The 71,404-nt window shown below is 43.0% G+C and overlaps 2 protein-coding genes, 1 long non-coding RNA gene and 1 other non-coding gene across 6 annotated transcripts; 3 read left to right on the top strand and 1 right to left on the bottom strand.

Moving 5' to 3' along the window:
- The first annotated feature begins 22,623 nt into the window (after positions 1–22,623).
- On the top strand, positions 22,624–24,277 carry TCF24 (transcription factor 24). Its single transcript, XM_054984305.1, has 2 exons — positions 22,624–23,007; positions 24,164–24,277. The coding sequence occupies exons 1-2, from the start codon at positions 22,624–22,626 to the stop codon at positions 24,275–24,277; spliced, it is 498 nt and encodes a 165-aa protein (XP_054840280.1).
- Positions 24,278–35,144: 10,867 nt separating this feature from the next.
- LOC129333685 (uncharacterized) lies at positions 35,145–41,469 on the top strand. 3 transcript variants are annotated; one of them, XR_008597440.1, is made up of 5 exons: positions 35,145–35,293; positions 37,852–37,952; positions 39,834–39,890; positions 40,348–40,445; positions 40,955–41,469. It is a non-coding gene; the product is annotated as an uncharacterized LOC129333685 (long non-coding RNA). The 3 variants fall into 3 exon arrangements; XR_008597439.1 differs by having other exon boundaries at positions 35,146–35,299; XR_008597441.1 differs by lacking the exon at positions 35,145–35,293 and adding an exon at positions 35,333–35,976.
- Positions 40,182–40,263, top strand: LOC129334148 (small nucleolar RNA SNORD87). The gene has a single exon (XR_008597486.1). It is a non-coding gene; the product is annotated as a small nucleolar RNA SNORD87 (small nucleolar RNA).
- A 36-nt stretch (positions 41,470–41,505) lies between the features above and the next one.
- MCMDC2 (minichromosome maintenance domain containing 2) lies at positions 41,506–70,134 on the bottom strand. Its single transcript, XM_054985511.1, has 14 exons — positions 70,053–70,134; positions 69,811–69,941; positions 69,659–69,718; positions 64,521–64,716; positions 62,699–62,821; positions 60,730–60,837; positions 58,021–58,149; positions 55,899–56,136; positions 55,402–55,607; positions 53,945–54,111; positions 52,698–52,877; positions 50,898–51,040; positions 50,067–50,176; positions 41,506–41,685 (listed from the first exon to the last, which is right to left on the bottom strand). Exons 1-14 carry the CDS (start codon positions 70,129–70,131, stop codon positions 41,519–41,521), a joined length of 2,037 nt encoding a protein of 678 aa, XP_054841486.1. The 5' UTR covers positions 70,132–70,134; the 3' UTR covers positions 41,506–41,518.
- Positions 70,135–71,404: the final 1,270 nt, after the last annotated feature.

Here is a 71,404-nt window from a genome sequence, read left to right as displayed (position 1 = left end):
GAGAAAGGCCAAGGCGAAGTCTAAAGCCAAGGGCCGTGCACCATCCCCGGCTCCGACTGTGCAACCCGGTACTCCATCTGGACCGGTCCTGATCCCTGACGATGTGGTGAGTCTCCACACCCCGTCGCCTCCTTGCACGCCTCCTCCATCGGTTCCCGAGGAATTCATGCCGTTCCCGCCTTTCCCGGAACCGTTCCAATCTTTCGAGCGTTCCCTGCCGTCCGCCCTGGCGCCTTCGTTCCGATGCCGTCTACCTCGTCGGTTCCGACACCTTTTCGCTGGCCTGCCCCGGTGCCTGCTCCTCTGCCTCCTTGTCAGCCTGTCGCGGGGATTGGAAACATGACCTCCTGGCAGGATTTCGTGGCCTGGTTCCAACAGTCCATGCCCTTCCTGCAGCACCCTTCAGTTCCGCAGCCTTCCGTTCCGGCTCCGCCGATTGGGCATCCTGCGTCCGCTCCTCCAACGGCTGGCATGCTTCTCCACCCGTCGGTTCCTGCGGCTCGTCCATCAGCCCCGGCAGCACGCCGGTCTTCGGTTCCGACGCAAACCTCGCCGGAATTTTCGGATTCTGAGGATGAGGAGGGTCTGGCTTCCCCGTCAGAGTGTTCTTCAGATGTGGCTTCTGACCCTTCCCCGGATGACACCGTGGGTGGGCCCCGTTCGTCATCCCCAAACGACGACTACAGGCTGTTCTCCAAATGGTGAGGATGGCTGCCGCGCTGGAGATAGACGTCTCCTCCACGACCTCCAAGCCCAAAAGCAAGCTGCTAGAGGCGCTATATTCTGGGTCCCCCGCATCGGTGGCGTTTCCCCCCGTGGAGGATTTCGTAGACAACGCTCTTGCGATCTGGCAGACTCCGGCGTCCCTGCCGGCGACAGCAAAAAAGGTTGAGAGGTACTACCGTCTGAAACAGGACGACTGCCCGTACCTCTTCAATCACCCTAAGCCCTCTTCCATCGTGGCTGAGGAAGGTCCGGCTCGGTTCCGTTCTGGTTCCTCGTCGGCCCCAGCAGACCGAGAAGGCAGGAAACTGGATGGCATTGGCAGGAAACTCTACTCGTCCGCATCCTTGGGATTCCGTATTGCCAACTTCCAGGCCATAATGGGATCCTACAATTTGTTCCTATGGAAACGGCTGTCCTCTTACCTTTCTGATCTCCCCGAGGATCGCCGCCACTTGGTGAAGGCCCTTCAAGCTGAGGCCATAAGGCTGTCAAAACAGCAGATGACAGCAGGCAAGGACACTGCCGACTCTGCGGCGCGCACGATGGCGACTTCGGTGGTCCTGCGTCGGCACGCTTGGCTTCGGTCCACGGCCCTGCCGCCAGAGAAGAAGGCGAAAGTGGAGGATTTCCCATTCGAGGGGCCCCAGCTCTTCTCGGAGAAGACGGATGAATCCCTTTCTCTGATGAAGAAAAATCAGCAGACAGCAAAGTCCCTGGGAGTCGCTCCCTCGGCTCAGCCGTCGGGTCCGAGGTATCGTTACGGTCGGTTCCGATCCTACCAGGCCCCTTACCAGCCTTACCAGCAGCGTCAAGGGCACTTCTTCTCGGGCCAGTCCTATGGCCACCGGTCCTACTCAGCCCAGCAGCGTCACTCTTCCAGGCACTCCGGCCGGTCCAAGGGCAGGCAACAGCCCTCTTCACCCAAGCCTTCGACCTCTGTGCAGAAACCCTCGGTCTTCTGACTACCCCTGAACGCTCCCCAGTTGGTCTCTGAGGACGCTCCCTCTTCTGCCCGGTTTTTGGACAGGCTTCGGCCTTTTTTGCCCTGTTGGCAACTTGTTACTTCTGACTCTTGGGTCCTGTCCATTGTGGCCCATGGTTACAAATTGATGTTTACAGATGCACCTCCTCTCTCCCTCCCTCCCCGTTGTTCTCCATATTGTGATGTTGTGTTACACAATAATGTTATAGAGTTGGTTAACAAAGATGCTGTCCGGGTGGTCAATGTCGCTACTTCCCCATGGGGATTCTACTCCAGGTACTTCCTTGTAGATAAGAAGGATGGAGGTTCCCGGCCCATCTTGGACCTTAGGGGCCTCAACAGTTATTTGAAGGTTGAAAAGTTTCGGATGCTGACCCTGGCACGGGTCATAGAGCTCCTGGAGGTGGGCGTCTGGCTAGCCATTCTAGACTTGAAGGACGCCTACTTCCACATTTCTATCTTCGAGGGCCACAGGAAATACCTGCGGTTTGTCTATGGGGGTTCTGTATATGAGTATACCGTGTTGCCCTTTGGGCTGGCCTCTGCACCCAGGGTTTTCACGAAGTGCATGGCCACCGTGGTGGCATATCTACGGTCCAGGGGATGCTTTATCTACCCGTACCTGGATGATTGGCTCCTGGTGGGACCCTCACCTGCCTCGCTCTGGGCCCATATTGCCCTCACTCTGTCGGTGCTGGCTAGGTTGGACCTGGTGGTTAATGGGGAAAAGTCTATCCTGACCCCGGGCACGGCCATTAGGTTTATTGGGGTTCATTTCGATTCGCTGCAGGGCAGAGCCTACCTGCCCCCGGACCGCTTGACCAGGCTTTCCTCTTTAGCCCGGCATTTTCTGCACAACCGGTATCAAACTGTCCTTTTGATTCAAACGTTGTTGGGCCTTATGGCCTCCTCCACAGGGGTAGTTTTCTTCGCACGCCTCCATATGAGGCCTCTGCAAAACTGGTTTGTCCGGAGGTACAACCCCCTCACTATGGGTCAGCACCAGAGGTTTTCCGTCCCCAGGGTGGTGCAGCGCTCTCTGGCCTGGTGGACTGAGCCTGGAAACCTGTCTGAAGGTTGTCCTTTCAGCCCCTTCCTAGCAGAGGTCACCGTCTATACTGATACCTCCAACTTGGGATGGGGGGGACGCTGTGGGCAGCTCTCAGCTCAGGGCATCTGGTCCCCGTCTGAGGCATCCATGCACATCAACCTTTTAGAGCTTAGAGCGATCCGTTACTCCCTTGCTTCTTTTGCAGATACCATTCGGAACAGGAGGGTTCAGGTCCTGTCGGACAATACCACAGCCTGCTACTACCTCAACAAGCAGGGAGGAACGGTCTTGCTCAAGCTCTGCAGGGAAGCAACGACTCTCTGGAAATGGGCCATGGTCAACAACGTCCTTCCCAGAGCCGTGCACATTGCCGGGGAGCTCAACACCTCGGCAGATGCATTGAGCAGGGTGTTTCTGCCTCAGCACGAGTGGTCCCTAAATAGGGCTTACCTCAACCGGGTTTTCCACACATGGGGTACACCTTTGGTCGACCTCTTCGCCACAGCCTGCAACAAGCAGGCCCCGCTGTTCTGCTCCCGGGCCGGTATTGGCCGTCACTCCCTAGGAGATGCCTTCCAAATACCTTGGTCCCCAGGGCTCTTTTATGCCTTCCCGCCCTTCCCTCTCATGCACAAGGTCCTCTCCAGGGTCAGGGCCTTCAGCACCCACTGTATCCTGATTGCCCCACAGTGGCCTCGCCAAGATTGGTTCCCTCTCTTACTCTCCCTTTCACAGGGACGGTGCCTAGCGCTACCACCGGCCCCGGACCTATTAAGCAGGGACGGGGTCAGGCACCACAATGTGGCAGTTCTGAGTCTGGCTGCCTGGCTCCTGTGCGCTCCAGAGTAGGCCTCTCCTCATAGGTTCTTAAAGTCATTCTAAATGCCCGGAAGCCGTCTACCAGGCTGTCCTACCAGAGAAAGTGGTCGCGTTTTTCCCAGTGGTTGGCCCCGAAAGGGGTTTCTCCCTTTGATTGCCCCTTACCTATCATTCTGGACTACCTCCTGTTTTTGTGCTCGCAGAGTCTTGCTTTCTCGAGCATTAAAGTCCACATGGCTGCGATCTCTGCTTTCCATGAGCAGATTGATGGGAAAACCGTTTTTACACACTGGCTTTCCAAGCAGTTCCTGAAGGGCCTGTTCAAGACCTTCCCTCCTAGGGCACATCCCATTCCTCAATGGAGTCTGTCCCTGGTACTCTCCCAACTGATGCTCCGGCCCTTTGAGCCTCTGTCCTCTTGTCCCCTGCCTTTACTCACACAGAAGGTGGCTTTCCTCGTGGCAATCACGTCCTCTAGGCGTGTTGGGGAGCTGTCTGCCCTGCGGTGTGACCCTCCCTTCCTGCAGTTTTTCCCTGGTACGGTTATGCTCCACACTAGCATGGAGTTTCTACCCAAGGTGGTCTCCAAATTTCACCTGCAGCAAAAGGTGTTCCTCCCTTCCTTTTTTCCCACACCCTCATCTCCAGGGGAACGGGCACTACACACGTTGGATGTAAAGCGTGCTTTATTGTTTTATTTACATCGCACCAAATGTTTCAGGAAGTCTCCTGCCCTGTTTTTATGTTACTCTGGCCCTCGCAAGGGCTCACCTGCTTCTGCCCAGTCCATCTCTCGCTGGATTGTGTCTACGATTAAACTTTGTTATCAGCAAGCTGGAATCCAATGCCCTTTGTTGGTTACTGCTCATTCCACTCGAGCGCACGCTGCTTCTGCTGCCTTCCTACGAGGAGTGCCGCTCCGGGACATCTGCCAAGCTGCGACATGGTCCACTGCGGACACTTTCATCAAACACTATTCTGTGGACGTGAATGCACGGTGTGAATCAGCTGTTGGCACGGCTGTCCTGCATTCTTTGTTCAAGTAGACACTCACACCCGCCCCCATTGGTGAGATGCTAGTTATTCTCCCAATGTGGGGCTGCACAGAAGGACGAAGACGGTAAACAGGGTTTCTCACCTGTAACTGTTGATCGTCGAGTCTCTTCTGTGCAGACACACATTCCCTCCCACCTACCCCGCTGTGAGTGCTTGGTTAACTGAGTTTTTCTCCGGCGGCTCAGGTGAACTGAGGGAATGCCGGGGACGTTCGGATATATATGCATTCAAAATTGGCGGGAACACCGGCGCGCATGCGCGGTGGATCCGAACGTCCCCTTCACATCTCTAAAAGCTAGAAAAATCTTTTCCGCGGCTGGCCTGCGCCTGCGCAGTCCCAATGTGTGTCTGCACAGAAGAGACTCGACGATCAACAGTTACAGGTGAGAAACCCTGTTTTTTTCTTTATTAAAGGAGAAATAAAAAGGACAAACATACAACCCCCCACCCCAGCATACATAAAACTAAGAAAATCAGGTAGGAAAGGAAGAGAAAGCAGTTTCAGGGAGGGCAATAGTTACCAGTCTTGAAGATACAGGTCTATGAAGACAGCAGAAAAATGACCAGGATTTCACGATGAAGAGAAGAGGCCAAAACAGATTTGGGGGCGTATAGACAGATCCCAAGACATACAAACACTCACTGGTGGCTAGGGACAGTTATCGGGCAAGCTAATGTCTTTGCCCCAAAACAATAACTTAATGGGTTATCCAGAGGTTTGGACAAAAAGTTGGGAGAGGCTTAATGGCTCTACCTACAGTGGACTATAGGTGTGAATGGGGCTTGATGACCCTGGGTGTAATGGATGGGGAAAGCTACCAGGTAAGTGGGTAGGGGGAAGTGAAGTACAGCATTGACGAGATAAGTCGGGAGCTTCCTGGGAGCCCCATTATCCTAAGTTAATGCAACCCTCTCTGGGGCCATCAGTCAGTCAGCCACCTATGATTCACATTCCGGTAATTTTCCAGGCTCCCCCTGGCGGGCATCTGGTCTGGGCCAGGCAGTACCTTGAGTACATGAAGAAGGGGTGTTTTTGATATTCCATCCATAAACTGCCCTGTTAGGGTGAGGAGGGGTCTTGCTACTAACATTTCCAGTTTCTTTTCTCCCTGTAAGGGACTGTTTTTTATTTATTTAAAACATTTGTTAGCTATCTTTCTATCCTTACAGCATTCAAGGCAGCTTGCTACAGACATAGATTAAAATCTCAATTTAAAATCATTATCTAAAACTATCAATAAATTCAGTTCTAAATAAAACTGTCTTCAGCTGCCTCCTAAAGATCAAAAGTGAGGAAGATAGGCAGACCTTCTTGGGGAGGTTGTTCCATAATCATGAGGCTGCCACTGAAAAGACCCTCTCATATACCCACCGCATGAGCTGCTTTGACCTCTCCCTGTAATCTTAATTCCGAGTCCCAAGCAATGTTCCCTCTAAGCTGTGCAGCGTAGTGAGCTAAAAAGCTACTTTGTGAGCCAAAACAATAATTTTCATTAAAGTTTTGAACACGCCTCCTTTAAAAAAAATTTATTTCAGTCTACAAACATACAAAACATACATACGTAAACTACAAACTATAATTTGTATCGCTTCTCGCTTAGAAGCAGCAATTCAAGCAGTCATTCAAACATGGATTCTAAATATCAAACTAAATTACTCTGCAGGAAAAGTTATTAATACTTCCACTTCCAAACTATTTGATATACAAATATAAATATATCTGAGAACATATGCTAGGGTCTGCATCCCATCCTGGGCATGTGTTAGCCTTCTCTATTCCAACAAGATTGCAGCATGTAGGTGGAGAGATTTACAGTATAATCCTGTACAAAGTTACTCCAGTCTAAACTCATTGATTTCTAGCCTCTGTAGAATCCAAAAACAAAAACCACGTAATACATTTTGATTACAATCAAAACAAATTAACAATAAAAACCAGTTGTCGAAGACCATCTAGTTCCATTAGGTGAAAGGGCCACAAAAATCAGAGTATACTTCTGTATAAAAATGGATATGTTCATGCTGATTGCAAAAGTAACAGTGTTAGTCTGTTGCTGCAAAATAAATGTGGCACCTTAAAGACTAGCACATTTATTTCAAGATGAGCTTTTGTGAGACAGTGCTGCTGACTTCTTCAGATATGTATGGAAATCAACCTGAGAATCATTCTCACGTTTTGTTTTTCCACATAATGAATCTGCACTTGAAAGACTCATGACAGAATTCATCCTTGATCTTAATCCCCACCCTGCCCAATCTGCCCCATAAGAAGGATTCTAAGTTTGATTTCCACATCTGAGAAGTGAGCAGTGATTCACAGAAGCTCGTACTGAAATAAAAATTAGTCTTTAAGGCGCCACTGGACTTTTGTTTTACATTCATGCTGACTGGCTTTCTTGTGGTTCAGGTGCAATTCTGACTTGGATTTCTCAGCTCAGGCAGTTAGCCATTACCCTTTACAAGCACCTGGAAATCTGACACTATACAACATTTAGAACAATTGTGCTTTAGACAATTACAAAATACATAAATGCAGTATCTCTCTATTCTTGTCTCTATCACAAAGAAAATGTGACTCATCTACCCCTTTCATTTTAGACAGAAGCTGAGGAATGGCAAACCTGGCGCCTTAGTAATTTTGTGCATGCAACTTCAATATCCTGAAATCCATTTGCCAGTTTTCTGGGGCAAATAAACAAGATCTGCACAGTGTTGCAGCTCAGAGGAATAGGACGTGCAAATACAGAATTGCAAACGTTTGATTTTTCTTTAGAATATTTATGTACCACCTGTACAAAGAGCTGCTTCAGGTGGCTCACAAACAGAAAACAACATAATTTTTAAGAAGACAGGATGACAGGAGGAAACATTTCCAGAATGCTTCGATCTGTCATCATTAGGATACTCTAAAACTGGGCCCATCAGCAGGTTGCAAGCCAGTTAATGTGAACAGGATCAAAACTTAAACCCCTGGAACTGGCCAGTAACCACTGGTTTTGAACAAAGTGAAAGAGGAGACTTTGTGGCACCCAAAAAGTTTTGGTTTGGTAGCTGTCTTGGTATGCAGTAGAACAGCAGGATCGGAGTCCAGTAGCACCTTAGAGACGAACAAGATTTTCAAGGTATAAGCTATTGAGAATGAAAGTTCTCTTTTTCTTCATATCTGAAGGAGAGCTTTGACTCTGGAAAGCTCATATCCTGAAAATCTTGTTGGTCTCTAAGGTGCCACTAGACTCAAACCCTGCAAAATCTTCCAGGCTTCCTGTTTAATTCTGCACCTACAGACTCCTCTGTGAACAAGGAGGCCTTCCCTCAGCTTCTACTGCAGGAGAGAAGGCAAGTCAGGCACACCTGCCCTTGGAGGCTCACTTTCGCTTCAGATTTGGGGTGGGGGGCAAAGAAGGGCTGTGAGTCTGTGAGCCTTCAAAGAAGGTGGCTTGAAAAAAGAAAACGAGAGCTGGAGCCAGTCCCAAAGCGACTGCACTAAAATAAACCCCCAACAGCACGGTCCTATGCAGAGTTATTCTGGTCTATATCCATTGATTTCGTTTTGGATGGAGATGCTTGGCTTGCCGAGACAGGGCAGTCAAATCCAGTTCTTGGTCGAATCTGCATTTCAGGCTGTAAAAGTCACTTTGGAAGAGCCCTTGAAAAGGAGGCCTCATCAACGGTAAAGTCCAACCAGCCTCCTTCAGCACCGCAATGGCCTTCTCCTCATCTGGCTGTCAGCAGGCATGATGAACACCTGGCCCAGCTCTCTGCCTTCCTTCCCTTCTTCATCCTTCTTTTTTCCGGTCTTCTATTGCACCAAGACCAAGTTAAATGACACTTTCACCATGGCAGCGGCTGAGCTGCCACCTCCTCTCCTCTTCTCTCTGGGGCTGAGGAGATCCCAGCGGGGTCAGACTGGGCCCCCATCACTCAGCTCTGGTCTGTTCCCCAGCTAGAGAGCTAGTGGCAACTGGAGTCGCGCTCTGGCTCTGCCCTGAGAGCTAAGCCAGCCACAGCTGGGAAGGAACAAGAGAAGTGGGATAGGGCTCCATCTTTGCTCCATCCCTATTGGGCCCGCCTGCTGGCACTGGCTGAGTGGGAGGGCTGGGCCACCTGAGAGTTAATACCTGTGAGTTACAGCTGAGAATCTGTGAGCAGAGGGGTCAGAATCTGTGAGCAATTGCTCACATGCTCACATAGCGGGAACACTGGTCCGGAGCAGGAACATACCGTTTCTCCCACATATTGGAGTAAAAATGGACCAAATAGAAAATGAGAAGCATCTTCCCTTATCATGTTCACAGCCTCCAGTGGCTGCATTTCAGCAAACACTCATCTCATTCATCACATCTAGTTTAACCCACAATTAAAATAAACTACTTGGAACTTAAAACTGGTTTACATCATATCTTCAATATAGTTGTTTGGAAGATAATCCCATTGATTTCAGGGAGATTTAATGCCAAATAAATGTTTTTTTAAGAGTGTACCAGTTGGCTTAAGTTCATGCACTTCAGCATAAATGGGATCATAACTGTATAAGAGAAAAAATCCCCAAAGAAAACATTGTCTATCCTAAAGAAATTATAACTGCAGTCATAACATGTTTAGTCTGGAATAATACCATAAAAATTAGTAGGATGATTCCAGAAGAAAACAATATGAGAACTGTAATGTAAATGCCGTTAAGAACAGCACACCTCCTGTGTCTTCAATATACTGCAACCTGCACCTTGCTTTTTGTCCTTTAAATCACCTTTTCTCCAAACCCCATTTCCTAATTACAAATTATACTTGAAGTTTAAGCTTTTAATTTTCTTGGCCAAATAAGAGACAGCAAATAACTCAAACTTTATTTTTCTGTCTTGCTGGGTCAAAGATTTGATTTATTGTGTCTATGTTATCACATAATCAAAATTTCATTCCCAGTGTTTGGTTGGGATAATTCTACACCCTGCCTATTTATTTTGAATGTCTCTTCTCATTAATGTTACAGGACTGTAATTACCAGCCATCCAAATATAACTTTTTTTACTGGTCAAGCACCCACATATATATGGTTGTGTGTGTGTCCATATTTTTAGGCATTCTAACAGCTACAAATGTATCAACTAGATATATATTTGCAATCCATTTTCCACCTTGGAAAATAAATTTTTAAAATACTGGAATCTTTAAATCCAAAAGCTACTTAATATGGGACTTAATTTTTTTTTTATTGAGTAGCTGACCCACATGCCCTATCACAGTTTTTAAAATATCCCAGTTGTAAAAGTGATTTGCTGAACCAATTGGTGGTGATGGAAGTCTGCTTTTCAAGACACAAAAGCCTAAACTAGTTCTTTGTTTTTTTTTTTTTTTAAAACAAGGCTTACAATCTTAGTGTTTTGTGATTTTGACATTTGGGGCATCCCATTTCCATCTCCTTAATAGGGACTGTACCACAATTTGTAAGGAAACTCCTGAATGTTTTCCTAGATTTGTATTCACTGAGGTCAACTTCTTTCCTGTATTAAGTCTGGTGAAAAAAATTTTAAAATCAAAAATGTATATTAATTGAAAACATTCACTACAGAATGTGGTGATCAGAAAAGTGTTGAGATATTTGGGGACCATTAAGCCCATTCCTGTTTGCCGTTAAACTATAAACATGTCACGTTCTGTCTTCCCAGCTTGGCATCTCTACAAAATCATTATAGAAAGCAGTTATTTGTACACAGAACTAAAATTATAGTTAGCTACATTAAGGACTATTGTGTTGAGACAAGTTATGGTCTTATTTCATACACTTAGAAGAGTTGTAAGCTTTTTAACGTGGACATCAAACATTACTATTTATTAATTATAGGAAGGTATGAAAAATTACTGAAAAATAAGAACTGTGGCTTTCCTCTCTTTGGCAAAGCAAAGGTCAATACTGGCAAATTCTAAAAAAATAATAATAATGGAGGGGAAAGAAAAAATGTATGAAAAGATTGTTTAACCTCTGAGCCTAATGTTTAAATTACTCCCCTCCAGCAAATGGTTACTTTATCCTAACCCAAACAATTTTCATAAAGAACAATTTCAGCATTTGTATCTAGAGAATATAGGCATTGCTTTCAATTGTGCAAATGCCTGCCAGGCTTCTAATGGAAAGATGATTAATTCATAGCACTTGGAACTATTTCCTTGTGGAGAGTGAAATATGGTGCCAGCTAATAGTTTGTTGAGGGCAGCCATTCCCATCTTGTGGGCCACAGGTTGCAAAGCATGGCTCAGTGCCAGAACTGAGTTTTATTTTGAAACAATTTGGGATTTCACATCAAACAAATACATTCATAGACGAGTTCAGAGCTAGGAATCAAATAGAAAGTTGAGGGCAGAGGAAATTAAAATCTTCTAGACATGCCCAGCTAATTTAGTGCACTAAAGAGTGCATAATTATTTGCTCAGAATGTTTCTTGGAAATCAATGGGGCTTTCTTGTAAATAAGAATCCAGTAGCACTGATGTCATTGGGAGAGATGTACATGCTGACTGGGAGAGATGTAGATGTTGAAATCAATTATTAAGGAGCTTAACTCTCGCTGAACATACTTCAAATCTGGGGGAAATGTCTTCAGTTAGTGCTCAGGTAACAGTTGTTGAGCAGTTTTGCGCTTGTCTTCCCGTATCTGTGGAGACGGTGTCTTGTATTCCAATTTAGCATCTCAGTTCTCATGATCTGGTTTCTGTTTGCCTTGCTGTCTTTGGCTCTTCTGAAGAAAGGAACTTTGACTCTTGAAAGTTTATAGGTTGAAAATCTTGTTGGTCTATAAGGTACTGGTATTGGATGCAAATTCTGCTGTTCTACTGCAAACCAACATGGCTACCTACCTGAAACTATCTTTTTGGATCTTCAAGTTACTGTAAAGATTAGCAATTGGAAATTCTGTGGAACTCCTGCTTTTAGGTGGCCACTTTGCACCTATGATAACAGTTTTGCAACAAACTAAAGCAATAGTCTTTTGAAGACCATTTGGTACCTCAGTTAAATGTGTGTGTTGCTGTCTTCTCAGAAACCTTAAATGTACCTTGTCTCACAGGATTCTACGAACAAACCAAAAATACTTTGAACACCACTTGGTAAATCACAGATGTAACCAAAGGAGGTATGCATCAAAATATGACTCACAAACTGTACAATTTTTAACCCACCAGTCAGCGCTTCAAGGAAATAGATGGGTATGCCAAACACTCAAATATCCATGATTACCATGTATCTCCCACTCACCATTCCACAATACAGGGGAAACTGTGTACTGGTTTAATAACCACCTCTCCCTCAACAATGCAAACTTTTGTGGCTTCGTACATGCAGGGGACAAGGTTTGGCTATAAACAGACTAGAACAAGTTTTCCTTGGACTCTTAATTTTTTAAATCATATATTCCTTCATCATAGGACCACAGTATCAGAATTTCTGCATCGCCATCTGGATAAAGCTGGCCAAATAATAGTAGACAGCCCAACATGCTAAGGGTAATAATATACGATACAATGAAACTTACAGTTAAAGATGTAGTAGGATGAAATACAGGAGGTGAAGAACTAGATAATGGATATAGGCAAGCATAATGATAACTTTCATATTTCTTTATGTATTTGTGAAAAACAATAAATATATATATATATTTAACAAAAGGGAAATGTGGATGATCTTGTGTGGTTTGTTTTGATACAAGTGCCCTGCATTTCTTCTCAAGCTTCTCTAATAGCTGCTCAATTTACACCCAGAGAACAGGTACGAATGGAGTCCTTGGATGATGCGGTAGCAAGATCAGGCAACAACTCAAATAGCAGCACCTCCTTGGTGGTTATGAGGAAAGACAGCTCAAGGCATCAGCACAGGCAATCTCCTTGCCTGGCCTATGTAGTAGGGCAGGGGTGCCCAACCCCCTTTCAGTCTTTAGAATTCCTTTAGAATTCTGACACAGAGTGATGGGCACAACCACAAAATGAAGGCGGAGCCAAACACAAAATGTCAAGGAGTGTGGTTATAGTAAATCTTCTGCATTTCAGGCAGAAGCTGTGTTTAACAAGATGCCTTTTAAAGTGAACATAGTATTTTAAAATAGTAAAGAAAACCTTCTGGATCCTGTGGATTTTTACATTGGGTCACCCAAAACTCACCTTACAGTTCAATATCATGTCCATTGCCACAGATTGTACCCAAAAATCATGCACTTATCGCTTTGTGGCACCACCACACGACAAAAGCATGCTTTAAAAGCACAGAAACTCATAGAGCCTCCGGATTTTTACATGGGGTCACTCCAAACTCACCATACATCCCATATCATGTCCATTGCCACAGATTGCACCAAAATAAAATCATGTACCCACCGCTTCGTGGCACCGCTACAGCACAAAAACTTGCTTCAAAGGCACAGATCTTCATGAATCCTCCAGATTTTTTCATGGGGTCACCTAAAACTCACAATACAATACAATATTATGTCTATTGCCACAAATTGCACCAAAAAATGATGCACACAGCACTTTGTGGCACCACCAGAGCGCAAAAACATTTTTCAAAATCATGGATTCTTACAGATCCTCTTCCTTTTAACACAAGGCCACCCAAACTCACCATGCAATCCCATATCATGTCCATTGCCAAAGAATGAACCACAAAATGCCCCCACCTACCATTGGTGAAACCGCTAGGGCACAAAAATGAGTTCAGAAGCACGGATCCTTACAGATCTTCTGGATTTTTACATGAAGTTACCCAAAACACCATGCAATCCCATATCATGTACATAGCCACAGAGTGAACCACAAAAATCATGAACCTTCTGCTTCATGCTATCACCATGGTGCAAAAACATAATTTCAAGTCACAGATCCTGATGGATCCTCAGGATTTGTACGTTGGGTCACCCAGAACTCTCCATACAATCTCTTGTCATGTCCATTGTCATAGATTGCAGCAAAAAACATGCATTGACTGCTTTGTGGTGCCGTCACCGCCTAAAAACATGGTTCAAAAGTATGAATCCTCATTGATCCTCCAGATTTTTACATGGGACCACCCAAAACTCACTATACAACCCCAAATAATGTCTATTGCCACATATTACACCAAAAACTCCTGCACCTGCCGCTTCATGGCATCGCCAAGGTGCAAAAACATGCTTTAAAGGCACAGATCCTCATGGATCCTCCAGATTTTTACATGGGCCATCCAAAACTCAACATTCAGTCCCATATCATGTCTATTGCCACATATTGTACTAAAAATCATGCTCCTGCCACTTTGTGGCATGGCCACGGGGCAAAAACAGGGTTCAAAAGCACAGATCCTTATGGATACTCTGGATTTTTATATGGAGTCAGCCAATCTCCCACCCACCACTTGGTGACACTGCCCTAGAGTAAAAATGTGGTACTAAGCCATGGATCCTCATGGGTCCTCTGAATTTTTACATGATGTTACCCAAAACACCATGCAGTCCCATATCATGTATATTGTCACAGAATGAACCACAAAAAATAGCCACCTACCACTGATGGTACCGCCACAGGGTGAAAACAGAGTTCAAAAGCATGGATCCTCTGGATTTTTACACTGGGTCATCCCAAACTCACCATACAATCTCATATCATGACCATACCCATAGACTGAAGCAAAAATATCGCGCACCCACCACTTTGTGGCACCGCCATGCTGCAAAAACAAGCTTCCAAAGTACAAATCTTCATGGATCCTGCGGATTTTTACACTGGGACATCCAAAACTCACCATACAATCTCATATCATATCCATTGCCAAAGAATGAGCCACAGAAAACACCCACCCACCACTTGGTGGCTTCACCACGCCACAAAAACGTGGTTCAAAATTATGCATCCTTGTGGATCCTGTGGATTTTTGCATGAGGTCATCTAAAACTCATCATACAATCCCATACCATGTCCTTAGCCACAGACTGAACCACAAAAATATCCCACCCACCACTTGGTGGCATTGCCATGTTGTAAAAATCTGGCTTGAATGCACGGATCCTAGTGAATCTTCTAGATTTTTATATGGGTCACCCCTAACTCACTGTACAAACACATAGCATGTCCATAGCCATAGACTGAACCACAAAAATATCCCACCTACCATTTGTTGGGGCCACTACACCACAAAAACCTGGTTTGAATACATGGGTCCTCATGGATCCTGTGGATTTTTACACTGAGTCACCGAAAACTCAACATACAATCCCATACCATGTCCTTACCCACAGACTGAACCACAAAAATATCCCACCCACAAAAGGGGACAAATTTTAATTTTTGTCCCCTTTTCCTTTTCTGTACCCCTTTTCTATTTTAAAAATAAAATTTTAAAAAATCCCACCCACCACATGGTGGCATTGTCTTTGTGCAAAACTGCATTAAATATATGAATCCTCATGGACTGTTATAATCTTTAAAATTGCTCCATCAAATATATGGCAAAATTGCACATGTCATCAATGTCTATGGAGTGATGCACAAAAACGACAGGTGTAGCATTTCATTCTGTGAAAACTGCATTAAAATTCATGGATTGTCATAATTTTTTCATGAAGTCCTATCAAAATTCACTCTCTTATCTCACACCAGAGCCAGTGTTGTGCAGTGGTTAGAGTTTTGGACTAGGATCTGAGAGAACCAAGTTCAGATCCTTGCTGTGACATTGAAACTTGCTGTGTGATGTTGGGCCAGTGAAACACTCTTTCCCTAACCTACTTCACTGAGTTGTTGTGAGGGTAAAATGGAGAACGGGACATTGATATAAGCTACTTTGAGTCCCCCTTGGAGAGAAAGGTGGGGTATAAATGAAGTAAGTGAGTAAATTCAGTTTGTTGTGGATACTGGTGAAACCTGATGAAAAAGGAGGTTTCATTCACATGACCTCCCATTTCCATGTAGAATGTGGGGTGTCGTTGAGCCTTTTCCCGTAATTAGGGACCACAATATTACTTCATTGCATATGTGCAATGTGGCTTGATGGGACACCCAGAGGAGGAAAAATGACCAGAGGCAAAGGATTGAGTGTTCACTACTTGTTGCTTCTTTGGTCCAAATTTGAGCTTCCTAAGGCTTCTTTTTGTTATAAAAACCAAGTAGCTGTACATAATTTGCAGTTTCCCATTCACAAAGTAAACAGTAGCAGTGCACAAACACATATGCACACAAATCTGGGAAATCTGGTTGCAGGTTTCAGGGATCACCCCAGAAATCTGGGATTCCTGAAATCCAAGAAATATTCTCTAATCGAGTGAAGACAGATCAGAGAATCCTGGATGTATTTGGCAATGGACAAACTGTGGCTATGGGCATGACATGGGATTGTATGGTGAGAAGGATCCGTGGTTTTGAAGCATGTTTTTATATCATGCCAGTTCCACAAAGTGGTGGGTGTATGATTTTTTAGTGCAATCTGTGGCAATAGACCTTATATGGGATTGCATAGTATTAGGTAGCTCCATGTAAAAATCAGAAGGATCAAGAGGATCCATGCTTTTGAACCATGTTTTTAGGCAGTGGCAGTGCCACAAAGCAGTCAATGCATGGTTTTTGCAACAGTCTGTGGATATGGGCATGACACAGGATTGTATGTTGAGTTTTGGGTGACCCCATGTAAAAATCAGGATGATCTGTGATGACCGCTGCTTTTGAAGCACGTTTTTGCACCGGGGGAGTGCCACGAAGCAGTAGGTGCATAATTTTGGGGGGTGCAATCTCTGGCAAGGGACACGACATGGGATAGTATTGGGAGTATTGTAAAAATCCAGAGGATCCATGAGGAGCCATGCTTTGAAGCACGTTTTTGTGCAGGTTTTGTGCGGTCCCACAAAGCGGTGGGTGCATGATTTTTTTGGTGAAATCTGTGGCAATGGACATGATATTGGTGGGTATGGTGAGTTTGGGGTGACCCCAGGTAAAAATCTGGAGAATCCGTGTTTTTGAAGCACATTTTTGCACCGTGGTGATGCCACGAAGCGGTGGATGCATGATTTTTTTAGGTGCAACCTGTGGCAATAGACCTGATATTGATGGGTATGGTGTTTTGAGTAAGCCCATGTAAAAATCCAGAGGATCCGTGAGATTTCAAGCTTTCATCTGACGTTTTGGTGTCGTAGCGGCACCACAGAGGGGTAGGTGTGTGATTATTTGGGTGCTGTCTGTAGACTAGGACATGTTCTATAATATGAAGGCCTTTTTGTTTTGTTTCAATATAAGTAAAAATCATATGAATTCATGCGGATCCGTTTAAAATCATCTGGAGTCGACTTCTACCGGCTTTCCTTGATATCCAGCCTCTGGCTCCTTGCAGGGGAGAAGGTTTGAGCTCGCCTGCGAGGACACCAGGCGACGCGAGAAGAGGAGGAGCAGCCAAGCCGGAGTTGAGCGGCTCCTCCTAGTCCCATAAAAAGGACCGGCTCGGCTCCCACGCCGGGCTACATTGGCGCTGCTCTGCCGTCTTCCTCCCAGTCGGGCAATACAGCCAGAAGGCAAAGTAAGTCCTTTCTTCTGTAACTTTCTGCTCTGCTCTAGCAGCCAATTGCTCTGCTTTCAGAGGGGCGGATTTGGCCCCCTGCTTCGACGGCAAATATTGTTGCAGCCTTAGAAGCCCGTCTCAACCATACCAGGTTGAAGGCAAACCCTTCACTGGAACTTATTGCCAAGTCCAAATGTTGCTCACTTCGCATCCCAGGGTCACTTGGAAGTGAGAGTGACATCCAAGCAGCCCGTCTAGAGTAGCCTGAAGGAAAGGGTTGGCGAACCTGGGAGGAAGGGCAGGCAGAAACGGAAGGCAAGTTAGAAAGAATTCGTTTCAGGTGGGTAGCCGTGTTAGTCTGTAGTGGAGCAGCCAGATTAAGGTGAGGCTGGACCCGAATCTTGCTCTCAGAAGGAGTTAGTGACTTCTCCTTAACCATCTTCTCCTGCTTGCCATGAGAGTGGTAACAAGCGGGTTTTTACACCTTTTCCTTGCATCACTGTATACGAAGTCGGTCTTTTAACCTGCGGTTAGTGATCGGGGTTAGGGAGCGAGAGATGTAAATCTCTGAGTTTATGTAGCTCTCCGCGCTGTCAGAAGTTTCTGCTTTTTAGTATGTGAAATCAACAAGAGACAAACGTCGGAGGGTTTTTAAAAAGTTATAAAAGGGGGAGAGACGGTTGCAGTCTTCTCCAGCTCTAAGTAGCCTCCAAGGTGGCATCATTCATGATCGATCTGCCAAGAGCGAGGAGAAGTTTTTTTGCAGGGGACGTGTTTACACCCCAGTTGTAAACACGTTGGGATGCCCTTCGAGTCAAGTTGTACGTAAGGCTCAAGGAAAGTACGACCCCCGGGACCTTGGAAAGCACCTCTTTGGTTGGGCTGCCCAGCAAAAAAAAAAAAAAAAAAAAAAGGCGGGGGAGAATGACGCTTTAAAAACATTACCTAGAAATGGTCTTTTACTGAAAAACTGCTGTTAACTCAATCCCTGACTTAGTTGCAAATAATATTCTTGCATAAATTACGCTCTTTATTTTAGGATGCATTCCAAGTGGGGAGCCACGTTAGTCCGTTGCAACCCAAACAGACTTCGTTTGTAAATCTGATGAAGTGGAATCTAGCCCGTGAAAGCTTTAGCTTCAGAGGTGCCTGAAGACTCTGTTATATTTCAAGAGTTTTCTTCTAAAAAAGTTAGAATTTCAAACCTAAAATCAGTTCTCTCTTGGCTGTTTCAGATTCCCGGAGTTTCCAGATAAACATATTTTGGTTTGAGATGTGCTTCCATTCACTTATTTGTGAAGTCCCTCCACTCTAGACTAATGGAGTTCAGCTAAATGGTTACATGGAATATTGGTATTAAAGTCAATTTGTTACAGTTTCTTTCTTCTGGTTGATTGGCATTGCTTGTAGCAGCAAAGAGATCCTAAAAGCCCAATAAATACACAGAGGCAGTGGATTTAATTGTCAAGGATCAGTCAGCTGTATCCCGCAACCTGTAAACTCCCCTTTATCACCATCTAACATTTTGAATCCTTCATGTAAAACAGTTCTTATCAGTAAAGGATTAATACCTCCACAGCTGTTTAACATTTGTTTTGTTGATTGCATTTGCTACCAAATATTTCTGCTAATTACATAGAATGGAAAATAAAAGAATTAATTTAAACACAAAATGTCCACATTTTACATAAGTTCAGTGGTGCAAGTAACTTTACCTGAGCTGCTGTGTTCAGCAAAACAAATGGAAGTAGAAGAGCAAAAATTGGAAAGACAAAAAATGATTGACTGGACAATAACTATTTGTAAGTAATATTATTAAATTTTATTGATACTACTGCATTCAGAAAATCATAAAACTAGTAAAGGTTTATAAATTGTGGATGAGAGACACCATAGGCTTTAGATCCAGAGGAGTTAGCCGTGTTAGTCTGTAGTAGCAAAATCAAAAAGAGTCCAGTAGCACCTTTAAGACTAACCAATTTTATTATAGCATAAGCTTTCGAGAATCAAGTTCTCTTCGTCAGATCAGGCATCTGACGAAGAGAACTTGATTCTCGAAAGCTTATGCTATAATAAAATTGGTTAGTCTTAAAGGTGCTACTGGACTCTTTTTGACCATAGGCTTTGTTCTGTTATTTCCCTGTGTGTAAATAATAGGAATATCTGCTTCTTTTTCAGAAGTGGATTCTCCTTCCATCCTTTGAGTACAACTGTAACAACAAAATGGCTCTGGCTGTACAGTATGCACCATTATATATCCTTTCATAGTTCTGTGGTCAATGCGTACCTGTTAGAGTGAATGGCTGCAGTCTGGTGAATGTTATTCTCATAGGAATGTCAACTGTCCCAAAACTCATAAATATAGGAGTTATTGCTTATGGGCCAACTAAATGTAACTGATAATGTTCACTTGTGTATGTTCAAAAAGGTGGGAGAAACAAATTGTTTTTCAACATTAAAAAAATCATCCACAACCCATAATTTTGTCATCACCAAAAAAAATCCCCATAGATATACCAGCAGTTTTACAGTTTGCTTTAAACATGAGCTGCTACAAGTCCAACAACCAATTTTTAAAAGTAAAAAACCACATTAAATATATACTTTTAAAAGATCTATGAATTAGAGCTATTCATCAGCATATAAAAACATAATCACTCTGTATTCCAATCTTAACATAGTTGTAACTGGGGCCTGTGCAATCCAATAGGCCATACAGGAAGCTGCCTGAGGCAAGAACTCCATGAACTCCTAGGCTACTCTGGAAAATCTTGGGGGAGAGAAACTCCCCTCTCTGCTCCACTGTAGACCACTTCCCTCTCAAGTTCATTGTAGCTAATTTCCCTTTCTTACACATACAAGGGAGTGAAAGTCTTCATTTATTTGTATGGAGCTTGGAAGTGTGTCACTCTGAAATTGGGGGAAGCTCTTGAGAAGGGAACAGAATTCATCTCTGCTCAGAACTTCTTGTCCCAATGGTCTGAGATGAGTAGAGCTATGTGTGTCCCTCAGTCCTTTCCCAACTGCAGCCCCATCTTTTGACCTCATATGAAGAAAACCTTGAGGAATAACATATATACACTCCCTTTCCCTCTTATACACATCACATACCACAAGCTATGGGGAAGAAATCGCAGCTAAGTTTTGTTCTCTGTTACAAACTGGTTCCATAGTTTTGCTAGTTTTTGTCCAACAAGATGCATTACAATATATTTTTATTTTTCTGTCAATTATATATAATTGACAGAATTATATATAATTGCGGAATGCGGTTACTTAAATATATACAGTGGGTGCAATTCAGCAAAAAAAAATAGCCATTAAGGCGCAAAAAAATTGAAGTGTATAGCTAAATGCAGATGGCACACTTACTTGGAAGTAAGCCCCCATAAACTTGGTGGGATTTACTTCTGAGTAAACACAGTTGGAATTGTACTATATACACCTTTCAAGAAGCAACCCCTGAAGGTCAGGATGGAGACCTTTGGATGGAGTAGCATATGGTACAATAAAAATCTAGAGTACAGTAGAAAATTAAAATGAGCAAAGCTTCTTTGCATGTTCAAAAACAATTTAGCCATGTGCATAGGCTTCTTTGATTCATGGTCAATATATATCCGTATGCGTGCACACAGATATGATTTCTGTCTATCAATATGCAATTAACCACACAACTAGTTTTGCATAGCCAAGTGAACAACCACAAGCCGCAGAGCTAACTGCTGTTAACAAAAAAGGCAAAAAAATCCACTGGGTGTGCCTAAAGTATTTTTTTGGACCTTAGCCAATTTGTAATGAGATCCATTCACAGACACAAAACCATTACAATATAAATATTTATCGGAGCAAGATCAAAATGTACTTTCTACACAAACATGTTAAAAGACTCTTCCATTACAAAAAGGCAGATTTTTATCTTTCCTCCTTTTCAGTCATTTATAGTAATTTATAGATTAACCAATTTTCAGATTAAGTACAGATCCAATCCAGTCTTACTTAAGTAGTTTGATTTTAACGATGCTGAATTACAATCCTTAACAAGAATTTTCCAAGAGACTCCCCTGTTAATGCGATTATCATTCATCTTTTTTATAGCTGCTGCACAAACAAGGCAGAATTTTCTGACTAATAAAAATGTTTATTTATCTGAAAATGTCTTTTATTGATGCTAATAATTTGTAAAGTGGGGGTCTCAGCCATGTAGAATTAAAACAGAATTTTGGGATAATTATATGGGCTATTCGAATCCAAACATTTTTTGATCTAATTTATTCCCATTATTTATTTCACTGCCAGATTCTTTTGCCAAAAGCCACATTAACACACAAAAAAAGAAAAAAGGATATTAAGCTGTTTACAATTTTATTTCTACTCTAATACCATTTGTTTTCACTTTTATTTCCACAGGAGCATTGATTTATGAATTACAAAATAAACTGTCAAAGTCACAACCCACTTATTAGACTCAGATTGATTCTGTATATTTTGAAGATTTTGTATGCTTTTAAAGGTGCCATAATTAACAGATATTCACCACAGAATGATAAATTATGATCCAGATATATGTACTAGGATTCTTTAGAACAATCCCTCTGTTGATAATTGGATAATAACTTTCATTTGACATGACTCAGCTTCTGTTAGTAAATAGGGAGAAACTGATTCTATAACAGACATAGCTGTTCCTATATCTCAATTCCTAACATGTTTACTAGAAAGTAAGTCCATTAGTTTCAGAGAGGGTGATTTTCAAATTAGTAACAATGTAATCCTCTGCAGAGTTACTCCATTCTAAGCCCAATGAAATTGATCAACTTCAATGGACTTAGACTGGAGTAATTCTACATACGACTGCACACTAAGTGTGCTCCATACTGAGTTCTGTTTTGCATATGACCAACCAGGTTTTTTAAAAAACATGATAGAAATATGATACTTGTGAACCAGATGTTTCTTCTATATGCCAAGATCACAGGCCTTGCCATCACAAATATTTCTAAACTGGGTTGCAATTTCTGTTTGTGTTATATTGTTCCAATAAACTATTAATTTAACTTTAGAAGGCTCCCCCCTCGAGTGGCCAGCTATGCAAAGTGAATGGAAGACTGACAGAAAGGGTTCAATGAATTAATCACCTTTTATTTATTCCTTGAAAAGAATCATAAACCTTTTTTCTATGCTGAAAAGTGATGCAGAAATGTTATGTTTGTGCCGCTTGTGTTTGTTTTTAAATATTTATACTGTATTTATTATGTTTTAAATTGTGCTTGTAATTTTAATGTCTATAAATGTGATCCGCCCTGAGCCTGCTGGTGTGGGGAGGGCGGAATACAAATTTAAACAAACAAACAAACATAGAATCAGGTCACAATGTAATTACAGCAATAATTTTTTTTTAAAAAAAAACTTCTTCAGGCAGCAGTCCTAAGAACAAAGCCTCCGAAATACACACTGGATTTCTCCTTGATGTCTGCAGGTTCATCATCTCCCATCCATGGACTATAGACACGTATCTGAGAAATGCAAGGAGCTCTCCGTGCCTTGCTCGGACTCCAACTCCCTGCTAGCCTCAGTTTCTGGCACCAATTCCTGTTCCTCGTCTTTGGCTGGACAACGGGCTGGGACAACCCTGGGGAGACCAGCTGCTGCCAACGCAGCCCGAGAGCGCAGCCGAGTGCAGACCCTACGGCATGCCTTCCTAGAGCTGCAGCGAACCCTGCCCTCCGTGCCACCTGACACCAAGCTCTCTAAACTGGACGTGCTGCTTCTGGCCACTACTTACATTGCTCACCTCACCCGCAGCCTGCAGGATGAAGAGGAGCTGCCTGGAGAGAGCTTGGGCATGCTGAGAGGAGATGGCTACCTTCATCCGGTTAAGGTAAGCCAAGGGGAAAGCTCCCATTAGACCAAATTAAGTTAGAGTGTGAAAGCTTACACAGAATTCTTCATCCGAAAGAACCCAAAGTAGCTAGACTCGGCTGTGTACCTATCAAGGTGACTAATAATTGAGAAAATTTCATACCTCATCTCTAATCCTATTCCTTAGCCAGATGACTCTTTCTCATCTTATTTTCTTATGGAGTTTTCACATGTGATGTGCAGTCCATAGTCTGCATGTTTATTTCTATTGCTTTCTGTTAATGGTATTTAGAATTGCACTCTTAAAACTCTTTCTACATCTGTAATTTGAAAGTTAAACCTATATTTATTAGTCTGTGCATTCAATTTAAAATTAGCCTTCTGCTGCTGCTTATCTCACAATAACAATTACATTTGCACAAGTGCGTGCAAGAGGTCCAATGTTGCTTTAAATATCAAAACCTTTCTCTTTTCCTATGTTACTATTCTTTAAACATTCCAGCTTCAGTGATATTTTTTTTGAATTGGTCAGTAGTTTGTGGGTGATTGCAACTTGTTTAACATTGGATGTTGATTTTATCAGGGTTTCCCCACTCATGACTTATTTTTCTTTTACCTAATTGCAAGCTTTTTGCAGAGATCTGCTGAATTTAAATTTGGAAATAATCACAATAGCTATAATTTACATATTGTATGTGATAGCAGAACATATCAATAAGAATTTTAAAAAATTAATGAGACAATAATAATATAATAACATTCGATTTATACACCGCCCTTCAGGACAACTTACTGCCACACTTACAGCAGTTTACAAAGTGTGTAGTTATTATCCTCACGACAATCACCCTGTGAGGTGAGTGGGGCTGAGAGAGCTCCTAAAAGCTGTGACTGACCCAAAGTTACACAACTAGCTTCAAGCGGAGGAGTAGAGAATCAAACCCGGTTCTCTAGAACAGAGTCTTTAACCAGACCACTAAACTGACTCTCACAATAGCCATGTTTTTTCACAAAAAACTGACCCTCTGTTATTCATTGTCTAGAGCTGGTAAATACTTCCGGAAACAATAGATACCTCTAGCATTTTGTGTGTGATCTCAGAATTATCTAATTTGTTCAACTCATGACTCCTAAGCAATACTAACCAATTGTGCATCCTTTATTTTTTCTTATAGAAATGGCCAATGAGATCAAGATTATACATTGGAGCCACAGGACAGTTTTTGAATAACCCCATGCAAACAGATAATGCAAATCAAGGAGAAACATCAGCAAATTCACAAATGTAACCTCCATTTTTCTTCTGAATATTCTTGTATTTATTATGCCAGATATATTTAAATTAAAGGTGCATCTTCCATCCACTGCAATATTTCTTCCAAAGATAGATATGACTGATGACCTGAAACAGTTGGTCAGACTGAAATATAGGTGTGGTTCCCACATGCACTTTTTTTAATGAACAGAAGTAATCTCCTTGTATGGGCAGCATAATGTGCAAGCTAGAAGGACACAACTTTCACAATTAGTGAAATAGCCAAATGTAATTTTCATTTTGAAAATACTGGTTCTCGGGAGATCCATGAGCTTCTGGGTCATGTTATGCTGCTTGTACAAAGAATTCCATTTTATTTGAGGAGGAAATGACTAAATATAATGTGAACTATACTAGAGCCTTTCCAGATCAACACAATGGAAAATCTACAATCATTTAAATCAATGAGCAGGCTTGCCAGTAACTTCACTGAAATGTGAACTTCATCCCATAATTGTTATCTCAGTGATGAACACACACACATCAGGAACTACAGATGCGGATTGTAGTTTAGCACACACATACAGGCTTTCTGCAACACAAGAGCCCTACTAGTACTGACCATCTGTCTCCCATTTCCAGCAGTGGTCACCTTGATGCCTCCCAAAGAACATCAGCAGGAAGTCAACCTGCCACCTTTTTTGCCCCCAGCATCTGGTCTTCAGAGAAATAACTGCCAGTGAACATGTAGGTTCAGCCTTGCTATTGCATCTGTGTGACTGCTCAGGATACACCAGTTTTTTAAAATCTCAGTAGGATTTACAATGTGGTTCGGGTGGTCATAGTGAAGAGCAGATATAAGAAATAGCACAATTCTGGATCTGTACAAACATGGACCTCGCACATGAGATTTTATATCACAGCTTAAATGTATAGTATTAGAGTGTCAGTGCAATGAAACCTAATTTGAAAAGCTACAAGCACTTCCCTAAAAAGGTGTCCCTATAAAATATGCAACCCTTCTGCACTAGGTATTGTCACATAGAAAATCTAATACATATTTTCCCTCAGACTTATCTCATATGAGAGCCCTGCTGGAACAGACCATCTATCTCCCATTTATTGTGCATCGTCTCTCTGATGAAATGAATGTGAGTTCATAATAAAATGAGTTACTCTAAAACAAACTACCAGTGTGGCATAAGTCAATTTACAAATTGATTCCAACAATAATATATGCTTATAATTATTAATGCAAATGTGATTTGGGGCTGTATCAACAGAAGTATAATGTACAGATCACGCAAAGTGATGGTACCGCTTTACTCTGCTCTGGTTAGACCTCACCTAGAGTATTGTGTTAATTTTTGAGCACCACAATTTAAGAAGGATATAGACAAGCTGAAACATGTCCAGAGGAGGGCAACAAAGATGGTGAGGGGTCTGGAGACCAAGTCCTATAAGGAAAGGTTGAAGGAGCTCAGTATGTTTAGCCTGGAGAGGAGATGACTGAGAGGTGATATAACCATCTTCAAGTATTTGAAGGGCTGTCATATAGGGGATGGTGTGGGGTTGTTTTCTGTTGCCCCAGGTCTTATTTCTTATATTTCTAGTCCAACCCCCAGCACAATGCAGAAAATTCACAACTACTTCCCTCAGAGCCAACAGGTTGAACTTAAACCGAAAGAGTTTTCAGCTAAACATTAGGAAGAACTTCCTGACAGTTCGAGCGGTCCCTCAGTGGAACAAGCTTCCTTGGGAGGAGGTGGCCTCTCCTTCTTTGGAAGTTTTTAAGCAGAAGCTAGAAAGCCATCTGGCAGCAATGCTGATTCTATGAACGTAGGCAGATCATGAGAAGGAGGGCAGGAAGGGTTACATCAGTGCTTAGTTCTTGTAGCCTCTTCTTACACACCCAGGGTAATGCTGATTGCCACTTTGGGGTCAGGAAGCAATTTTCTCCAGGCCAGTTTGGCTAGAGATCCCGGCAGTGTTTTGCCATCTTCTGGGCATGCAGCAGGGGTCACTGGGGTGTGTGGGGGGAGGTAGTTGTGAATTTCCTGCATTGTGCCAGGGGTTGGACTAGATGACCCTGGAGATCCCTTCCAACTCTATGATTCTATGAGCTAAACTACATGAGATGCCAAACACGTGTTGGGTTCCCACAAGGTTACCTGGGAAGTGTAGTTGGGCCTGCAGCAGCAGGGCCAGAAGGACAGGAGGGAGAGTCAGCGAGGGGAGCCGAAAGTTGACAGGCGGCTAGCAGTGGCAGAAGGAGCTGCTGAGGCTGCTACTGCTGCCACTAAACTCAACCATCCCTTCTCAGCTGCTGCTGGCTTGACTACACTTCCCAGGTAAACTTGCAGGAACCTGACACGTGTCGGGTGTCTCATATAGTTTAGCTCTATAATTCTATGATTCTATTGTTAGCACTTACCTTTATTATTGTCTTATGGCTTGAAATGTACTAGGTGTTTGAAAGAAAGAGACTATGCTACCATACACATGTATGTTTTATATGTGGAAAAAACTGATGTATTCATTCCCCAAACAGAGCTTGCATGTTTTTGTTAGCAAAGTTCAAACATTTGCTGTATGTAAGCAAAAGTAATTAATTAAAAGTGCAGCAAGAGGCTCACCCAATTGTCTATTCTTATTTGATGTACTATATTATACATGATTTGCAGAGCAACAGTACATGTAATTTTTATATTAAATAACCTAAAAATGACGGAAAGTTATAAAAGTCACGGAAATACAAAAGTTCCCTGGGAAGACAAGAGAACAAAAGCGCATTTAAGAATATTTGGGAAGCTAGTTCATTGATGTAGAACAGGGCAAATTATAATTGTATCATATCTTGCAATGTTTGGGTGTTCTTAAAATAGTTGTGGTAATGTCCTTGGGCCCTTAAATCACAGTGTTAATTTGTATCTGTTATCTCCATGACTGATCCATGGAACCTTTTAACATTGCATCCCCGTGACTTTGTCCTGGAAAAAGTACCTCCTGTTTGACGAGGACTAATTTCCCATTTGCCAATGCCTTCATTTTTAGGCACTGCTACTTAAAAAAAATATTTTAGTAACCTCAATAAATTTCATCACATATAATATTTATATATTATATATCCAAACTTATTTAAAATCAGACTACACACACACACACACACGCTAGAGGACAAGGAAAATATGGAGCATGTATAAATGGGAGATTATCCATTATATAGCCACCAAGTTCTAACAGGCTGTGTGATTACTTTTTTTTTTTTAACTTCCCCTCAAGGTTCTCATGGTGATATATCAAAACCATGACAGTCCCTCACATGGTCACCAAACCTTGTTAGATTTTTCAGAATGATGAAGCATCATGATGAACTGGTGAGAGCCAGTTTGGTGTAGTGGTTAAGAGCGCGGGACTCTAATCTGGAGAGCTGTGTTTGATTCCCCACTCCTCCACTTGAAGCCAGCTGGGTGACCTTGGGTCAGTCACAGCTTCTAGGAGCTCTCTCAGCCCCACCCACCTCACAGGGTGTTTTGTTGTGGAGATAATAATGGCATGCTTTGTAAACCGCTCTGAGTGAGCATTAAGTTGTCCTGAAGGGTGGTATATAAATCGAATGTTGTTGTTATTATAGATTTTGATATCTTTTAGAGTGGGGATGGTAAAGTTCATCCATCTAACCCACTGGCGTGTAGCAGCCTCAGAACACAAGTCTTGTCCTCTCCATGGGGTTGATGTGGGTCTTCTTTGGCTTTGCCTTTTGTTCCCAGATACATTGCTGAACAGTGGCCCCATTTAGGAATAGAAGTGGGAGCAACTGCATGTTCTGCTAGGTTTTAGATCACATGTATTTCTCAAAAATCCTTATCACTCCATCAGATGTATTGGTTCTATGCAGAGTGATTATAGCTATAATTAAGAACAGTTATATGGGTGAATATACTAGGAATAGGTACAAAAGGCAGAAAAATTGACCAGAGTTCATAATGTTATATTTTTTAAGAGGTATAAAAGAAAATAGCCAAAATAAATGCTCTTAAAATATACTCATTTTTTCCTTTTTTCTGTTGCAATTTCATGTTGAATATATTCAAGACTAATAGTGCTCTCTATTCTAAGCATACTTATACCCTTTTAAGTTTATTGTAGTCAATAGGCTTAGAAATGTGTAACTCTGTTTAGGGTTGCAGAGTTTGTTTTTAAATCCAGGTATGAATCTTCCCGTTACCACCATGTCTTTCTTCCTTCCATCACTAGAATCCACAAAGAGGCTCCAGCCATATAGTCCTCCAAATTGTGCAAAATATGTTTCCATGGGCACTTCAGGGACAACAGCTCAGCCCACCTGCCCCAGGCATGCTACCACAGATATCCTGTTACCCTCTCCTGTCCCCCCAAGTCCTAGCCTAATGATCCCCCATCAAAATGTATAGTTGTCTCATAGTTGCCGATACCTACCTTGTGTTTTTGGCATGTTGGAGGAGAAAAAATAACATATTTAGAGCCATAATTTGAAATAAGTGATGACTTTAATCTCATTTTTTTCTATTCATTTACTTTTCTCCCCCTGCTCCCCCCTCCTCAACACTTTACTTTGCACAAAGACATCTCTGTTCTAAGTGGTCTCTAAGGGAACAAATGGTGATTGGCAGAGAATACATTAACACAGAAAATATTTAACTTGAGGGTATAGTATTGTAATTATAGCTGTATATATAAGCCAAAGAGTGCTGCACAGGCTATTTTGAACATGCACAGTATTATGTATATTATTTTATTTATATATTTGTTTCCAGTTGTCCACCAGGATGGACCTGTTTTATTTAATCTTGTACAGCAACATTAACTGAAGTTGCTATATAAATAAAAAAACTTTATAAATGTATGTGCATTATATATTTATGGAAACAAAAGCTGTGATAACAGCAGTAAAGTGTTTTTTTAAGAGTTTATATTAAATCTTATTTTACATGGTTAGTTAAAATAAATGTTGAGGACTAAGCACAGTAGAAGCCAGTTATTTTAAACTGTATTTGTAATACCTTTTTGGAAAGAAATACAAAATACAATAAGAAAAGCTGCCCTGGCATATGTCTTGTCAGAGATGACACAAGGACTCTCAAACAAATTGTCACCAACCCCATGCTCATAAAAGAAGACTAGTCAGTCAGTTGTTATTAAGGCTCAGAAGCCATACAGAAGCACCCCCCCCCACACACACACACATACACTGTTATTATACCAATAACAGCCAGTTTGGTGTAGTGGTTAAGAGCGCAGGACTCTAATCTGGAGAACCGGGTTTGATTCCTCACTCCTCCACTTGAAGCCAGCTGGGTGACCTTGGGTCAGTCACAGCTTCTAGCTCTCTCAGCCCCACCCACCTCACAGGGTGTTTTGTTGTGGGGATAATAACATACTTTGTAAACCGCTCTGAGTGGGTGTTAAGTCATCCTGAAGGGCGGTATATACATTGAATGTTGTTGTTGTTGTTAATCACTAGTCTTGCCAGATGTCTGCCAATGGCAGCAGTCTCAGTGATTCCTGCCTCTGCCCTATGATCGTCAGCTGATTAGCAGGAGAAGGCAGGCCTGGGAAATGGGCCTGGTAGGAGGAGCCAGAACTGGGCTGTATGCCCACATCCCCAGCCAATGACAATGACTTCCAGAGTGACGGGCCTGGCACAATGCCGTCACTTCTGAATAGCTCCAGGCTGGGGATGTGAACGCGCACCACGAAGACAGGTGAGTACCCACTGCCTCCATCTCCTGCTAGTTGCTTGGCAACCCTACTAATCACCTACAAAGATATTTCCACCCACATCATCAACCTAGTATAGCTGATAATCTAAGGGTCAATATCTGAATAAATTTTGTACAAGATCATCTCTGCTTGTATTTTCATTGCAGAGAACAGAAACCTGGCTACGTACAGTAATTGTTTCATCAACCCTCTCCAATAAAATTTTGATTCAAATCAATAGTTCACCATCATGTACAGAATGCTTGAGCTTAGATGCTATTGGTTGCTACAGTTGAACATGGGAATGTAAGAAGAGCCCTGCTGGATCAGACCAGTGGTCCAGATAATCTAGCACCCTGTCTCACACAGTGGCCAACCAGTTACTCTGGAGGGCCAACAACAGGGCACAAAAACCTCCCCCGCATGTTGCCTCCTGGTATTGGTAGCAGAAAGAGAAAAACCTACTACGGTAAGGTCAATATCAAAACGTACCAAAATTAATGAATCTCTGTGGCAGTTACTATACAAAAATCTTTAAAACTTAGTAACACACAACCAAAGACCACACCACAATCCCCAATTCTCCAGTCAGTTCAATGAGGTAGATAATGGAGAAAACTCTTCCTTCAGTCTCTTAAAGGATGCCAAAAGCCGCAGGCAGGCAGGGAAGCCAACTCCCTGGCTTGAGATCCTATGGTGGAGATGGCAGACGTGCCGTGGAAAGGTCCCAGCTATCAACGGCTCAACAGGGCGCAAGCTGGACTCCTGTTTTGGTGATGCTTTTTCAAGAGCATTGACAACCAGCAATAACATTCAAAGATCTATAATAAATGCAAAACTTCAGCAATCTCTCAAGTCATGTGTCATAACTATCAAAATGTAATGTACATAACATACTTACAGTTCCAAAGGCAAAAATTCTCCTCTCTAATCCCACACAGGCAACCTGTCAGGCTCTGGATGACAGGATATGGCAGACAGATCTCTGGCTCATTATAGCAAGACACAGGCCCTTGGTTAAATGACTTTTATTCAGAAATCAGATTTTTTCCATATTCAGGTCCAGAGGTCTACTTAGGAGCAAGGCAAGCAGCTAAGCAGCTCGAGCAGAAAACTTGACAGGAATGACCATATGGGGAAAATACATTTCTTTTCTACTCCGCTTCCCCCCCTCCCAATTCTAAACAATCTTTTGCCGCCCTTTCTTTGTGAGAACATTTTACATATTTGTGCCATCACGATGCGTTGCTAGAACGAAAGACATATCATAGTCTGAGAGGAAATACAAGGTCATAAACATTGGAGTCCAACAGATAACCACCTGGGGAAAGCCTGAGAAACAGGTAGAGCACTAGCAAAAGGAAATTTAGTTACATCAAGATCATGTTTACAATAACCGGACTAAGCCTCAGAATCAGAACCAAAATTGGCATGGATGACTTGGGTACAGACATACATGACACAACCCAGATACTCAATAATTAATGAACAGAAACATCTTATATATGTCACGCAATCACGAGATAGAACAACATTTTAAAGGTACAGTACAGCATCCAGTATATACTAACGAAAATTTAAAGCTACAGAAGGTTGAAACTGCAGGGCAAACACAACAGAATAGCAGATCCACAATACAGCTTTATAGATAATAAGACCAGTCCAGTATTTGATTTAAGCCCTTAAGGGCTAAAGTATCTAACTTAAAGATCCAGAATGATTCCATCCACAACAATTCCTGTTGTATATCCCCCATGTTGGATGTCCTAATCACCTGAAGTGCAGAGAATCTGAACTCCCTGGGATCTCTATAATGATCTAAAAAATGTTGAACCGGGGGTGCATCTAAATGCTTATTTCTAACACGGGAAATATGTTCCTGCATACGAATTTTAACTGGTCTACTCGTACTTCCAATGTAAATAAGAGGACAGGAACACACAATCATGTAAGCGACATTGGCTGAATTACAGGTGGAAAAGTCTCGGAGGGAAATGGCTTGTCTCATATTGCCTACAAATAAAGTAGACCCTTCTATTGCCAGATCACATACATTGCATCGCCGACATTTAAAGTGTCCTGTTGATTGCCGCCGTTTGGGAGTAGCACGTAAGAAATCAGATTAAATCAAAGAATCCCTCAGATTCCTAGTGCGTCTGTACCCAACCACTGGTACTTGTTCACATCCTGGGATATCATTAAGAAGGTACCAGTGACGTCTCACTATTTTTGTAATCTCCCCTGCCAACGGAGTATATTCTATGGACCAGTGCAACGACCCGTTTCGGTCTTTCCTTGGGTGTAAAAAGAGATTCTCTCGGTGTATGAGATAAACGCATGGCTGCTAAATCAATAACTTTTTTGGGGTAACCCAAAAGTTGCTGACTCTTGCTCTAGCCTAGTTCCTGCACCATTGCATGGTGCTTATCAGAGTTGTTTGACCAGCACAGTTACACCTATTTTAGTCATGCAGCAAAAGGGACAGCTCTACCTATGACTTTGTCAGTGCAACTTTTAAAGGCATATGAACCTTGTTAGAGGCTAGCTATCACTGAAGACATCCCACCCACCTGTTATTATGGCACAAAGGCAAGCTGCTTATGGCTATTACATGCTCAGAAGGCATTGAACTCCTTCAGCTCCCAGGACTGAAACTTTCTGTATCAACTAGAGCAGATTAAAGTCAAAATTCAAGATGCCAAGACTGGCAGAGAAAAACACCAAAGGAATGCCAAGAGCAGAACAAAGAACAGCCAGCCCCTCTCCGATCAATACAATCAGCAAATTTAGAAGATCCAGCAAGTAATGCCTAACCTTCTAAAGACTGAATAAAAGCAAAAAGTCAGCCACTTTTATATGCTATTCAAGGTTTTGGTCTTTAACGATACATACAACAGCCTTTTATAGACATTGTGTGGCTGGTGGGGGGGTACTGAGTCTTCTCTATCCTTTCTTTTAGAGTTTCCTACTTTCTGTCCCCTTCCTCGCTGCTCAGGAAGTTCAATCCCTGAGTGTGATATAGTGGTTTATGTTTGACTAGGATCTGGGAGAAGAATGTGCCACTGAGTTGCAACCAATTCATGGCAAGGGCATTTATGGGCCGTTCCAGACAAGAGACAAGCTGAGATGGTTTGCCATTGCTTTTCTCCACAAAGGAACCCCAGTCTTCCTTGGTCGCCTCCCATTCAAGTATGGAACGTGTCTGACCTTGCTTAGCTCCTAAGTGCTGACAAGCCTGGGCTAAGCTGGGCTATTCAGGCTGCTAGGATCTGGAAGTCCCACATTCAAATCCCCACGCTGCCATAAAAGCTTGGTGGGTGTCCTTGGGCCTTGCTCTTAGCCTAGCCTACCTCATAGGGTTGATGTGAGGACAAACTGGAGGAGAGGAGAACAATGGAAGCCACTTAGGGTCCCCATTGAGGAGAAAGGCAGGATATAGATAACAAAATACAGGCTATATGGAATTTGTTGGGTATTACACAGTGCACTACATTTCTTCAGTTATACTCCATATACAACAACTAGTCTCTCCACAGATTCTATAAAACTGTTATCTTTTTTCTGTTCAAATGTGTTATGTGCCATCAAGTCACCTCCAACCTATGGCGACCCTATGAATGAAAGACTTCCAAAATGTCCTATCATTAACCAACTTGCTCAGATCCTGCAAACTGGAGGATGTGGCTTCTTTTATTGAGTCAAGCCATCTCATTTTGGGTCTTCCTCTTTTCCTACTGCCTTCCACTTTTCCTAGCATTATTGACTTTTCCAGAGAATCTTGTCTTCTCATGATGTGACCAACTAAAACTTGAAGATAAAGACTTTCTAAATGCAGCCATCATCACTGGAGGAGTCATCACAGCACTTAAAATGAGTAAAACACTGGAACCTGACGGGTTTCTGGCTGAATTCCTTACATTTTTTGCTGCTCTCCTTACATCTCATCTAACCATTTTATTTAATTGTGAACAGGGCTATCCTGAAATGAGGCAAAGATAGTGCCAGTGGTACTTCCAAAACTATATTGAGCTACTACAAATTGTAATTTATATCTGCCCTTATATCGCCACAACTGAAGGGGCTATAGATTTACTTTTCTTTAAAAATGAGAGCTAGGAATTTAGAGAACCTGATACATGATGCCAAGAAAAGACAGAAGGAGGGCCCCCCTTCCTCAGCCTACTGGAAGGGGACATGGGATTGCTTGGAACACTGTGCAAAGGTGCACTCCCCGGTGGTTGAGGACTTAAAAATCAGTCTAGTGATGAAGCTTTCCCATTATTTTAAAGAAATCCGCCCCGGGCTGCTTGTTTCCCCCACTAGTATGTTAACAGGGATAGCTTCTGCGCAGAATAAAATAGGAGTCTAGTGGCATCTTAGGGACTGCTAAATTTATTCCAAGAGCCCGGTAGCACGTTAACACTAGCAACATTTATTCCACATGTAATCCTACAGTAGATAGGGCTCAGGGACAGAGAAAGCATTTTATAGCTACCTGCAATTAGTCCAGTGTTGTTATTCCCTTCCCCCGTTAACAACACTGGACTATGTTGCAAGAGGCTAAGAGTGGTTAGGTATAACACCCCTACAATATAATCCTGACAGTGTTAATACAATATTATAGTTTGGAGGTGGGACCGAGGCTGGTTTACAACAATCCGCAAAACATTTCTCTTTTTATTATTATCTCCACTGCTAGTTGGGAGATGCGTGTTTGAGGCTAGCTTACTTGGAATGTAAGCTACCTGGAATGTAGCTTGGAGGTCTGGTCGAGGATGAAAGTATTTTACGACAATCTTTCGACATAGTTCGGTGGTGTTGTAGGCAGAGGCGTATATACGGTGCTATACCCATTCGAACTGTTAATGCTTTAAAATGTTTCCGTCGACGCTCTATCTTCCTGCCGCTCGCCCCCGTTTGTACCCGGGTCTGGTTTGGATTGCCAGTAAACAAACATCCCTAATGCAAAACACACGCCGGGTTGCAACAAGAGTAATGCTAACTCAACGGTTCATCCCACCTCCATCCGGAACTAAAGCTGGCGCTCAGCTGAGGGCGCAAGGCTGGCGCGCCGCTCGCTTTCGTCTCAACCCGGCGGGCCTTCTGACCCTCCAACGGCCTGAATCCAACTGGACGTTAGGGGGCGCGCGTGGCTCCCTCTCTATGATAGAGCCCGCAAAGGGCCCGGCGGGCCTGAGGGTGCGGCCGGAGCAGCGGTATTCCGGTTCCGTCCCGACGCGCTATTCCCTCGTGGGCGAAATTGGAAGCTGGCGCTTCAAGGAAGTTTCGGGGGAGCGCCGCGGAAGAGGTGCAGGTGGGCGAGGGGCTTTGTCTCTTGGGCAGGCCTTGGGCAGCGGTCGGACGGGGCCCTTCCTTGCGTAGGCAGCTGGGTTCTCTCCCCTTTTCTTGGGCCCCAAAATGGGACTAGGCCAAGCTGGCCTCCGCTCCAGGAAGTCGAGCGCACGTGGAGAAGCCCGTCGTCGGCTGAAGGCGGCAGCGGCGGACATGGGGCGTTGTCGTCTCAGTGCCAGGAACGGTTTGCTTCGGCCTCGTCTTTCCGTGGCAGCGGAGTTTGTAGAACAGGCTGTACATGAGGAAGATTTTTTAATCCCCCCTCTCACACACACTCCTTTAAAAATGAGCACAAGTAGACAGGCCACGTTGGGCCGCAACCTTTTTCTGGTGTGCTAACTTGTTGCTTACAGAGAGAGTCTTTAATGCAGAAAAACATTATTAATCGGTGATATCTGAAGTGGCTGGCTCCATCGCTTTTGACTAAGTCTGGCTTTTTTTGGATCATGAATCTCAAGTGTCGTTTATGGGCATGCTGTGTGCGACCTGCTTGTTTGGGATGGCGTATGAATTACTTCTAGAGGCAAGGCCAGGAAATGTGAATTCACTTCGGCGGAAGAGTTGGGAGTGTTTAAAGTTGGCGGTAAACTCAAATTTGCCCGATTTCCTCTCTATAAATTGAGATGTAGGCTTTAATAGGTAATATATATATATATGTATTTCTTTCGTTATTTACTTTACCCCACCAGAGCAACTTACTTCATTCTCCACTCCTCTGTTTTATCCTCACAACAGCCCTGTGAAATTAGGCAGTGTGTGTAACTGGCCAAAGGTCACCCAGCATGCTTCTATGCTAGAGTGGAGATTTTAACCTGGGTCTCTCAGATCCTTACCCCCTCCCCTCCCTGGCTCTCATAAATGGAATGATAGATTTTTTAAGAACAATACTCTGGCTCTGATTTAAATAAATTAGAGTAAATTGTGCTAGCAATCTGGTGCCTTTCCTTAATATGATTATTAAGTGTGATCTTAGTTCAAGATTTGGTGTTCATTTTAAGAAGATACTAGTCTTACCAAATACTAAAAGTAGTTTTTAACGTTTTCATCAATTTGAGGAAGTGCAATAAATGTAGATACCAAGCATACATACATTATTGATAGAATCTTGGCACGCTTCCGTGTTATACAAGATTACACAAGCATCCAACTCTTGTATTTGTAAGAGCCACTTTTTTATGAGCATTGTGACTTTATCAAATATTAAAGGCAGTTTGATTTACTGTGATGTTGTAGAAGAGTAGGATTGTTGAGGAAGTTACTGTAACAAATAAGGGACAGACAAGATCCACATTTTTATTCACCCTTTGTTAGCACTATTTAATCAATAGAATATTTGCTGGTTTTGTAGATACATGTCTCATTTTCCTTTTGACTGAACTGTGGTTACGCTGTTTTAATAGAATATATTGTTTGGCCTATTATGTTTTGCAGTTTTTAACCAGATGGGCTATTGTCACAGAAAACATCTATTATGTAAACCCAATATACTAATGGGTTTATATACTTTATCCTTTTAAAATCTGTAGCATTCCAGTTTGTGAACTGTTACCGTTTTTTGTCTACTTGATGTGTTCTGAAAACTTAGCTCCCAAAGTTCTAGAAGTTGCAGTAGTCTTTGTTCTTGGTTCCTGTGATACCATTCTAATATGGAAATACACTGAGCCTTCAGAACTCTTTTTTAAAAACAAGCTTAATGTATTTGTGTATTTGATGACAGCATCCTTCTTTGACTACATGTGAAATTGGCCCTTTGGTACCTATTTTGTAGAACTGACATAGGCTTTAATTGCTTGGTATATTGAAGACACAATGGCAAAATTTACTTCCAGTATTGATTATTGTGAGTTATTTCTAGTCTTCCAAGTTGTCTGAATGATGATGAATTAGACAGCTAAACATCGTTATTGCCACTGATGTCTTCATAAATCAGTGGCACCAGCTGGATATCTCAGTGCTAATGATAAATTGCCTCTTTGTCAACTGGGAGATTGGTTAAAGAGTCATCCTATAGCCCTGACCCGTGCCCTCTTCACAGCATAGCAATTATTTAAGTCTGGAGATTCCATTTTATTAAGGTTTTGTCTTGATGATGCTAGGAAATACCATGTACTTAGTTTGAACGGAGTCTGTAGAGAATATGTTGTTGTGTTTGCTTAGATATCTGTAGTCCCAGAGGTATGTAAGTTGTAATCTTTAACCTTGTTTCATCTTTCATACTTGACAAACAGGATTGACTAAAAGAACAATGTTTATTCTTTGGAAATCCTCTGAAAAAATTTCTGACTTTGCAGAGAGTCCCTCCTTTTGTGGACTTGTGAGCAATTAGAATATTGTCACTAAAATCAGTATTCATTGTATTAACTTAAAATGTGCCATAAATTGTTGTATGAATTTCAGTAACTCAGAATAGTTGGTAGGATTCAGCAAAGTTTATTGTGGAATGAACTGAAAAATAAACTTGAGTGGTTTTTTTTTTACTGAACTGTAGTCCATTTGTTTTATGTCTTTCTGCAGTTCCTTTCATCAGATGCTGAAAATGGAGTCTAAAATCCTGTTTATATCCAGTGGCTTCATTATCTTTTACGTTGGACTGTCTTGTATTTTTAGCCAGCAAGGTATAACTTGAATATTCAAGTATATTATTTATTTCCCTTGATTATTTAAATAGACAGAACTGCTATAATGCATAGAACCTAAAAGTCAAACTTTTTGTTAAATCCAGCTTCAAAAAGGTTTAACAGTTAATTTGAGGGGATGTATTTAAATGCAACAAGAGAAGAAACATATGGTGACTAGCTTTTAGATTATTCATAGCAATGTAACACTGTTAAAATATTTACAACTGCGTAGATAACTAGGTAAATTCACAACTGGCCACAGCCAACCAAGAATGAAGTGATAGCGCATTCTTAGGTTTTCAACAGCAGCTGTCACTGCTTTGTTTAGGAAAAGAAATTGAGTCTCTCTCTACAGGACATCTGACATGTGAAGAACACATGTCAGGAGATGCTATGGTAGCCAGGAAGGGTAATTTTTACTAAACACTGGAGCTGTGTGAAGGGGCTGTGAAATGCCAGAAGGGAAACTTCAGCCCATTATAACCTCTCCAGATCCAAGCCTGGCTCTGGAAGGCAGATCCAGGCCATTTCCATTCCCTTTGGTTGCCATCCCACACAGTTTTAGATTGTAGAGGTGAAATTGACAGAGCCTTCAGGGAGGTGAAGATGAAATTAACAAACCCTCTAAGGAGCTCTCCCAGCTGGCTCTGTCTTTTTAAACTATGCTTCCTGGCTAACATTGGCCATTTCCCCACTTCTTAGAAATAGCACCCCTTTCATGGAACACTGGCAGCTCTTTCACACAATTTCTGATGTCACCGTTTCCAAAACGCCACGAAAACAGAATCATAACTGCCTGCCTGTGTTTTGGAAATGGTGATGTCAGAAATCACACGAAAGAGCTGCCAGCGTTCTGTGAGTGGGGCACTATTTTTAAGACATGGGGGAAAGGCCATTGTGTCTCCCTACACTTGACAAACACATGCCGAAGTATCTTGTGCAGAGAGACTCATAGAAATAGGAGGCTGCTTCATGGCTGTTGTGCATGGATCTTGTTAGTAAGGTGAAGAACTGTCACTATGCATATGCTAATCAACAAGTGTCTGGAATGGCAAGCCAAATGGTTTAAAACATGCATAGGAAATAGTGACCTGATACCTGGCATTTCAGAGATAATAGCAATATCAGGTGGAAGCTACTAGTACTATGGCTTGGATGCAGATTATTGTATCTTTTAAGTTGTTGTTGTTATTCACCTTTCTCGCTGAGCCCCAAGGCAGATTACACAGTGCAAGTTGCAGGCAGAATGCTGGCCTTACTAATGTTTTGGTAAGCAGCATTTTCTATTTCTCAGGTGTGAACGGGAAAATTGTGGAGTAAGTTTGGTGACTTGCTCCATCTTCATGGTAGAATTTATGCAAGATACAATTAAACAAGTGACTGTGTGCCCTGACTTTTCTTGGATTCTTTAGAAATACAATAACCATATGTCTTTTCCCCCTCTACACCCTTAAAGTGTGTCCAACAAATCGGGGCAGGGGAGCAATCATTTTCAATCTCTGTAAGTGTGCGTATAGATGTCCATATGAGTTTTATCCCACGGAGACTCCTGCAGGACCAATAGAGAGGACCCAAGCTCCGAACTAATATCTGTTGATTAACAGTGCACATTCCAGGAGCAAGAAGATGCATATGTTAATAAAATACTGAATGTTCCCTTAACTAACTTGTTCCCAGAGAATTCTGAAAATATTTTTTGAAGAATGAAATCACTTCCATCACTCAATAATTTCCTTGCTGACATACGTTCTCATACAGTTAAGTTACATATTATTAATATATTTGAGAACAGTTATTCTGAATAGGCTAAACTGTTAATTTTAGCACTTATAATTTTTTTAAAAATATCATTTTAAAATGCTGTTTTTATCTCCTAAGGTTTAGTTACTGTTTGCTGAGTACCATCAAGATGCCTTTTTGTTCACTAAGATAATGGTGAGTGTTTTATCTTACCAGTAGCCAGGATCCCGTTCTTTAACAAAACTGTGTTTTTGAAAATACATAGGATTTAAACAATAACAATGGTCTCCTCTTTAGGTGTCAACTTAGGCAAATAGCTAGGAAGCTTTTGTAATTTCATACAACGTCATAGTGTCTTGTGTGTTATTTTTAATTCCTGTATTTGGGCATTGACAGAATTTACTTTGCAATAAAGTATTGAAACAGGGACAATGTTTTAATGAAGAGAATTTAGTTAATTTATGTATGATTTTGAAAAATTATATCGCTGGCACAGTGATGATTTCCTTTTGCCGTTTACCCATCTGAAATCTTCCTGATGTGTATTTTCTAATTCTGAGGTGCCAGTTAAAGCTTAAATATGCCAAGTGATCTGTTTTGTCTTTTGGCTAAACATTCAAGTTCTGTTAATGTTTTTTTTTTTTTTTGGTAGTGAATATCTTGATTGTGCGCCTAGCAGACATCAGATGTATTCAGACATCTGACTGTCACATTCTTCTTGCTCATAACTGTGAACGCTTGGAGTGTGAGGTAATTCTGTCTTCCATTTATAGTATGTCAATCTAGAGTACTGTAGAAATGCGTTATGAAGAAGAAATTAAATGTGGCGTTCTTGTGAAAAGTAGAATCAGAATTTTAAAAGGCCAGAATAAACTGCAAAATATGTAGGAGAGCCATTAATTTTGAATGTAAAAGAAGATTGGCGATAATGCTTGAAAAACTGTATTGCTCAGTACTCAGTATTTTTGTTTTGAAAACTGGTTTTGAATTTGATTCCATTCTTAAAAGCAGAACTATTTTAAAGCCAAGTTTAAAGTTAAATTGAAATGCCATTCTTCTTAGAATGTTCTAAAGGCTTGCCTTACATGTAATATATATTTAAATTTCTCTATTTAATTGAAAACAAAAATGACAATTTTAAAAGAAGCAAGGAGCTTCAATTTGGATAAGACATTTGCTTGTTTGATGTATCAGCTCAATATAGCAGGGTAATTGGCAGGTGTTTGATTTGACACACTAACTACGCTTTTTCATTGCAGGCTGGCAAGAAGAGATTTAACAGAACCGTTGTTGCTTCCTGAGTGAACTTCATTTATGACTTTAAAATAATATGTTTGTTGTGGCTGGAAATAATTTCTACAGCAAGATGTTGTGAATCCAACTTTAGCATTGTCTGTCCTAAGAGAATTTCCCCCCAAAGGCATGAAAAAATGATTTGCTATACACTTTGTTTGATTTAACACATTAATAATCCAAGTTCATTTTGGTTTTGCATGAAAATTAGGTCTTAGGGGAAGTGGGAATAGTGTACCCTTATGGGAATTTCTTCATCTCTCCCTCCTCTCCCTGCCAACTTTCTACATCCTGGTTTCAATAGCAGAAATACCATTCTGCAATAGCAGAAAATGGATCTGCATTATTCTTCTCTATTGAATGAAATTACTGATAAACATAGACATTTTTGAACAGGGCTTTTATTTCTCTACATGCTAAAAATAAAGTTCTTAGGATGAAATACTGTTACTAGAATAAAATATTAGTCAATGTTTTTTTACTTGTCTTCTATTTCAACATTACCCTGAAATATAATCTGTTAAATGATGTTAATCTTCATTAATGAGAATGTGTGTTGCAGGCCCATATGTGGCAATGAACTGCATAAGCTGTTGATGACACTGCATAAGATAAACATCCCTTTGATCCAGAGAGTTCTCACTGTTGAGTTCAAATGGGAAAATAGCATTGGGAGCCACACAAAATACAGAGGCACCTGTATAGAAAATTAAAGTCAGGATACTAAATTATAATGTAATTTTAACAATTATCAACATTTATTCTATTGTGAGAGATGTTGTTACCACTAAAATGTTTTAAGTGTGCTTGAATTTACCATAGTTACATGGAAGTTTGACATCAGGGCTATTTCCATGTAGAAACTCTCTAGTGACGTGTTGCTGACAAGTCTTCCATTGAATGGTAGTTCCTCACTCAACATATCTGAACAAGACCATCTGCACTTTTATATTCTGTGGTAATCATTTTAAAGTTATCTACATTATCCAAACACAAGACTTGCACAAAAAATACAGGTTGGGTACTAATGGCTGTGGATGGAATTCTTACAGAATGTAGCTTTCGATGTATTGTCGAAGGCTTTCACGGCCGGAGAACGATGGTTGTTGTGGGTTTTCCAGGCTGTATTGCCGTGGTCTTGGCATTGTAGTTCCTGACGTTTCGCCAGCAGCTGTGGCTGGCATCTTCAGAGGTGTAGCACCAAAAGTCTTTTGGTGCTACACCTCTGAAGATGCCAGCCACAGCTGCTGGCGAAACGTCAGGAACTACAATGCCAAGACCACGGCAATACAGCCCGGAAAACCCACAACAACCAATGTAGCTTTCTGTTGCTGTTCTTCTCTCCCTCATCACCAAAAACCAGTCCTTAGAAATAGATGGTATGTGATATGGTATGAGGACTTCAGCCAGGAATGAAAATTGGTGAAGTTCAGGGATGGCCCCCTCCCACTTAAGCTGAAATGCCAAAATTGTACACTGTTATCTTCCTGGTACTCACAAATTTTCTTCGAGACTTTGAGTCCTTTATATGTGTGAAGTCAATATGGGCTGTGATTATGTCCAGAGGGTAGGGTGACATTTTTGAATGTTTTATAATCCTTGCTTACCAAAGGGAGGAAATGTGCTTCAAGAGGCAGACCAAAAATGGAAATAAATGAATGTTGCAGCTAGAGCTGTTTCTAGGATGTGAGACTCCTGAATAAATTATGCCTTTTAATTTTCAGTGCTATAGTCTAAAAAAACTCAGAGGATTCCTCTAAAGCCTGTAAGAGGCCATACATGAAAAATCCTGAAAAGACAAATCATTTTTATGTCCTTTACATAAATCTGCAAGAAACAAGAGATGAGGTCTCTGCCCAATCAACAAATAAAGAACCTTGAGCACAAGCAGCAAAAACCTTGCAAGAACTGGTCTGTTTAAATGGGGTAGGAGGTGTTCAAATTACATAGCTTTGTTGCACCTTTGACTGTTGTAACTAACAAAAAAGAGCGTGGTGTGTAGAAGCCCAGCAGGTATCCTTCAGTACTTTTTAAAGTGTACTTTTAAGATTTGTAACTGACAAATTTGCATCTGACATATCAGCTTGCCAGTGAGATGGCACTTGCTGCTGCTCCCTGTTAAAGGGACATTTCATGACCATGAGAACTTAAACAGGGTTAACATACCTGTAACTTATGTTCATCGAGTTCTTCTGTGCTGACACATATGGGGACTGCGCAGGCGCAGGCCAGCCGCCGGAGAATTTTCTAGAGCTTCCATGGCTCCGAAGGGGCCGTTTGTCGCGCGCCTCAGCGACCGTTTTCCCGCCCAAACGGTCACGTGATCCTCCAGCGACCAACGGCCCCTTCCCTCAGTTCTCCCTTGCCGCCGCTTGACCAACACACTTCAGCCATAACACCTTAAAAACACCAATTTCCGTTACAGCCATCACATTATTGTGCATCGGAGTTCACAGCGGGGTAGGAGGGAGGGTTGTGTGTCAGCACAGAAGAACTCGATGAACATAAGTTACAGGTATGTTAACCCTGTTTTCATCTTCGTTCTTCTGTGCCTCCACACATGGGAGTGTACCAAGCTTCACACAATAAGGAAGGCGGGGGTGAAGTCCAACACAATTTTATTGAACAAACAAGAACAACAACAAAGAGATATGCATATACACCTCTATGTAAAAAACTGTGCAAGGACACATAAATACTCAATATTTACATAAGTATACACCCCAAGGTACATATATACACACATTCACTCAAGGGCACCTTACAGGTACGCCAAGAAAGTATTCCCAAGACTCCCTCAGGAAAAAAGGGAGTGTAGGACAGCCTTAGCCACAGATACATCCTGCTCTGCATTGACATCGACGGCGTAATGCCTGACAAAAGTGTCTGCAGAGGACCATGTGGCTGCTTTGCAAATATTAACCAGGGGCACCCCCCTGAGGAGTGCCGAAGAGGATGCTTGGGACCGCGTGGAGTGGGCTCTGACATGAAGCGGACAAGCCAACCCTGCCAGGGAATAGGCTTTGCTTATAGCCGTCACAATCCACCTAGACAGGGTCTGTGAAGAAGCCCTGTTACCTTTGTCCTTGGCCCCAAAACATACAAACAGGTGAGTACAGGAACGGAATTCCTTTGTCCTATCCAGGTAATAGGCCAGGGCCCTCTTCAAGTCTAGGGAATGAAGGGCCTTTTCCCCCTTAGAGGAAGGGCGAGGAAAGAACGCAGGCAGTGAGATATCCTGCGAGAGATGGAAGGCGGACACCACCTTGGGCAGAAACCCGAGGCAGGGTCGCAGGACCACCTTGTTGGGATGAAACACAAGAAAGGGAGGGTCAGACCGTAGTGCAGACAGCTCACTGACCCTTCTGGCCGATGTGACGGCCACCAAGAATGCTACCTTGTAGGATAGCATGTCCAAGGAGCATGTAGCCATAGGCTCAAACGGAGGCAACATGAGACGTGAGAGCACCAAGGACAGCGACCACTGAGGCACTGGAGCCGACACAGGTGGGTAAAGATTGTACATGCCCTTAAGGAACTGGCGGGATTGTTGATGAGAAAACACCGTAGCACCCTCAACTCGGGCGTGAGCAGCTGATATCGCTGCCAGGTGGACCTTGAGGGAGGAAACCTTCAAGCCCAGGCCACGCAAGTGGCACAAATACTCGAACACAACCCCCAAGGGACTGCTCTCGGGCACCACCCCCTTGGCAAGTGCCCAAAGCTCAAACCTGCGCCACTTGGCCGCATAAGCACGCCTAGTGGAAGGCCGACGGGCATTCAGGAGGACCCTCTGTACCTCGTCAGTAAAGCCTACAGGGGAGGAACGATCCGCCAAGCCGTCAGGTGCAGCGTCCTGGGATCGTGGTGGACTAGGCTCCCGTTCAGGAGAAGGTCTTGCCGAGGGGGCAGACTCACATATGTCCATTGGGACATCCGCAGGAGCTTCGGGAACCAAACCTGCCGGGGCCAGAAGGGGGCCACCAAGATGCAATCTGTCCCGTCCTCCTCTATCTTGCACAGGACCCTGGGAATCAAGGGAAATGGAGGAAACATGTAGTGCAAGCCCTGCGTCCACGTAAACTGGAAGGCATCCCCAATAGAGAGGGGGTCGCTCCCTGCCCTGGAACAGAACGTGTGGGCCTTGGTGGTCGCCGCAGTGGCGAACACGTCTATCACCGGATGACCCCACATCTGGAAGATCGGCCCAACGCACTCTACGTTCAGTTCCCACTCGTGATCCAGCAATGGGACCCTGCTGAGGGCATCTGCTCGGGCATTGTCTGACCCAGCCACGTGAATAGCACGGAGCGACACGCCGTTCCTGATAGCCCACTGCCAAGTGAGCGTGGCTTCCCGGCACAAGGCCATGGACACTGTGCCCCCCTGCTGATTCACGTAGTACATGGCAGTCGTGTTGTCCGTCTGCACCAAGACCTGACGATTTCTCAGCAGTGCTGTAAGAGACACAAGTGCAAAACGAATGGCCCTTAGTTCAAGCACATTAATATGGAGGGTCTTTTCCCTTTCAGACCAGACATCCTGCACAGACACATCACCACAGTAAGCCCCCCATCCCAACAGAGAGGCATCAGTGGTAACCGTGATGTCATGGTGCTGATACCCAAAAAGGGTCCCTTTAAATAAGTTGTCATCAGACATCCACCAGTCCAAGGAAGAGAGGATGACCCTCGGGATAGAGAATTTAAGGGACGGAGGGTGCAGCAGAGCATCGTACCTCCGCACAAACCAGTTCTGGAGAGGGCGCATACGCAGCCTAGCAAAGGGCACCACAGAGGTGGCCGCTGCCATATGCCCTAGTAAGCACTGGATAGTGCGCACAGACTGGAATCGGTTCCTTTTAAACATGGACACTAGACCCCTCAGGGACCGAGCCCTCTCCAAGGGGAGCAGGGCCTTACCCTCCACAGAGTCTAACAGTGCACCAATGTAGGACACCTTGCAGCTGGGCACCAGTTTGGACTTTTCAAAGTTCACCAGGAGCCCCAGGCGTTGGCAAGTGCTAAGTACCAAGCCAATGTCCTGCACCAGCCTAGACTCCGATTCAGCCACGATGAGCCAGTCATCGAGGTACGGAAAGATGGTACAGCCTTCCTCCCGTAGGAAGGAAACCACAGGGGCCACACATTTAGTGAACACCCGCGGGGCAGTGGAGAGGCCAAAGGGGAGCACCTTGTACCGGAAAACCCTCTGCCGGTAAACAAAGCTCAGGTATTTCCTGTGCTCCTTCCGTATCCCCACGTGAAAGTATGCGTCCTTTAAGTCAAGAACCGCAAACCAGTCACCCTGTTTCAGCAAGGCGATCACAGCCGCCAACGTAACCATTTTGAATTTGGTCACCTTGAGGAAGGCATTAAGGCCCCTCAAATCTAAAATGGGGCGTAAACCCCCATCCTTCTTGGGGACCAAGAAGAACCTAGAGAAGAATCCCCTTACAGAGTCCTCATAGGGCAATTCTTCCACAGCACCCTTGGCCAAGAGCGACACGATCTCCGCATCCAGCTCGGCCATAGTGTTATTGACAGCTGTCAGGGGTGAACTGCATCTAGGCAGCTCAACAAACTCCAGCCCGTATCCCAGTTCAACAATAGTTAAGACCCATGAGTCAGATGTTATTGACTCCCACTCAGAGAGGAGTGGACTCAGTCTGTCCGAAAAGTTCGTGGATACGGCTGGCGTGACCCGTCAGTACTGCCTCCCGGTGCCCTGCTGATCTTTCTGCTGGGCCGGTTGTTGTGCCGGACGAGGCTTGAAAGGCCGACGCCTCCTCTGCTGGTGTGCGGGAGGGTAAGGCCGCTGCTGGTAGGCCGGATACTGCTGGTAGCCCGGCCGCTGCTGTTGGTATCTGCCCTGGTAATGGTAAGGGCCGGACCGGGGAGCGTACCGTGACCTTGAGGAGGGCTTGTCCGCTGGAGCCAGACCCAAGGACCGCGCCGTCTGCCTGTCCTCCTTCTTCTTCTTCAAGGTTTCATCGGTGGCCTTGGAGAACAGCGAGTCCCCCTCAAAGGGCATGCTCTCCACCCTGGAACGCACCTCTTGGGACAGGGCCGTCGATCGTAACCAGGAGTGGCGCCTGAGGACCACAGCCGAAGCCATTCCCCGAGCAGCAGTGTCAGCAGCGTGGCTCCCAGCATTCATCTGCTGCTTAGACAGCCTAACAGCCTCTGTCTGCAACAGGGAGACGACAGCCTTCTGCTCAGGCGGGAGGTCTCGGGTATAGGACGCCAACTTCTCCCAGAGGTACAGTTGGTACCCTGCCATGATGGTCTGGTAGTTGGCAATCCTCAGACCCAGTGAAGAGACAATGTACTGGCGCCTGCCCATGGCATCCAGCTTCTTCCCCTCCTTATCGGCAGGCACCGAGGAGTGACCCGACCGTCGGGGGTTGAATTCCTCCGTGACCAAGGAGGAAGGTGGAGGGTGCTTCACCAACGCCGGCCAGGTGCCCTGCTTGATTTTGTAGAGCTGCTCAATTCTCTTGGATGTTGGAGGCTGATCACAGGGCACCTGCCACACCTTCTCCACGATCTCCTCAATACCCTCGAGCATGGGAAAACCAACATACGCCGGATTATCCCCGTAAATACGCTTGAGGAGCTTGTCCTTGGTCTGGGGGACTGCTGAAGAGATATCCATCTCTAGAGCCTGGGCCATCCTTGCCATCTGGTCGGCGTAGATGCGGAGATCCTCGAACGGCGAGTCCGCAGATGGCACTAGCTCCTCAGCTGGCGACGGTTCGGACCAGGACTCCGACTGGAAGCCAAAACTCTCCACTTCCTCCTCATCGGAACCGAGCTCGGATTCCTGAGCCTGGAGTGGAGGGGGAGCCCACGCCGACCTCGATGTCGAAGGCCTCGGTTCCGACACGGAGAAGCCCGCAGGTGCCCCCTCCCATTGGCAACGGTATGGCGAGGGGAGGTAGGAAGCCTGTCGATGCCGGGACGCAATGGATCGGACACTGTCCCCGGAACCATGCCGCTCACGACCGACCGGAGGTGGAGACGGACGGACAGGCGACGGACGGCTCCGACGAGGAGACGGGCTCGGTTCCAGCCTCGGCGACCGAAGGGCAGGCGACGGTCGGCTCCGACGGCGCGGGCTCGGCTCCGGCCCCGACGAGAACTCTGCGGGCACCGTCTCGAAGGCCATCGGATCCGGCACCGGCACGGAGATGTCTTCTGGCTCGGGGGAGCCCAGATGAGGGGAAGGCGTGTGAGGAAGCACGATGACCTCCTCCTGAGGAGCGGGACGCGGCGACCGATGATGCTTGGTCTTCTTCTTCTTCTTAGCCGGTTCCGAAGAAGATCTCGGAACCAACGCGCTCCTCGCCTTCGAAGGGGACCTCGGCTTCGACCTCTTAGGCTTCATCGGAACCGATCCGGACGTCGGTTCCAACCGGGGACTCGGTACCAGGATCCTCGGTTCCGACGTAGGTCTCGGATCCGACCTGGTAGAAGATGCGCTACGGGGCGGCCGCACCGGTCCCTGCGCTGGAGAGGCCGCTCTCGACGCCGAGGCACTTGGGGGACGCGGTTTCGACCCCGACCTCGCGGAGGCCACTGAGCCCGCTCCTGAATGCCGTCCGGCAGAGGGGCTAGGGCCGGCCTTGGGGGAGGGCAACGGAGCGCCTCCGGACATGACCTTCTGCCACAGGGAGGAGTTCAGTCGGGCCTTGCGCTCCTGCCGGGCCTTGTTGGTGAAGCCCTGGCAGATTTTACAGGCCGACACGTTATGGGTCTCCCCCAAACAAAACAGGCACAGTTCATGGCCATCGGTCTTGGCCATTTTCGTGTGGCATTGGAGGCAATGCTTAAAGAGAGCCTTTGAGGCCATCTTCAGGGGCACGCGAAAGGAAGGTCAAAAACAGTCCGAGTCAAATTACCGAGTCCACGACAAAGTCCAAAACGAGATCCGAAGAATAGTCGAGGTCACGAAGTCCGAAGTCAAAAGCCAAGCAATCAGTCAGAATAAAGCACGAAGCACAAAAAAGCACAGAGCAACGAAGCTCACGTTCTCTCCAAGCGGCGGCAAGAAGAGAACTGAGGGAAGGGGCCGTTGGTCGCTGGAGGATCACGTGACCGTTTGGGCGGGAAAACGGTCGCTGAGGCGCGCGACAAACGGCCCCTTCGGAGCCATGGAAGCTCTAGAAAATTCTCCGGCGGCTGGCCTGCGCCTGCGCAGTCCCCATGTGTGGAGGCACAGAAGAACGAAGATGAACTTATTGTGTCATTTATAGTCTGCCTTTCTCTCTTGAGACTCAAGGCAATTACATAGGGTGAGATTAGCACAGTCAGTATCAAGGATATTTTAGTAAACAATGCCATAGGATAAATAAATGCAAGTTTACAAATACATAACATTAGCAAAAATCCCAGTAGCATCATACTTAAAGCAACAGGTAGTACATAGGAGCACATACTTAACGCAATAGATAGTATGTAAGGGCAAATAGTGGTGAAATCTATGGTCCCTAACTTTTTAGTGAAGGATCTCTGAGATCATCTCCCTACAATACAGCCCTCTTATCTGTGTAAAGAAAGCCCTTTTGAATCATTCAGTTTTGCATTGTTTGCAGAAGGCCAGGAAAGTGGGGGCTCTTTTAACTTCCTCAGGCAGGCTGTTCCATAGGACAGGGGGCACAACAGAGAATGCACATGTACGGTCAGCTGTTGATTTCACCCAAGTACAGGGTGGAGTCCCTGTTCAGATGAGTGAAGCTCCTGTGAAGGAAGAGAGGTGGTAACTGATAGGTAGCCAGTGGAGTGACTGCAGGATGGAAGTGATATTCTTGCTCCTGATAACAGCTGAGCTGCAGCGTTTTGTAACAACTTGAGTCTCCTAATTAATTTAGACAGGAGACCTATGTATACTGCATTACAATAGTCAAGTCTTGATGTTGCCATAGCATGGTTCCAGATAACTTGCAGCCAGGTAGGGTACAAAAGAATGTTTGAGCAGGCCTGTGTAATTCTGAAATGAGTAACCTGTAGTGGAGGATCTTGTATGAACTTCGGAAAGACATAATTTGGACTTAAGAAAAGTTAATGGGAGTTTTACCATGTTTTAAAGTGAGAGATGATTCATATAATAAAATGGCAATTAAGGCATCTTCTTCAAGTACTTTTGTCCTTAAACTCAGCTTAGCATGTGCTTCAGACAGTGAAATCCTAAAATACAAATATGTCTAAATTAAGCATGTCTATATAATGTTACCACATTCATGTTTAATGTTTTCTCTCCTTTCCTCCCCCATTGCAATTACTTGTATTACAACTGCATTTGGTAAAGTGTTTTAAATTTATCTCCAGACTAAATGTACCAAGTAGTTCCATCCTAACAGAAATATATGATGAGGTTTAAAAAATTGAATTTCACAATCTTATATGTTCCTTGAATCACATTCTAAATGCCTTCCTGCAAAATGCAATGGAATGTTCCCAAGCAAGGCCGAAGATGCCCATTGTTTTGTTAAGACTATCTTTACTGTAACATAAGCTTTCGAGAACCACAGCTGTCAGCATGGATCTGATGAAGAGAGCTGTGGTTCTCGAAAGCTTATGCTACAATAAAGTTAGTTGGTCTTAAAAGTGCTACTGGACTCTTTACTATTTTGCAGCTACAGACTAACACGGCTAATTCCTCTGTATTGTGCAGCTAATGTTTTTAAGAGAAGTACGTTTTTAAGAAGGATAATATACAAACCATCATAATCACAGATTCCCTATTCAGTTTTAGCTTCTCGGACCTTTAGCTTACATCCCTTGATAGGGCTTTTCAGCTTATCTTACACAACTATTTGAACAAGACATTTGTGCAGAATAAATATATCTTCAGATTTTGAAGGTGAACATGTTGGGTAAGTATGCGTAACATGCAAATGAAACTTACAAAACTTTCAGTGCAGCTGTTGAGAGATTTGATCCATGAATGGAATGTGTTCTTACTCTGCGACTTGCTAGGTAGTAACCATGAATAAGTTTTTCTGCTTCTAAACCAAGCTCCACATGCAAATTCTTAGCAAAAGCAAGGAACTAAAATAAAAGTAAAATATTTCGATCGTTTAGGAGGGTGGAAAACTAAGCCAATACATAGGAATATGTATTGGCAGTGCTTTCTAAAACAATTTCAGAAAAATACTAAAGTAGATTGACAATTCATTAAAATAACTAGATTTTCATTGTAATCATTTTAAAGTAATCTGAACTACTGAATCTATATATGAATTACAGATTTCAATAAATGCAAACTGCTGTATTTGAGAAGAATTTATCAACATAGCAAATATTGTGTGCTGGGCTATGATTGTTGATAGAAGTAGGGATGTGCAGTTTGGTTTGGAATTTGGATTAAAATACCAATTTTGGCTGATTCAGTAAAATTCAGCTATTTTCTATGAGAAAATCACTCTGGGGGCTCTCCAGTGGGCTGGGGGAGTCATTTTTTAACCAAACCTCATCAAACTTGGAGGAAATCTACTCCATACTGTCCTTTAAATACTCCCCAAATTTCATGAACTTTGGATCCCAGGGGTCAAAGAAGGTGCCCCACCCATACTCCATTATTCTCTATAGGAAGAGTATCTGGGGGTTGGGGTGGCGTTTTTCAAGAAAACTCCACCAAATTTGCAGGAGACCTACTCCTGACTGTCCTCTAAAGATCCTCCCAAGTTTAAGGAAGATTGGACCCTGGGGGCCAATGCTATGGGGCCCTGAAAAAGGTGCCCCCAGCCCCTCATGTTTGCTATAGGAAAAAAGTCAAAGCTGACTCCCATTGCAAAAACACACTGGGGCAAGGCTGCCATGGCCAAGGCACACTCCGAAATGCAAATTGAGCTCATCCCATAGAAAGCACAACAGTAGCAAACTGAAGCACAGGAATGGAATTCCCCCAGAACCAAAGTGAAGCAAGGAGATCAGCATCACATCAGAGAATCACACCCATTCCACCGAAAGCAAACTGAAGCAAGCAACAGTCTTGCAGCTTAGACCAACGGAACCAGTGTCATTCAAGGCAGCCAGGCACAGGGTTCAGCCGGTGGGGGAACACCACAGAACAGAACCAAACAGTACCCAGCCATAAGCACAAGGCATTCCCTTGGTTCCGTTTGCTTCTGTTTTATTTATTTAAAATACTTCTATCCCACTTTTCTCCAGCTCAGTGGGTTCAAAAGCATTGAGAAGGCAATGAAGGTGTGGCAGAAATGGACACAATTTCATTGTGAACCTGGACAAAAGTACATGCAAACTACAAAAAGCACAATAGAAAATGTAGCTCTTCATTTCTTTGTTGAATCAAAATGCTTTGAATAAAAACCCTGGGCTGTAGAAGATCTAACAACTTTCTCTATCTCCATTTTAAAAAAAATCAGGAGGGGAGTTAATTTATCACCGTAAGAACAAACAGTTTAATAGGGTTTAAGGGCTTAATTTTTTATTCTATCATAACTTTTCTTGGATTTCTTGAGATGTCAGAAGGTGGTAAGGTGCCACAAATCTCATATTTTTAAATCTAAGATTATACTTCGGAAATGGAAGAAATTGATTACAGCTCAATATGTTCGTGAAGAGGCAACATGATTTATTTCAAAACAATGTTTGAGATATAATTACTGGAACAAGTTATCAATCATGGTTTCTCTCCTTTAGCATTACACACAATATACAGTTACCTCCTCTTCTATATAGTTACCTCCTCATAATCTTGTGTGTTGAAATGTTGGGAGACCACATAAGATGCCTCTTCTGGGTCAACAGCCTTTTTAAAAATGAAATTCACAACAGGAAGCACCGAATGACAGAATGATAATTCACAGCAGTGTATCAAAATCCCAAAAGCATCTATAAGGTTGGCTGAAGTCAGACTTAAATCCTAATAATATAAGTAAAGGAATGTATGTTTTCAAACCATAATTACTTTTGCACTTTAGAATGTGGATAAGGTGGTAAAGTTCAGTGTAATTTTTTATACTGCTATGAATATAGTCTTACTAGCTCGTTGTCTTTAAAATAGATTCTGTGACTGGAAGTACCTTTTGGAGATAGGTTGGGACATGGCTCAGGGACAGAGCATTGGTTTTGGCTTGGTTCAATCCAGTAGCGCAGGGGAGGGGAACCTTTTTTCCGCCAAGGACCAAGTTTATATTCTGTCCCACGTGGGGAGCGCCCTTTCTCCTGCGTGTCTGACCTCACTCCCGGAAATGACATCATCATGCAGCATGCGTGCTGACGTCACTTCTGGGAGCGACATCATGCATGTGGGAGAAAGGGCCCCTTTCTCCCTGCCACCACCGCTGCAGCCCGCTTGTGATGGCGGCAGTGGCAGCAGCTCTGTCACCAGTGCCCCTCATGCCACCACTGTGGCTCCTTGTCTCACCGTGGAGGCACAGGCCACTTTTGCCAGCGCTGCGGGTTGCCCTTGGCAGCGGCAGCAGGTGGCGCTGGCAACAGCAGGTGGTAGCGGCAATGAGAGCGGCCTGCTTTCACTGCCGTCACTGCCTGCTCTCGCAGTGCAGGAGCACGCCCCTGCCAAGTGGGTAAGTGGGAGCGGGGGGGAAGGGTGGGAGCGGGCTCACTCAGAGCTAACCTTGATAGATCGATGGTCTGAATTGTGTTCATAACTGCTACCTGGTGTCCCTTTGAATGCTGGCATTGGTGGTGCTGGTGGAAAGTGCCGCCAAGTCATAGTTGGCTTATGGCAACTCCTGCTGGCGTTTTGCAGGCAAGACACTAACAGGTGGTTTGTCATTGCCGCCTGCCTCTGTAACCCTGGTCTTTGTTGGAGGTCTCCCATTTAATTATCAAGTCTAACCCTGATTAGCTTCTGAGATCTGACAAGATCGGGCTTGCCTGGGCTACTCAGGTCAGGGCTTGAAAGCTGTTACATACCACTAATTACTATTACATTCCATTAGTACTGTAGTGATGCATATGACTTACTATCTGGCCAATTAGAGTATTATCCTGTAGAGCATGCTTTCTAGAACACAAATCTACATCAATAAATGCCCAAAAACTGGTTTGAACTGGAAGAGAAATTTGCTGATCAATATCTTCTCCATATTTCTTCCCAGGGATAAATACTGTAGCAGTTCTGCTCTCTAGCACTGAAGTTAAACAAATACAAACTTGACTTAATCTGAATGTTTGCAGATCTCACTATAAACATTGCTTTGTATAATAATACGTAATGTCCTTTTAAGCATCTCAGAGATAGATCAAGTACAATATATTTTAAAAAGTGTTTCTGCAAGTCTGATGCATCTCAGCAAAGAAAGAGTTTTGTATGTTGTTTCTCAGAATGATAGAAATGGACTGATTAATATACTTAAGTATTACAATATGGGTCATCCTTTTATGACTGTGAATTTGGAAAAGAGACGTATGACTTGTATATGGAAAAGAGACTGATAAGTGGTTATATATTCTCATATTTGTTTGAAATATTTGAATTGAGAGTATAAAGCGAAAACAGATAGTTCAAATGTTTTTTCTCTTTTTTCACTGAATATTTTGGCCGTAACTCTCCCTCTTTGTTGTGTATTTCCTCAAGTTTTCCCGCACTTTGTTAAAGTGCTTAAAGTGAGATATTTAACAATGAGTTAAAAAAAAACAGCCCCATATTTTTAACTTCTATAGCAAATTTACAAACTCATAATTTAGGGTTTGGGAATTATTCTTTACAAAGAGTTCAATAATATATTTCAAGGATTTTATGTGTTTCTAGTGGAGTTATTTACAAGGTAAGTTACAGTATTTTTAATTAGAATTTCTGAATTTTGGACATGCCCTCCCACATGTTTATAATCAGCTTGCACTGGCCGTGAACTGTCTTCTCATTGCCCAGGAAACCTGTGGGTGGGGTGTGCTGGTATTCTTATAATGCCCACCCTGGATATTCCTGATCTTTCCAGACCAAGATACAAGTATTCATGAAAATATCCTATATCAAATATACCTGGAAATACCAATAGGGCATTTTAAGGTATATATTAAGAGTGGATATTTCAGAGTACTCATCCCTAATTCATAACCTTAGAAGCTAGGGTAACTGTAGCATGAAATTAGCATAGGCTGCATTCACATCAGCATAGCCAAAATGTTTAGTACTTCTGTAGAAGCTGGTCAGAAGAGTTCACCACAGATATTTTAAAAACAAGAGTATATAGTGCTATTCTCCCCCCCTTCCCCCCCCCCCACACACAAAGGACTGCATTCCAGGAAGTCATATTGAGGTGATCAAGCATTTTCTTTGTTAGGGGTTTTTTTTTAGTGATGGACAGATTCATCCTGAGATAAAAGAACATTAAAGATAAAATTCATTGGCCAGTTGAAGAAACTGTCCTTTCAATATGGAATCAGCATTTAAGTATACATAAAATTTCCAACTAGATTACCTGACTGCAGCTGTTCAAGTTTATCTTTCTTATATGAAGATAGTTCTCCTATGAAGCAGATCCCACCTTTGGCCAGTAAAGCACTTCCAGCCTGAATGCTAGCAATTCCAGTTCCATGTTTATCTTTGGATACAGTAGGAAAAACTTCGCCAGATGATGTGTGCTTTATGCCCCGGGCCACAAGGCAAACACTGTAATTCAGAAGTCTGGGGACAGGAAAGTAGATAAGAATGTATTTCTAGTGTTTGGGGAGGAAATAGTTTTTAAAAAATACTATTAAAAATGTAAATAAAGCCTAAACTGTTAATTGCATTCCACTTCTGTTAGCAGGGTAAAGAAGTGTACAAATTACCTTATTTTCATTTAAAGCAAAAGAAAGGATGTGACAAATGGGCAAATATTATCTTACAATACTAGAGTTGTTAGCATGTGTATTAAAAAAATACAACCATCCAGAAAGAATAACTGTTGTTTGTATACAAAACAGGATGAGTTACCTTTCTAATATTACAGAATCATTTGCCACTACCAAAAGATCCAGATACTCTGCCGTTGCCTCTTCGCTCTCATTTGTCTGTACTAGACTCAACAATAAGGCCAATTTGAGAGTGTTATAAATGCCTGGTGGAAGGACTTGTGAAGCAAAACTGTCAGCAAGAACAGCAGTAAACCTCCAACATGAATTTGAAGTCAAAGCAAGCAGATACTTAAACTTTTCACTGATGCAGGAAGGATCTGGTTTTTTTAAAAAAAGCAGAGACAATCTTAAATCTCAATAACATAGTAGCAAAAATATTTTAAATGAATGGCACATTCACAATCAACATCTTCAGTTTTTAGTGAATTCCAGGGCTGGAGAAGCAAATCTCACATTTTAGTTTATTTTTTTAACAAGGTCAACAGATCAGTTCTTTGCATGTTTGCTCCGAACTGTGCTCAATGGCACTTGCTCCCAGGTAAATGAGTAGGATTGTAGATAAAGACTGCAGTTACGAACACACTACTAAGACTTACTTCCAAGTATATGTTGCTAGAATTGAGATACAAGGTTCCAAATTAATTGACCATCTTGGTTTTGCCAATGGTGAGTAGTCAGCTGTATTCAAGCTGATTTGATCACCTCTTCAGCTTTCCCATGCCACAGACAGTAAGGTAATTTTAAAAGCTTGTAAGTCTCAATATGCATTGGCAGGCAAACTGAGCAAGTGACAAGACAAAGTTATCATTTGTCCAGCTTGACCAAGGACTGACTTGCTCCAAAGTTAATCAGTTATTGTTAATTTGAAAAAAAATAAGCATGGTATTGTTTATTCATTTGTTTTATAAAACCCCATGTATTCCTTTTCCGTACAAAACATCCATGTCACTTTACCATATGAATACAGAAGCAAAGCAACCACAAAAGGCAGCCAATAGTCCAAATCAATATCAATAACATAACGTTAGCATTGGTGCAATTTGTAATGCAGGAGAATCTTCATAAGAGGTAACAAAAGTGTTTTCTAGCCTGGTTAAGTTTTACATTCACATTATTAGCTGATTTAAGCCTCAGATATGAAAAAATTAAATGCTATCAGATCACAAATTAAAAGGTAGAGGGCACTCTCCGCTATTTCACTTTTGAATAAAGCAGAACTTAATTGTAAAGATGTGATTTTCTAGAATATTATGAGAGTACCTTGCACATTTTAATTAAAACCCAGTAAGTCTATAAATAATCCAGGTGAGCCTGGTCTCATCAGACTATGCAGGGTCAGCCTTCGTTAGTAATTAGATGGGAGACCTCCAGTGAAAAACCAGGGTTGCAAAGGCAGGCAATGGCAAACCACCTGTTAGTGTCTTGCCATGAAAATCCCACCAGGGGTTGCCATAAGTCACCTATGATTTGAGAGCACTCTCCACCACCACGTATATAAATAAGATGAAATATAAGAATGAAAAGACAAAAAACCTTTCAATGTTCCAAGGCTAATTTATTGAGCTTAAATGAATAGGAAAAAAACCAAACCACACATTGAGAAACCAAAACCCCTAAGCAGTGGCACTTACTCTACAGCTCGTGGGGAACCACATTTGTAATTAACATCAAATCTAAAGAGATATATTACTACCTGCTCTGTCCTCAACACTATGCATAGCAAGTCTGGTGGGAAAGCGAGTTTGCCAAGGAATACCTCTATGGCCAGCTTGGTTGTCTCAGCAGATGCTTGTATAGAGGCTGCAAAGAAGGATGGGGGATGGTTGAAGAGGACGAGGTCTTGACATCTCTGTGGCACAAGGCCCACAGTTCAGGGAAGTTCACAATTTATCTATACTCCAATCCTTCTTTGTGTTGGGTGTTTCAAGGTGTGAAATCTGATAACCACAAGTCCTACCAGGCAATGGCCTTAGCCACTTGGAACATGGGGCAAGTGTCACATTGACATTGGGGAATGATGACAGAAGAGCCACAGGTGGCATGCCACACAGCTATTGCGTGTCACCATCCTAAAAATTTTTACACCCTCCTACCCAAGGATTTAGACCATATTGAATGAGCACTTGTGAAAGACTTAAAATTTTTAAATCAAGCACTATCCGCAGGAAATCTACTTTCATCCACCTTTTTTTTTTACTTGCCTCTGAGATTAGGGAGCAGTACACTGTTGGCTTCCAGGCACACTGTGACTTGTGAGCCATTTTGCATACAGACCGGAAGTCCTATAATTTTATACCTATTCCCTATTTTCATTTTATTGGATAGTTCATCTGTAAGTAACAAAGAGGCACATGGATTTAAGACAATGTGTTTAAGTCACATAGATGTATGGTAGTTCACATCCTAAAATCGAATGTAAAAGTCTCAGAAAAGCTTGATTTCTGTTTTTAAAAATGTTTGAAAGATAGACAATGGCACTTTGATATTCTGTCTAGAAGAACAATCTCATTACAAAAGGTAATTTTTACAGTCATACTAAATGTAACCAAGTAGATCACCTTTAGGTAGCTCTGGGTCGTATGCATTGTTCTCACTCCATCATTTTATCCTCACAACAACCTTCTGAAGTGGAATAGGCCAAGAGAGAGTACACCTGGCTCCTGATTGGAGACAACCTTGGATTTCCATAGTTCTAGCTAGCCTGATACTTGGACCACTAGAACATACCGGCTCACCCTCTGGAGCTAAAGGTTTGCATTGAAAAAATTGTATGGTGGAAGTGGTTAACACAGCCTTAATATGGCACTGACCTAAATCTTCAGCTGCTTTTAAGGGTTTTTTAAATGTAAAATTTTCATGAACAGGAAAAAAATTCCAAACACCCTGTTTGTTGTTTGTTGTTCGTTGTTCGTGGATGGCAACCACGAACAACGAACAGAAGCGAACATGTCCCCTTAACGAACACGTTCAGTGTTCATGTTCGTGGCCCTTTAAAGATCCCTTTAAACTATCAGGTGGCGGGGGATTCCCCCTTGCCCCCTGCCAGCTGATAGTTTAAAGGGCCCTTTCCTGCCACGTGCAAGGGGCAAGGTCCTTTAAACACCCCACAACCCCCACCCCCTGCTCCACCCCAGCACTGCCGGGCTGCTGCTGCCAGGTGTGAGAGGGACAGAGAGATTCCCTTTGACAGCGGACAGAGCCGGCACCACGGGCCACTTCTGCCCGCTGTCAGAGGGATGAGGAGGCTCACCTCGTCCCTCTGACAGCGGGGAGAGCTGGTGCCGCGGGGCTCCTTCTGCCCGCTGTCAGAGAGACGAGGAGAATATCCTCATCCCTCTGACAGTGGGCAGAGCCACCACCGCCAGGGGGGCTGCTTCTGCCCGCTGTCAGAGGGACAAGGAGAGACTCCTCTCATCCCTCTGACAGTGGGCAGAGCCGGCGCCATGGGGCTGCTCCTTCCCGGTTCCAGCGGGATGGAGAGATTCTCTCCATCCCTCTCGCACAGGGAGAGCCGGCGCCATCCCCTTTGCTGTCATTTTCTCTTCACGGTGGCAAAAACTGTACTGCCTGTTGGAAGCTACTTTGAGGGGTTACAAAACTGACCTTCCCAATGTCCAATACCCACCAAATTTCCAGAGGACATAGTCCTTCCTGTCCTCTGAAGACCCCCCAAATTTCAGAGAGATTGCACCCCGGGAAAGGTATGATCCATGGGTCCCCCCCCTTTGCTGTCTATTTCTCTTCTGAGTTGCAAAAAGTGGATTGTCTGCTGGAAGCTGAAGGGTTAAAGCCAGAAGGAGTTCAGACAGAGTTCAGTCCCTGCCATTGCCAGGGGAATTGATTGAAAGGTGCCAGACTGTCTGGCTTGACGAACAGCTGCCGAACGCAACGACCACTTGTTCGTTTGGAATGGGGACTCACAAATGGCTTGTTCGCGAACAGACAAACGGGCTGTTCCTGGTTTTTTTCTGTTCGTATTGCTGTTTGTGCCCATGTCTACTCCTGAATCGCATCTAGTTTGGCTCTCCTCCCCTTCTCTTTCTTCATTTGCAAGATATGGCTCCAAGGATTAATTCACATGACTAATTACAATTGCCCCTTCTACCACATACTTGTCTCCTTCATCTGAGTACATATACTTCACCTAGTCTTGTGAGTTGTTAAGCATATGCGCAGATCAGCAGTTAACTGTTCAGCAATCTTAAGTCTTTTGAACAAGACGTCTTAACAGCAATAATACATTTTCAAGACATGAATGCAAACCAGATCCAATTTAAGCTGTTTCTAGGGCATGCAGGAGAAGGTCTCAGCAGATTGTATTATGAACACAGAAATAAGTAATTTAAAAACAAAAGGCAATTCATAGATAGGGTTCTGTTATTAAAAACTTTATGCTGCGTAGTTGAATTATGAAAACCAGGGATGGTGGAGATCACAACTTAAAAAAAAACAGCTAGATTGAGGAAGGAGGTTACAAAACCATGAAGTAATTATAGAACAACTTGATCATAGGAAATTGAACGGAGAAGTAAAATTACAAAAATAAAGTACTGTTAAAGTAATAAGAACATGAGAGACCTAAGATTACATAATTTTTAGTTTATGTTCTCTTTCTGTTTGCTTACAACAGATGAGTTCCTCTTTAAATGGGATGGAAATCAAAACTAAATATTACTTCAGCAGTTTGATTCACATGTGGGCACATCCAGGAAATGAAAGTCTGATTCCAGTCAAATGCTACTTTGAGAGCCAGTGAGGGGTAGTGGTTTTGGACTAGGATGTGCTTTGGGTCCCCATTTGTGAGAAAAGTGAGGGATACATGCAGTAAATAAATACTTTGTACAATACAATCTGTAGTACCACAGTTTTCTCTCAAAGAATAATTACAACAAAGTTAACACAAAACTTACCTCTTAGGAAAACAGTAAAAGACTGAAATCTGAAATGTGTTCTGCTGCTGGAAAATCCTTGAAATGCACTAATTGCCTTTGTGTCAATCATTTCAATTATCTGTTTATCTTTAAAATGTAAGAAGAATATTAATTTGAGTGTGTATACCAAAATCTTTCTCAAACCATGGTCGAATCCACATTCACCCATTACCCGCATGTTTATCAGATATCTTCCGTTTGCCTCCAATTCACAATTTTTTCCTCTTCGTTCACATTCCTGCTTCCAGTCTGTCTTTCTTGCGCGTCCCTCCGGTCACACGGCCGCTCGAAAACCGCTTTTTGGGGCGGGACCTTTTTTTCCCGCCCATTTTTTAAAATTTTTTTGAGCGCACTTTTCTGTTATTTCAATCTTGCCTTATAAAGAAACATAATTGAAGATAATGATGCCTCTCTTTCCCCCACTGACAGCACTGATGGCTCTCTCCCGTTTCTTTTTTTGGAAATTTGGAAGCATGTGGGAAGCTTTCGTGGGCATTTCCTATGCAGGACAGTTCAGTGCCTGAATTTTACTGAAGTTTCACTTCCTTGCAGTGTCATTATTTCGATATTTCATAATTTTGATATTACAGTAATATAAAATAAAAAAATAAAAAACAGTTAAAAAGGAAGTTTCGCGAGTCCGTTCTGAGGATGGATTCACCCCAAAATGATTTTTCAAACTACCAGATTTGATTCAGAAACAGCATAATCAATAAATCCAATGCTATGAAGTTAAAAACAGTCTTTTGCAGGCTACGGAGCACTTGCAAGTTGAATCAGCCAATAGGAACTCTCGGAACGGCCGGAGAGACAGGAAGGGGGGTGGTTTTTAAAAAAACCCGCATAAATTGCACATTGGCCTGTTCACGGCCACCGTGAAACTCCCGTTGAAAACCTGTGACCACATATTCGGGAGAAATGCAAATGAAATGTGTCTGTTTAATGAGGTAATGTGACCGGCACTTGGGATTGCGTGGGGAATGCAGGGAACATGCGACTTAGAATGAGTAATGTGGATTTGACCCATTTGTCTTATCCAAGTTTATTTATTTACTGACATTTATAATCTGCCTTTCCCACTGAGACTCAAGGTGTACACAGTGTGAGTCAGTAAAGTCAAAATCAAAGGTATTTCAATAAACATGTATACATACAAATTTGCAAAGATTTAAAACCAACAGAAATCCAATACAGAGCTTAAGAAATGTTGAAAAAGAACATAAGCTATTCCATGACTGACATATTAAACAACATAGGAACTACCCAGTAGGATGACACTTAAAACAATAGTAATAGAGTCTATGATCTGTCATACTTAAAGCAATAGTAGTGAAGTCTGTGGTCCCTCCCTATCCATTGATGGATCTCTTTGAGACCACTTCCTTATAGTACAGCCCTCCTATTGGAGTAAAAAGCCCTCTTGGATAAATTCAGTTTTGCATTGTTTGCAGAAAGTCAGGAGAGCGGGAGCTTTTCTAACCTCCTTAGGTAGACCATTCCATAAAATAGGGGTTACCACAGAGAAGGAACATGTATGATGTATCATACATATCTTTCTTATTTACTTAAGAGAGTTTCAAGTTCTGCATGCTCAGCTGTAACATTTAATTCCTTTTTGTGGTAAGTAACTTTCCTTGCAATCATTAATCTTGTTGTATTGTTGTTGGTATGTTGAAATGTCAGTAAACTTGGTTAAATTCTAAATCCTATTGGACTGATTGGCTAATAATTTGTTAGGAAACTTGGCCAGTTGGTCATTTAGGACACATCTGAATTTAAACATAGGGAGCCTATCAAAAGCAGAAAGCACCCACACAATACCCTTTAGTGCTACTCATCCTGTGATAGTGATTTTGCACTCCCTTTTCCATCCTTCTCTTTTTAAAGCCCAGTAACACTTATCGCTATGAATAAAGCAAATTTTATTAATAACTTATATAATTCTCACCACCAAGTACTCGATATTTGATGTCTTCTTGCAGTGGTGAAGAACATAAACTGCACACAAAATCATTTCTCACTGTTGCAGATTCTGTAGCACCAGGAGTATGTACTCTTATATACTGAAACCCTAAGGGAAGCACACAATAGATGTAACTGAATTGTCTTAACATTCATAAAATAATAGCTGATACTTGATTTTTTTTCATTTCATTATTATATATTAGTAAACAATCATTTTTATTGCCTCGAGACTGGACATTGTGATCCTATTTATCACTTTAGATCAAATGCTGGGAGGCATGGGGCCACCTGTTACAGTCACCATTTACATTCATCCACTGTGGGAAAACAAAGTTCTGTAATGCTCTTGCTAGCTCAAGTGCATACTTATGTTTATTTCTGTTACTGATTTTCTGCCTCAATAAGAGCATTCAAGATTTCACAAAAGAAAAATAATAAAATCACATACAAATAGTGGCCAACAATATAAAATACATTGTCATTGTCTAAGATAGTGTTGTAGCCCCAGATCCAGGCTCTTATCCTGTTATGGTATTTTATACCTATTTCTACTACTAACAAGTTCCCCAAGCTGGAGAGTTTCACATTGCCCCAGCCAAACCTTCCCTGTACTTATTTAATACCAGTTGATTGGGAGCTCTGACTTACAAAAGCTCATATCCTGGAAATCTAGTTAATCTTTAAGATGCTACTGGACCCTAATCTTGCTTTTTTAGTACAGACCAACATGGCTACCCACCTGAAACTATCAACATGGAAGGCACCACATTCAGCCTCCTGGAGTGGAAATCTATCAGCCTTACAAAAAAACTTGACAAATGGAGGTCTGGCTCTCAAAAGCTCATGCCCTGGAAATCTAGTTGGTTTTTAAGATGCTACTGGATCCAAATCTTGTTCTGCTTTAATACCAGGGTCATAATCCTTTTTATTTGATTTGTGTGAAGTGGATTTGTTTTGCTAAGTGTGTCTACTTTGACACACACGGTTCTATAATCCTGTACCAAAGAGCACATCATCTATTACTCAGACCCCTTTTCCTTGGTCATATGACAAGGATAGTGGGAGGAATTCTGGGTGGAGTCAAATATAACAAACAAGTTTATTCAGATGGTAAGAGTGGCTTGTAATTCCTTCCCATTTCAGCCTGTTAACTGATATTGTGCTGGATCTGGGAGGTGCTTATATGTAATAGTTACAATGTTTATTTAATCAGCAGCTTAAAATGTAAAGACCTTGGCACTTTTCACTGCTTGTATCTGGGGAACAGCCTGTAACAAAATCAATTACTACAGTTCCTGAAGGACTCCATGCCTTGCTCAGGATACTTCCTATCCCTTTTCCCTCCCAAACCCAACTGACTTTCTTGTTGGCTGGCTGTTGACAATTAAACTGCACCACTCCAGAGTTCTATTTGCCTTTGGAATGTGATTGGTCTGCTCTGATCAGGGAGAAAAGAGGGAGGAATCTATCAATCACAGATGGGAATCCAAATTAGTTATATTTTGAGCCATCTGATGATTGAAGCTTTTCACCTTACTTGCTTTTCTTTCCAAAACTATTAGAATCTGTCCTGCTGCATACAAATACACTTTGCTTCACCTTCTTTCTTCATCCTCAACATCCAAGCCTTGCTGACAAAATACTAAAGTCTATAATCCCACTTTTTAGCAAAGTAAACTATATATAAAATTTAATGTGAGATAATAATAAAATAATACTAAAATTGTAACATATGGGTTTATTGCTATTAATCAGTTAATTATAGAATTACAGAAAACTAAGTTAAAGCTTCCATGCTGACATACCTTCAGAAAATGGGCATGATTCCTCAGAACAAACAAATCTAGCACCTTGTGTATATTTTGTTACAGCAGTTGCTGCAATCACTATTCCTTCTGCCATATAAAATCTTTGAGACATGTGATCAAATGGAAATTGGCAAAGACTGAAGATGTAACAGGGCAGCAATGGCAAATGTGTTAGTTTCAATACTATGTTCATCTAAGAAGAAAAAAATATATTCAAGATTACAACTAAGGATTATGCTTAAATATAGCCACTAAGCAAAAGTATGCCATTCCAAATCCATCATGTTCAATGGACTTAGAAAAGAGGGTTGCACTTTCCTGTAACTGTTTTTTATCAAGTGCACTTCTGTGCAGTCCTACATGGGAAACTGTGCATGCGCAGGTCAGCCACGGACATTCCAAAGCTCCTAGAGATGTGAAAGACTCGCCTAGACTTTTTGCTTGCTTTTCCTGCAGGCACAGCTATAAAAGGCAGGACAAGCAGCTCCCTCCCTCAGTTCTCAGTGCTGCTGGTGCAGAAGGAAGGTAAGGGGGAAAAAAGCACATGGCGGGGAAGGAGGGAGGGATGTGCACCTGCACAGAAGACCACTCAATGAACAACAGTTACAGGTAGTGCAACCCTGTTTTCATCATTGTGTCTTCTGTGCAGTCGTACTTGGGAGATTAGCAAGCGAACTTACCCAGGAGGTGAGCGTGAAACTCTTAATGGAAGAGACTATTCAGGAAGGCCATGCTCACGGCTGCGTCCCTTCTGGAGTCTGTTTCAATGGCATAAGGCTTGATAAATGTGGATGGCATAGACCAGGTGGCCACAATTCCACTAAAGGAATGCCCAAGTTTAAGGCTGATGAGGTGGACTGAACCCTTGTAGAGTGCACTCTTATGTACAATGGGCATGTTTTTTAGATTGTTTATAACAATCCTTAATGAGCCAAACTATCCAATTTGAAATAGTGTGTGTGGTGTTCTTCAGGCCCTTTTAAAGACCTTTAAACAAGACAAAGAGATTAGGGTCTTTTCAGAAACAAGTTGTCCTGTCCAAGCAGAATCACAAATCATGTTTAGCATCAAGGGTGTACAAAAGTCTCTCTGGGACGTAGGGAAAAATACCGGTATGACAATGTCCTATTTAAGTGAAAGGCAGAGATGACTTTTGGCAGAAAGGGAATGCTTGAATGAAGGACAATCTTATCTGCAAATATCTTAATGAAAGTCATATCCCAGGGACTGCAATTCACTCATGCTCCTAGCCAAGGTTGTAGCTACCACAAAGGCTATTTTAGTTGTCAGTACCTTAAGGGAGCAGGTAGCAAGGGGCTCAAAAGGTTCATGCATGATTGAAGCAATTCAAGATAAATATTCTCTTTTGTGCTCCAAATATTTTATATGGATTAGAATCCTCCAACTACAAACAAGCACTGAAAAGAAGTATTTGCTATTTGGTCTCTGTAACAACTGCAACTGTATTAATATGCCCAAACTTAAGCCTGTTTGCCCAAAAAGTTTAGAGTTTTATTTATTTATGTTATTTATTCTCCATCTTGCTCACTGGGACTCATGGGAAATTATACTGAATTCTGGTTGTAATGGTTCTGATGCAAAAGCCAAGCCAACATCACAGTCATCATCAAACTGTATAGTGTGATTCAACATTGGTTCCAGAGCAGCTTTGTCTTCTGGAACTGTGGCTAGAATCAATGTAGGTTTAGTTTACCAAAACATAAGGTTTTTCATCATGGAAGAAGTAATGAGTGGGCAGGTACATATCTGGCAAGACTTCAAATCCATAAGCATAGTAATGGTAGGGGGAACCATATGGAGAATAATGGAACTGATGGTGTCAATGATGACAAGCTATTTCCAAGTGATTGTCATTTTCAGATGGAACTGAGGAACTCCTTTGTCTTTCCACAGACCGTATTGGTGATGGTGGCAGCAGGGAAATGGCTGTAGACTGTTCTATGACTGCAGGCATCTTGTCCTCTGAGAGAGATGGAACCAAAGCAGAATGACGTCTGGGAGCTGAGATGGGAGTTCTCAGAACCTTGGATGGGCTTGATGGAACTGAAACACTTGGACCTGAAGAAGATTTCTTCCTCTTCTGTGGCTTAGAAATCGATGGTTTATTGACATGTTTCAACTGGAGCTTAGCCTTTTTAGCAGGAGGCTCTGACTGGCACTGAAGTGGAACTGACAAAGACAGTTGGAACTGACTGGTCCTTCTGAGCCATGTCAGGTGCCGAACATCCTGGTGGAACTGAAGAGGCCTGTTCTGGGTGCTGCAGTTCTTTTTCTGTGGCAGGAAGATCGGAGTCAGTGAAGCCCCTGAGGGCCACTTTAAGTCAGGATGCCCTTTCATGGCACGCTTTGGGCGTAAATTGCTTACAGACTGAACACTGCTAGGTGTCACGGCCTTCACCCAGGCATTTGTCAGGCCCATCCGATTGGGCCATCTTTGTCCCACAACAGGAGCACTTAAAGAGGACTTTTGATGCCATTGAACTAAAGGCCCTAACTCACACATAGAGTGATTCTGTACACGTTGGATAATGCACTTCCAATCCTCTTTATTAGAGGTGGGCGCGGTCTGCATAACAGACCTAATTTCCCCACGAATTTACCTAGTTGGTCGTTCGCGAACACGCGGGCTGGTGGGCGCGTGTTCTTTTCACGAAAGCGCCAAACTTTGGGGCATTCTGTCCGTTGGCCCGTCATGCCAGGATTCCCACCATCCCTGCTCAAACAATTTCCTAGGCAATGGTATGGAGCCACCTTCCCCATTTGGAACACACCAATCTTAGTCCAGGAAACCATGATTGGCAGCTCTGTCAGCCAAACAGAGATCACCAGCGTTTCTGCATAAAAGACAAAGCACGCGAAGCCCCGTTTCATTTTGCTGGTGCAGGGACACGAGTTAGCTTAGCAACTGCTTGCTGCGGGGAAGTTTTTCTTTTTGCGAGAGCGCGGCTTGTGCCTTGGGGCTTTGGTTGCAAGAGAGCTTACTCTATTCTCCATTCCTGTTTAATTTTTTTCTCCTTTCAATTCTGGTTTTCTTGAGAGGACTTTTTAAAAAATCCTTTTACCGTACTATCGGGTTACTCTGATTTCTTTCCATTTTCGAGTCCTTGGGTTCTGGGGCTCAATCCCCCCCCCCAAAAAAATCTTCCTTTTTTCTGGGTTGCCGGTGGGTTCTATTATGCTCTGACCCCACCCACTCGCAGACCCACAGTGGGTGCAAGGCAGCTTTGGGCGCTGTCTGCTTGAGTTCTTTCCTTCTTTCCCCCACTTTCTTTCTTGGCTGCTGATGAGGTGCAAGGGGAGACTGCTATTGGGCTCTGTGAAACACCTATTCTCTGGCGACCGGCAGCTCGCTTTGGGGGCTCTCTCTGCTTGATATCTTTCTAAGCCTTTCACTCCCTAAATAGTGGGTGTCGGGTGAGTTTGGGGGAGCTTTTCTGCCTGGCTTTTGAGGTGAAGGGCGGGCTGCTACTGGCCTCTGTGAAACACCCAATCTCTGACGACTGGCAGCACGCTTTGAGGGTCTCTCTGCTTCACTTCTTTCTAAGCCTTTCACTCCCTAAATAGTGGGTGACTTTGGGGGAGCTTTTCTGCCTGGCTTTTGAGGTGCAAGGGGGGCTCCTACTGGCCTCTGTGAAACACCCACTCTCTGACAACTGGCAGCACGCTTTGGGGGGCTCTCTGCTTGACTTCTTTCAACGCCTCTCTCTAGAATGTCTTTTGTGCATTCTTCCCTCTCTTCTGGGGTCCAGCTGGGTGCTACTTGGCTCTGCCCTACCCTGCTCCAAGCTTTTGGGGCTCTGTGCTTCATTTAAAATTCTCACTTGTTTGTAGAGATCTTTTCTCATAGCACCATGAGGGTTGGAAAGAGGAATAAGAATGGTTGTGGTGGGAAGAATTGCAAAGGTTGTCCTGGGTGCAATACATCCATTCATTTCCCATCATGGGGAATTGGTCTCCCTGCCCCCAGGGAGGGCATCTATTGTTGATGCAGCCCCATGTAGGTGGGTTTTGTGGGCAGCCACCTCTCCTGGACAGGAGCACAAGTCTCCCTCCTTCCACCAAGGACGGGTAAGGGTCAGTCAGAATAGGGGAGGGGAAGTTGTTGTTTGTCTAAGTCTTTGGAAAAGTGATAACTGAAGAGTGTTACATGAAAACCTTTGAGGGGGGAAGTCTACTAAAGTGAAAATCTGTGGGAAAAACAAGGCCTACTGAATTGAACCAGTTCTCGAACCAGTTCTTGAACTGGGTCGGTCCGTTTAAAAGTTCGTGGTCCGTGGAAGTCTACGAACCACGAACTGGCGGTCCGTGGCCGACTCATGGTCCGTGCCCATCTCTACTCTTTAGAGATCATTTGGAACGTATTTTTTTGTGTGCGGAACAAAAAATCCACTTCAAACGATTGATAAAGTGCATTGAAATTGCATTATCCAATGTGTGCGGAATCAGCCATAGAGTGATGGCACCTAGGAGTGGAGAGAAGATACATCCTTCTTCAGGGGCTTGAAAAGAACAACAGAGGGAGGGAGCCACTTACCCTGCCTTTTATAGCCGTGCCTGGAGGAAGAGCACGTAAAAAGCTAGGCAAGCATCTGGCGCCTCTAGGAGCTTTGGAATATCTGTGGCTGGCCTGCGCATGTGCAGTTCCCATATGAGACTACACAGAAAACACAACAATGAACAGTGTAACTTTTTCTTAGGAAAGTACTGTAAATGTTGCATGAATATAAATACATAACAATACTTAGAATTTATATAGTACTGTTCCTCAATGTCCACAAACATTCTCTCTGTAACCCAGAGAATAACCCTGGGTTGCTTCCATACATATGAGTTCCATTCCACATTGACATAAAGGCTACCTCCAACATGAAAATCAAAGATGAATTCCTTTCCAGACAGGAACTCTGGGTCTACCACAGAGGTAGATTGGGAACGCTGTCTTTTCATTGTGATAGAATTAATTTTGCTTTAAGAAGATATCCTGTGATTAAACTTTGCCTTTGGATATATGTTTCAGAAAATATATCAAATTACAAAATAGAAAGGAGGGAAGCTATATGTTATAACTACAACTGCTTTTTAACCAGAACTTGAAAAATTGAGCAGAGTCCTACCTGTGCCTCTGTCTGCAGCTGCTGGATTAATGTCAGTGTCTTAACAGCTGTAAAACACACCTATAATTCAAAATGTAATTCACTTTGTAAGAAAATTGTGGTTTAGATTATCCATACATTTCTGCTGGCTTTAAAAGTATGAGATGCCTTACTGTTTGAAATATCTGTGCGGCCTTCACAGGCTCATGCAGAATATAATTTCCAAGAGTAGCATCTAACTCAGCAATATCAGATGGATTTACAGAAATAAGAAACCGAAAGACAGCATAACTTTGCTTTGAGTCTGTAAGAGAAGACAGTCATAAGTGCTGCTATAGCTTATACATTCCTTTAGACTAAGTAAGACTTTTCTTCAAATAATATCAACGTTTTTTTTAAAAAATCTAGAAATCACCATTGTACAGTTTGCAGTCTTCCACAAATTTCTGAAGGCCACCACTTCTGTCAAGATAAGTTAAGGCAACTTCCTTCATTTTCTGAAGATTTGGCCTCATGTTCTCTAGATGGGTTTGCTTCCTTACCAAATCCTTAGATCACAGATAAATAATATATAGCTGTGAAGAATCAATGATAGAAGAAGAATCAAGACTTCAATTAAACATTCAACATTATATATATATATATATATATATAATGGCAAACATCTCTCTCTCTCTCTCTCTCTCTCTCTCTCTCTCTCTCTCTCTCTCTCTCCAAGATGCAGTGCAAGTCTAACATAGTTCTTTATATTCTTTATATAGTGGGCAAATGCTAAAGTAGCAAGGAACAGACAGACTGAGGAACTGAACAGAGATGAGTCAAGTCAAGTCAATGGTCTGTCAGGCCAGTCACATCTGTTCAGCAGAGGAAAAAATGGCAAAATAGTAACTGCACTGGAGACTAAAGTGACACCACTGACATCAATGAAATATGAAACATTATGCTGACAGTGTCCCCATGTCAAGTATGGGTTTGAATCCCATGTCAGTCATATATGGAAAAAGCCAACCAACACATGCTAATATGGGCATGCCTCCGTGATGTCACCTTGCTCCCATCCACATAAAGAACAGAACAATACTCAGGAGAGTATTTCCTAAAGAAGGGAAGAAACAAAGGCAACACAACTCCTTCCACTGAATGAAGGACTGTGATGTGCTGCATTACTGGGATCTCTGTATACGTTGGTTTGAATCCCCCTGCTGTAAATATGTACTCTTTTGACAGGCAAACACATAGGAAAGGAACTATGACTTCTCCATCCATACCACTCAGACACCCTTCCCCTGGAGAAGACATGAGGTTGGAGCCAGCCTTTTTCGCTCAGTTCCACCTAATTCCTCTTCTTACGACAGCCTTCATTCCCCATGGCTTTTGTCCATGCAAATCCCATGATCCCCAGCATAGACACTGACACCATTGCAAAGGCTGGCTGGATCCAACCCATGGACTTTGATCCAGCAGTATACAAGCAAGTACATGAATGGACATAGCACAGTTTCACTTTTGTAAACAGGGCCTGCCCAAGGGTGTTCTGCACCTGAGGCCAGCTGGCCTAAGTATCCCTTGTCTGGGATCTGAGTCCCAGCCCCCAGACTTGCCAGGAGGGAGCAGTGGGAGGCAACCGGGAGGCAGCAGCCCTACCACCCCAGCCAGCAACCAGGTCCAGAACCTGCCCACTCCAGTGGGAAGGGGCGAAAGGCCAAAGCCTCAGAGGGCTGGAGGGAGCAGGGAGAGACCAGCCAGTCCCACCCTCCAGGGGGAAGA

Source organism: Eublepharis macularius, chromosome 7 (assembly GCF_028583425.1).
Source record: "Eublepharis macularius isolate TG4126 chromosome 7, MPM_Emac_v1.0, whole genome shotgun sequence".
NCBI lineage: Eukaryota > Metazoa > Chordata > Lepidosauria > Squamata > Eublepharidae > Eublepharis > Eublepharis macularius.
The sequence above is the reverse complement of the archived record's forward strand: the minus strand, read 5'-3'. Positions and strand labels throughout refer to the sequence as shown.

Excerpts from the sequence above, each read along its gene's own strand:
- MCMDC2 (XM_054985511.1), bottom strand. The coding sequence starts at position 70,131 with ATGAAGGAAGTTGCCTTAACTTATCTTGACAGAAGTGGTGGCCTTCAG. Across the intron at positions 58,150-60,729 it reads TTTTACTGTTTTCCTAAGAG|ATGAACTATCCAATAAAATG; the intron begins GTAAGTTTTGTG and ends TGTTACTTACAG. Across the intron at positions 41,686-50,066 it reads ATCTCTCACTTTAAAACATG|GTGCCTCTGTATTTTGTGTG; the intron begins GTAAAACTCCCA and ends TTTTCTATACAG.
- TCF24 (XM_054984305.1), top strand. The coding sequence starts at position 22,624 with ATGGACTATAGACACGTATCTGAGAAATGCAAGGAGCTCTCCGTGCCT. Across the intron at positions 23,008-24,163 it reads GCTACCTTCATCCGGTTAAG|AAATGGCCAATGAGATCAAG; the intron begins GTAAGCCAAGGG and ends TTTTTCTTATAG.